Below are 72089 nucleotides of genomic sequence, written 5' to 3' on the forward strand. Positions count from 1 at the left end.
AGATCTCAAAGAAGTGAAAACTTCTTTGATTTCTAAAATATTCTTTTATTTGAAGAGCACGCTCATGCAAGAGGTATTTAGTTATATTCTTCTATCTTCTTCTTTTTCTTTCCAACAATTAGTATGTTGTGGTTGTTTGTTGCATGAATGCGGTTAATATGTTTGATTTTTATTGTGCCTTGTTCTTAATACATGATTGCCATGCTTAGATTTTGTTGAAATTATCATTGACATGTTCTTTAGTTGATTGTTTGTTTTAATTTTTTTCTTTGATTTCAAAATCTGCTAATGATCATCAAAACCACTCTTTTAAAAAACTCAAAACTGATCTATATTTTAATTAAATACATATCTAATTTTTTTTTTCTCCAAACTGATTCATATTTTCATTAAATACAAATCTGTATTTTCATTAAGTACAGATTTGTATATTTTCAGTCATAAAACTAGTCTGTATTTTCATTAAATATAGTTCTGAATTCCTTTATGGTCATAAAAATGATTTGTATTTTCATTAAATACAGATCTGAAAATTTTCTGAAAAAGTTTTCCTTTTAAAAATTGTAGATTTTGAAATTTCAAAGAAGGAATTAAGAGTTAGGTTAAAGTCTTTCTTTTTAATATGTGTTGCATGCATACTAAGTTTGTCTCATTAACGTGAATCCTCTTTTTGAAAGTCTTTTTTTATTTACTTTCAAAAACATATTTGATTTTTACAAATAAAATCTCACTTTTTTAACTTTTCAAAACAAATTTGATTCCTTTTAAAAAAATCTTATCTTTTTTATCCTTACAAAAATAGATCTGATTTTTAAAAATCAAAACTCATTTTTTTAACTCTACCAACAACAGATCTGATTTTTCTTGATAAGATCTTTCTTTCTACCTTTTACAAAAACAAATCTGATTTTTGCAAATCAAGTCTCATTTTTTTTTTTTTCAAAATAGATCTGATTTTTCTTTAAAAAGAGGACATTATTCATATGGCAAATTTATTTAAATTAATTTTGTCAAGTGTTTCTCATGTGTGTTATAACATATCATTCAACATCATACAAAAAGGGCATATAATGGTCATTAGAGTCTAGAAGACTAGACTTTGTCTAGGCGGAATGGGTGCCTAACCCATTCCATAACCTAGCCCTTGAACTTAGGATTTTGGTTAGTAGATTAGTTTTGTCTTTAATTTTGGTAGAATGTAACTAGGACGAAAGCTTTGTATTTTTTGGCATAGATTGTAACTAGGACCAAAGCCTTGTAAGGTTAATCTACACAATTGTACTTTTTCTATTCAATCAATGACATTTGATGTATTTTGAATATGTAATTGTATTTATTTTTTCTTAATGCTTTTTTTTTTTGGTATAAAAAAAAGTGGCGACTTCACACCTGTGTCTAATAATTTAGTAGGTACTATTATTAATGAATTGATGTTATTCATGACCTATGTCTAATTTAAAATTTCTTTATCTTGATGTGTTACCACTGCTAAGCTTTTCAAGATCTAAAGCAAAATCTGGAACAATAGGGGGTCATTCCCTCCTTTAGTCTCATAATTAAATCTAAGTGTTAAACAAAACCTTGGCTAGGTTCGACTCCTCAGGTCACCTGCCTTTGGTAAATTAACTCCTAAAATAATGTGAGGGTTAAGCATAACCACGGTTAGGTTCAACTCCTCGATCACTTGCCTTAGGTAAATTAACTCTTAATTAAATTCAAGAGTTAAATAGAATCTTGGCTAGGTTTGACTCCTCGAGTCACCTGCCTTGGGTAAATTAACTCCTAAAATAGTCTAAGGGTTAAATAGAACCTTGGCTAGGTTTGACTCCTTGAGTCATTTGTCTTGGGTAAATTAACTCCTAAAATAATCAAAGGGTTAAACATAACCTCGGCTAGGTTCGATTGCCTTGGGTAAATTAATGCTCAGTTAATTCTTGATTAAACGAGTAAAACACAACCTCGACAAAGTCCGATCCCTAGGGACACTTACTGTATTCAAAATTAGTTCTTTAAATGTTAAACGAACTTTTGATTTGTCTAAATTCCACGTAAGTTTCTAGAAACTAAAGTGGCTCTTAGACCTTTAAGATACTTGTGGTGTTGAAATTCTAGGCTCTTAATTACCCTACCTAGTGTTCCATCTCTGACAGGACAATGATATCCATCATGCCAGTCTCCCAAAATGATCAAGAAGTCCACATCCAAGCCCTTGTTTGTTTTAGGAAGACAGGAGATCAACCTAACCGTGGAAACCCTAGTCCTAAGGTAAAACCCCATGTCCTTGTTATCCTAACAACTATATACCCAATTGATATCATGATGGGTGATGGGTTAGGACCACACCCATCTTCTTGTTCAGCTAAGCCACGCTACACACTACCCGAAAAAGATTTGGGAAACATTGGGTGGGTAGATCCTAAAGAAGTTAAGGAAGTCCCTTATAACTCCATCCATAAGGATCCTCATCCCTCCTTCTATAAAGGTTGTCATGGGGATAACTACATCCACTGTCTGCCTTTCGGTTTACCAATCCCCTAATTCACAATGTTGTATGGTTACGTTGGCGGGAATATCATACCTAGCATTGAAAGTCTCTCTGTTTTTGGGAGTGTCTACTAAGCTAGCAAATCTACCCATCCTAAAGAACCAAAAAAAAAAAAAAAAAAAAAACTCTACACTAAGCAAAAGCTTGAAACACTTATGAGTGTAGGAAATTGGACTCCTTGAGTAGCCTTTCTAAAGGTAAAGTAAATTTTTCTGAAAGTGGGAAGAATGACCTCCACCTCCCTTTATATAGGGATGAAAAGAGAGCAGTAATTTTCCTGCCCATTTACTCCGAAAAACGTTAACCGTAGGATCTTTGTCTTACCATAGAACGTGGGGGACACGAAGCTATCTGTAGCATTAACTGCAGTGTTAAGGAAACCAAGTATTAGGAGCATGTCTAGGGCAGTTCCTACATGGGAACACACCCAGAGCATGCCAACTCCTCCATCTCCTACCAAAACCCCACTCCCTTGAGCAACAAAAGGAGTGAAGTTTTAAGGGGCTATTGTGGGAGAGGTAAGCCTGAAGAGGGAAGATCGCCCGATGGGCTGAACTTGAAGAGTAGTTGGGCCCAACTGTTCATCACATTAGGCTCAACACAATTAGGAGAGTCTAGTCAGTGAAACCGAGGAAGGCAAACCACTCAAGGAGCCCAAGAAGTAAACACTCCTCAAGAGACCGAAGACAAACCACCAAGGCCATAGAAAGGAAGCCTCTCAATCAAGGGAAGGAGGAGGCTTCTAGATAAAGCATTCATCACCTTCATATTTAATGCACTATACCAACTCAACTTACCACATTAATGGTAGAATGACCCCTGAACAATGCTCCCACAACCTCTAGCCTACTCTAACACCACCAGTAAGGAAGTGATGAGACAAGTATCTAAGGAGGAATTAACTGTGTGCATGATTATCGCAGTGTGATTGTCTTCAATCCATGTTAGCTAGTGACATTCGTTTCCCAGTCTATGCGACATGCATCAACGTGTTTAATGCTTTGGTGAGCTCCAGTTTGCCTTAGTATGAATATATTGACACATGTTGTATACACAAGCATGAAACCTTGCTAGTGCGCTATAGCACACCAAACATAAAACTCAGCCAAATTTTCACCTTGAAAATGGGGCATCTTTTTGCCATATTCTCATAGCGAAAGCTTGGTAAGAATAGTGTTTTGTGTGCTGAGACATCTGTCCCAAAATGCTGTTGAATTCCGTCCATGAAAATAAGGCGAAATGCTCTCTTTGCAGTACTATCTCTTTTCTCACTTTATTATTTTTATTCCCTTGTCTCTCACTGATCACATGCTCTCTTCTCCTTCACTTTATTATTTATATTATTTTAATGGGTGAATTTAAAATATTTTTTTTTTTGATATTGAATGCATTGTAAAGTAAAGTAGTATAATAGATAAAAGACATTTCTTAAATGCTAAAAGCTAAATGTTTTAACACCATTGCTGTTAATGCAAGAAAAATCTTTGCATTTTTTAATTATGTATACGTGGACAGGAAGTTTCCACATTTTGATAGATATACATGAGACATCATAAATATATTTCACCAATTACCATGTATTTGAAAGGGAAAAATCTCTCATATGTCAGGCACATGAGATATCATGAGGCCTACCTGCCTTTGAGAGGCAGGTCTCATGCTTATGAGATAACAGCTCATTCAAAAGAATTTTGACTCATGTATCCTTTATATAAGGTTTATTTATACAAATCCCAGCAAAGCCATGATGTCATCCTTGGCTATATATAAAGAATCTAAGAAATTTATTATATACAGCCAATGGGAAGAAGTGGGTGCTTATACAAAAAAAAAAGGGAAGAAGTGGGTGAGCATTCTACACGTCTCTGATATTTTCACTCTCCAGTGTGTCCAATGAAGAAAGCAGAGCTAGTTTTCGTTCCTGCACCGGGTATGGGTCACCTCGTTTCAATACTGGAGATTGCAAAGCTTCTCGTTTCTCGAGATGACAGGCTCTGTATCACAGTCCTCATCATGAGGCTTTCAATAGATTCCAAGCTGGCCGCCTACATCAAATCTCTCAATGATTCCTCGTATACTGAATGTGTACAGTTTATTGATCTCCCTCAAACTTCTTTCAAACAAGAAACCAAACCCATGGTTTTCGTTTCTTCATTCATTGAAAGTCAGAAACCCCATGTTAAAGAAGCTGTTACTAAGATCAAACAGACAAGGTCAGGTTCTAACTCTCCTCGACTTGCCGGATTTGTGGTCGACATGATCTGTTCATCTATGGTAGATGTGGCTAATGACTTTGGGGTACCTACTTATTTGTTTTGCCCATCGAGTGCAAGCTTTCTCAGACTCATGCTTCATCTCCAAACCCTTCGTGATGAGCAAAAGCAGGATATAACTGAGTTCAAAGACTCAGATGCTGAGTTGGTCTTGTCAAGTTTTGTGAACCCAATCCCAGCTAGGGTTTTGCCTGGTGTGGTGCTCGACAGAGAAGGGGGCACTCTGGTCCTTGATTATGCTAGAAGGTGGAGAGAAACTAAAGGTATCATTGTGAACACGTTTTTGGAACTCGAATCCTATGCAATTCACTCATTTTCTGATGCTACAAATACTCCACCTGTTTACCCTGTGGGACCCATCTTGAACTTGAAGGGTGAAGATAGTCATGTGGGGTCGGGTGATCAAAGGTCTGATATCATGAAATGGCTTGATGATCAGCCTCAATCATCTGTGGTGTTCTTGTGCTTCGGGAGTAGGGGAGGTTTTGGTGACAATCAAGTGAAGGAGATTGCAAAAGCATTAGAACGAGGTGGGTTTCCATTTTTGTGGTCCTTACGCCGACCCCCTCCAAAGGGAGGGGGCTTTGCATTTCCCACTGAGCATGAGAATTTGGAGGAAGCCTTGCCAGAAGGATTTTTGGATCGGACGGCTAGGATTGGAAAGATCATTGGATGGGCTCCACAAGTGGCAATCTTATCACATCCTGCAATTGGAGGCTTTGTATCGCATTGCGGGTGGAATTCAATATTGGAAAGCCTTTGGTTTGGTGTGCCAATTGCTACATGGCCACTCTATGCTGAACAACAGTTTAATGCCTTTGAGATGGTCAAGGAGATGGAATTAGCTGCGGAGATCGTGTTGGATTATCTAACAGAATATACTGATAACCAAATTATTGTGACTTCTGAGGAGATTGAAAGAGGAATAAAGCAACTAATGGAGAATGATAGCAAGATTAGAAAAAATGTGAAGGAGATGACTGAAAAAGGTAGGAAGGCCTTGATGGATGGTGGATCTTCCCACTTTTCATTGGGTCGAATAATTGATGATGTTATTACAGATAGTATGCCATGAACTTATTGTGTTTTTTTATTTTACTTTCAAAGCATCAATTGTGCTTTATGTTTCTAAATCATTTCTGTTTTGTTTTTTTTTTTTTTTTTAGGTTGAGCCCTTATCTTATATCTTAATATTAATTTATAGGCCTAAATGGCCCAATACCATGTTTTTTTGAAATTTTTAGCAACAGAGCACTGTTTCGGAAATAATTTGGGATCTACCACTTTTTGTGGTACTCGAGCTTGGTGAGCTCGAGTACCACATTTTTCCATTCCACCGTCGCCCCATATTCAAGGAGCCCTATAGTGGTGTTTTTAAGCCCTATAGTGACGTTTTAAAGCCCTATAGCAGCGTTTTCCTGCAAATTTTTTTAAAAGTGTGATTGGCCCATATTCTGGGTGCCCTATAGTGGCGTTTTTAAGCCCTGTAGTGACGTTTTAAAGCCCTATAGCGGCGTTTTCCTGTAAAATTTTTTTATAAGGGTAATCGCTCTGTTCTGGGATCCCTATAGTGGCGTTTTTAAGCCCTATAGTGACGTTTTCGGGCCCTATAGCGGCGTTTTCCTGCAAAATTTTTTTATAAGTCCCCATACCAGGTTCAAGGGGTCCTATAATGGCATTTTTAAGCCCTATAGTGACGTTTTCGGGCAACTGTTTTTTTTTTTTTTTTTTTTTTTTTGAGAAGATGTTGACCAATGAAAAGATGGTACTCGAGCTCACCAAGCTCGAGTACCACAAAAAGTGGTAGATCCCAAATTATTTCCGAAACAGTCTTCTGTTGCTAAAAATTTCAAAAAAACATGGTATTGGGCCATTTTGGCCTTAATCTATGAAAGTTCAAAAACGTGTACAAAAACACTTTTGAACGTTTAGACCCCCAAATTCCAACTTAACCAATACAAGCAATATGTCAAACAACTAGTGTGCGGAAACTTAACACATGCTATAATATGAAATTGGATAAAAACTATCTAAGCCATAACAAAATAAAATCCACAGCAGATAATATAAAGGCAAAGATAGAGAGGAAGGAAGATGCAAACACAAAAACAACACGCGATGTGTTATCGAAGAGGAAACCGAAGACCTCGGCGAAAAACCTCTCCGCCGCCCTCCAAGCGGTAATCAATCCACTAGAAAATACAGTTGGGATACAAGGACAACAATAGACCCTCCAAGCCTAATCTACCCAGTGCACCTAAGCCCTCCAAGCTTCTTGCTCCAACGAGGTTGGGCCGAACCTTTTTCTTTTCTAACTTCTCGGATTCCGCTACTAGACCATAGCATCAACCAATGAAGATTGGTTCCTTCCTAACTGCTTCCCAGAAATCCAAACGACTGTCTCACAGTGATGATGATGGTGAGAACCAGGTTTGGTATAATGTCTCTCAAGGATTTGATAATGGAGAGGAAGAGAGTTGAGGAATTTGAAGAGACTCTAAGGTAGAGATTGTGGGTGAAACAATCTGGTTTTTCTTTAGGGTTTCTCTGTCAAAATTCTCTCAGGAAGCTCTCTTTCAATCGTGGGTTAAAGGGGTATTTATACTGGAGTGGGAGAGGAATGTGAAACGTCAGGTTTTACAAAACAGGGGTGGCTCGTGGCTTGACCTCGCGGCTTGACCAAGTCGCGAGATCCAGTCGCGAGTTAACCGTATGGCCAGTTGTCCTGTTTTGTCCTGTAGTGCTCCAGCTAGCATGACTGTTCATCTTCCAGCATGATTGGCACGTGTGCAGCTTCTGGCGGCTTGCAGCCGCGAGTCCCAGCCGCGAGTCTCTGTTTTCTTGCACACTCTTGAGCAAACTTCTCTCTATCTCACTCACTACCCTTACAACAAACCCACCTAAATACAGGGTTACTAAATGCTGAATTACAAGCAAATTTGGCACGGAATAAAGGCAATAAGATGGTTGAATAAATTCAACCTTACAATCTATATATAAAAAGTGAGAGTTTGAACGGTTTTGTGTTGCATTTGGATGGCGGTTTTGTGGAGTCTTTTAGTTTTATTGCTCGGTTAACTTAATACCATTGAAAAAGTGTGTGGTGCAAGAAACGATCCCGGAAGAGTTAAACGACAAACAACATGATTGCAAAGAAACTGGCTGCGGGATATGTGCAGATTTACATTGTTAATCCTTAAAAAGTTATATATGGGGGGGGGGGTGTTATTTGGTCTTTTAACTATTTTATTTTTATTTTTATTTTTTATCTTGATATACTTTATCCTCCTTGTGTTTTCTTCTAACAAAGGAGTGGTGCTCTATTTAGAATTTTGAGGTTCGCAACCTTAGCTCTAACACAGTCTTGATAATTTTTTACGATGACATTGCATCATGAAAATCCTCACACAAGGATCCTGGTCTTTTGATAAGTATTTGATTGGTTTGTTTAAACCAAAGGACAATGAATTCATTAATATTGCTGATAGGCCAAAAACGAATTGACCTCTTGTGATAAATTAATCAATTAATTTAGCCAAGTGAATTAATTAAGTTAATTAACATGCAAACACGTGGTAGCACAAACAAATCACCAAATAACTTAATATGCAGCGGAAAATAAATAACACGGTGATTTGTTTACGAATGGGGAAAACCTAACGGCAAAAACCCCACCGGGTAATTTTCAGGTCACCACTCCTGAAATTCCACTATTATCACAACAAGCAGTTACAAGTAAAGGAATTTCAGTACATTATACCAACCCACAGTTGAACCCTTATCCCAATATCCAATTGGACTTGTTCTGTAGTGACAATTTCTCTTTTCAATGCACGGCTCCCAAGTTCGTGACTAACCAATTGTGCGGATCCCAATACGCGACTTCAATCACCAACTAGAGAAGGTTGTTGGTTGCAAAATTCTTTAGTTCATCCACACGATAAAGATCAAGAAAATGCTTGGTCACAAAACCCTACGGTGCACAAACACAGCAACTTCTTTAGAAGAGATGAATAAGGGCGAAACTTTGTCTTCGGTCACTATTTGCTTGAACAAACTATTCTCAAAACTTGTGCAACTTGTGAACACTTCAACGGCCTTTAAAGTAATCCTTTTATATGTGTAGGATTAGAAGAAAAGAAGACCCAAACACATAAAATCGGATTAGAGTCAAAACAGAATTAGAATTCTGTTTTTCATAAAGCTCGACAGATAGCTGTCTGTCAAGGTGCTGTTGAGCAACTGTTGAGCTTTAATGAACAAAACTTCTTCAACTTGAATCTTGGACAGACTTGCATGTTTTCAACACTTGATCTTGAAACATAGTTTCTTGAAATTTTAAACACATCCTAGATCTATCCAAATACAAGTAAAATGTGTTTTGTCAAAGGATAAGCCAATTACATAAAATAGTGACATATGTTCCTAACAAGTGAATCATATATGTCCTAACAATCTCCCCCTTTGGCAATCCGTGACAAAACCACAACAAACAAATGAACATATGATAAAAGCCATAAATCACTTAACTCATATTCACTTGTTGAATACAATAAAATTTATTCTAACATAAACTCTTGAAAATTTTTGCAAGAAGTGAGTTTATGGCAAGTAGACTTTGACAACCTGTATTTCTGAGACTCTTTAAACAAAACTCATCAAGGTGTCTTTGTGTGAAACAGAAATAATAGATTGCATACAAGTAATAAGAAGCATGTGTACAAAGAGAGAAAAGAAACAACACATGTAAGGGTAGGTGAAAAAAACATACATCACATATATAAAGAAGATAAGTACAATGTATGTCAAAAATGGTCACAAGACCCATGTACAAGAACAAATGTATCTAAAATAGAGAAAATAAAAAGATACATGTAATCCCACTACATCTCTTAGATATCAACACTCCCCCTAACAAAAATGTCCTATACTAACTCTCCCCCTAAGAATGACTACTCTCATATATCCAAAACTACTCCCCCTTTCTGTCACAAGTGACAAAGGGTAAGAGTGTCAAGTAGACATCTCATCGGTAAGCTAGCATCTCCATCATCATCATCTGAAGCATCATCATCATCATCACCATCCTCATCATCATCATCCTCAGACTCAGACGCCACTGGAGGAGGTGGTGGAGGAGAAACCTTAGGAGCAAAACCACCCATGGTCGCCTGTAGTTGTGCAATACGACCAACACGAACCTTCACCTGATAGAACTCCGTAGAGAGAGTATCAAGGCAAGCATCCATGCACTGCAACTACGCCATGATGTCTCTTAAAGTCACATCGCCCGAAGAAGAGGAGGGAGCAAATATGGATGGAGTAGAACGAGACGGAGTAGAACGGGAGGGAGGAGCTATGAAATCCAATTGTCGAGACCTAAACTGCGCCTCACTATGTTTAACGGTAGCATAGTTTGTGGCACACATGATAGGAAAATGTTCGGAAGAGAGAAAAGGAACAGAAAAATGGCATAGAATTCTCGTGATAGTGGAAGGGAAAATGAGCTTATCACGAGTAACCGTATCCCTATGCACATCTAAGATAGATAGAATAAAGTGTAAAGGAAAATCTATAGTGAGGTGCTCTAACAAAGAAAGCAAAAATCGAGCACGAAGCTCTGTGATAGAGTTATAGTGAGAGAGTGGGTGCAAAACAAAAGTCATCACCATGTTCATGAATCTAGGACCTTTAGCAAAAGGCCGACATGGTGTAAACTGACGATCACCCCAATCTGTTTGACGCTCGCAGAAAGCAGAAATCATCTTGTCTTTGGACACAGTCCTCAGACGCTCACAATCGGGGTAGTCAGGATGCTCTACCCTCGAAACATAAAGCACATCCGCAACAAGCTGTAGTGTGACTACAATGCACATACCTTGAACGTGAGTAGAAAAAAGAGGTACTGAAAAATTGAAACCATGCATGTTGGAGTAAAACTCCTGAATCAGCAAGGTAGGGCAAGTGACCGGGACGTCACACAGCGACTCCCATCCCCGACTGTGAATAATAATGGGAAGATCAGTGTTGGCGAAGTCCGCCAAAATGACTCGGCGTTCCGAATGAACACCTCATCGAGAAAAGTTCTCCGAGAAGTCCTTTTGGGTATCCTCATCATGGAACTGAATGTGAGGAGTAGGATCAGAAGAAGACGATGCCCTAGAACGCAAAGGGTTCTAAGATAGAGCTGACTTACGCTTAGGTGCCATGGACATGACTAACGTAAACAAGAGAGAGAGGGGGAAGAAAGAAACAATCAGAAAAGATCCAAATAGTTCAAATATAGCAAGTATATTGAAAAGAAAGTACGTATGCATGGGGAATGCATGAACATGTGATATGCAAAAGAAATTGTATCATGGTCTTAGCCCAATCCAATCCTACCAGCACACAATCAATTTGCACACATCTAAATGCATGATAATACTATTATTATGCTAATGTGATGCAATGCATGAGATTTGAAACTCATTTAAGTAAAAACCCATCCCAAAATTTCAACAATAACTCATCAATTTTGAAAAACCCCACATTTTTCATAAACCCCAAAACCTAGGTTTCAAAACATGAATGCATGTAAATGAAAGAGATTAGAAGCCGACCAAGTAAAGGAAAACTTGAAAAAGCTTGAAAAATCACTTGGGAAGAGGTTTGGAGTGAGAGAGAAGGTGTTTAGGAGAGGAACAGGTGCGGATAGATCGAGAGAGATCGAAGAAAATGAGAACCGGATCGCGACAACCCAATATATAGCGCTTCAGTAATTCTCGATAGATAGAGGCGTCGAGAGGTGTCAAGCCATCTGTTGAGGTAGGTGTTGAGAAAAACAACGTCGACAGATACAGCTGTCGAAAAGGTGTCAAGAAACAAAGCAAAGACACAAGAAGAGAAGCTCAATCGATCCACCAACTGTCAAGAATCTGTCAAGATTGCGATAAGAAAAGACCTTAAGAGCTTGACAGAAAGTTAGGTGACGAGGAGATATCGAAGAGGTGTCGAGATTGCTAAAAAAGCGTTTTTCAAGAAGAGAAAAACACAGATATGAATGCAATCAAGCATGCAACTCAACCAAAGATCCAAGCAACATTTTAAGCTCTCAAAATCATCTTTCAACAAAAGTTTTAATCACACTAATCCCAAAAACACATACACACACTAAACATGTTTAACCAATTTTATATTTCAAAAACAAGACAGTTTAGTAAGCATACATTAACACATGTAAAACTTTGTGATGACTAAATCACATTGTACATGCACATGTATCAAGAGTAGCAAAGAATATTGTGTGTTGTGTGTGAAAAATATCGCAAGATTGCACAAGTGTATACATGTTATGACGATTTGAGATATGAGAAAATCACTTTAACTCACACACAATCATAACTGCTTGATGGAGACTATCACCTTCGAGGTACATCCTATAACTCCCACATCTCCTAAAATATATGCTTGCAACCATATTTAAAGCATTTTGATCCTTTTGCTTTTCATTATCTTTGCATATTTTATTTAAGCAAATCATGCATGGGCATATAAGAGAGAGAAAAGAAATACCCAATGATGGTAAGCATTTGACATTCTAATTTTGCTATGCCGAAGCACACAAATGTCATTGACACTGCTCTTTTGCTATGCCGAAGCATACAGGTGTCCTATTATGATTGGCGGGCAACAGTGGTGAGATGGTTATTTATACCTTTCTTTTAGGATTTTCTAGTCCTTCTTGTCAAAAAGAGTGATACGAGTGTTAAGTACAAGAGATCACTTAATCTTACTCATCACAAATAAGAGCCACAAAGAACACTTACTTAGTTGTGCATAGAGATGCTCATCTGAGCTACAAGAGATACAAAGTTTAGAAAATTTTGTTTCAATGGTCATCCAAGGTACACAAGTACCGATATACAAAAAACACACACTGTTTTTGTATTTTTCTGATTTTTCAATTTCTTTTTTTATATGAAAAACAAAACAAAGAAAAACTGAAAAATAACCAAACAAAAACATGTTAAACAAAGCAAAGCATAAAAACTAGACTGACTCGAAACTTGAAAGCAAAACACACAAGTATTGCACACACAAAAACAAGTCACTTGGATCCCTTTTCCTTCCACCCCCTAAAAGAACCTTTCCTTTGATTAAACCCTTGAACCGGCGGTAAGGGGGAAGAATTAAAACCGTTCAATTTCGAAAGGAACATGAGGGCTTTGAGAAGATCTCCAAGGGGAGCAAGAGAGGATTGAAGCTGATTCTGGCTACCAAATGCTATCATGCCGTTGCTCTGTTGAGTGGCAAGCTACTTATAGCAATTTGGTCGAGTATGACCGGCAACTCCACAATGATGATAGAGATGCTGCTTCTTTTGTTTAGGCTATTGAGAGTTAGCCTTCTTAGCCTTCGGATTCTTAGCTTCCTTCTTATCTTGCTTAGGGGGTGCTCTTAAGATAGATTTACCTTTGTCTAAGTTCTCACTAGCTAAATCAGTTTTAATATTATTATTCTCAATTTCAACATTATTGCTAGGAGGAACAAAAACAGTAGTACTAGTAGAAGCAGTATTAGAGGAAGAAAAACCATACCCTAAACCTATTCGATCATAAGCAGATTTCTGAAGAATGAGCATCTCATTAAGCTTTGCACTTAAAGTCCTCTCCAATTAAGCTCTGACATGAAACAGCTCTGCTTCAAGCTTCTTGGTCTTCTCAACCAAGAAATTGTTCTCGTACCTCAGTGCTCCAATAGTCTGATTAGCCTCATCAAATTTTATGGACAGCTCTTCACAATCAAGTTCCACATCATTGAGTTTCTTAGGGGTTAGCCTATACAGTTTCTCATGCTTTTTAGAAAGCTTGTACAGTTTCTCAAAGGCTGTATAGATGTCATCTTGATCATCCATCTTCTCAAACTTGTATTCCACCAATTCCTCTTCTTCAACCACATCTTCAACAATCCCATCAGTAGGATTAATAGTGGCAGTGAAGGCATTCAAGATTCTGTTGTCCTCATTATTTGAATCATCCTCAGGCTCGGTTTCGCTCAAGGTAGCAGCAAGTGCCTTGCTTTTCCCAATGCTCTTGAGATATGTAGGATACTCTTGTTTCATGTGACCGAAGTCTTGACACCCAAAGCACTTAGGTCTTGTAGGAACAGTGTACTGACCACCATCCCTTGCACCCTTCTTCCCTTTGTCTTGGATCTTGAACTGAGAAGAAATAGATTGCCTATGGTCCTTGTTGAAGCCCTTTCCATTTGCATTCTTCATAAATTTGTTGAACTGCCTGGTGATTTAGGACTTCATTTTAGAATCTTCATCATCTGAAGACTCATCTGTCTCATTGCTCTTCGCCTTGAGTGCCATGCTCTTGCCTTTACTCGTCTTGCCAATCCTTGATAACCCTAGCTTGTAGGTCTACAGATTACCAACAAACTCTGTCAAAAGAATCTTGTCAATATCCTTTGATTTCTCAATTACGGTGATCTTGGCATGGAATCTCTTGGGTAAAGATCTAAGCACTTTTCTCACAATCTTAGGTTCAGGAATGGTTTCCCCAAGATTGAACGCAGAGTTTACTATGTCCTTGAGCTTAGCATAGAACTCATCAAATGACTTATCCTCCTCTATCTTAATCTCTTCAAAGCTTGTAGTGAGCCTCCGTAGTTTTGAATCTTTGACAGCCTTGGTTCCCTCATAGGTTGTCTGGAGAATGGTCCAAGCCTCCTTGGTAGTTTCAGTTGAGGATATCTATTTAAACTCCTCATTGGTGACCACACTGAATAAGGCATTCAACGCTCTGTTGTTGAAGTTTATGGCCTTGATCTTGGCATCATCCCAGTCGGCCGGCGCTTCCTTCAGCTTGGTCCAGCCTATCTTAACAACTTGCCACACTTTCTCATCTAAAGATTGCAAGAAAGCTCTCATGCGTACTTTCTAGTATGCATAGTTAATGCCATCAAATAAAGGAGGTATGATTAAAGACTGTCCTCTATCCATGACAAATAGGGGTCAATAGATCAACACAACAAATATTAAAACCTAATCAAAGTGTGCCTGCTCTGATACCACTTAATAAGCCAAAAACAAATTGACCATTTGTGATAAATTAACCAATTAATTTAGCCAAGTGAATTAATTAAGTTAATTAACATGCAAACACGTGGTAGCACAAACAAATCACCAAATAACTAAATATGCAGCGGAAAATAAATAACACGGTGATTTGTTTACGAACAGAGAAAACCTAATGGCAAAATCCCCACAGGGTGATTTTCAGGTCGCCACTCTCGAAATTCCACTATTATCACAACAAGCGGTTACAAGTGAAGGAATCCTAGTACCTTATACCAGCCTATAGTTGAACCCTTACCCCAATACCCAATTGGACTTGTTCTGTAGTGACAATTTCCCTTTTCGATGCACGGCTTCCAAGTCATGACTAACCAATTGTGCGGATCCTAGTACGCGACTTCAATCACCAACTAGAGGAGGTTGTTGGCTGCAAAGTTCTTCAGTTCATCCACACGATGAAGATCAACAAGATGATTGGTCACAAAACCCTACGGTGCACAAACACAACAACTTCTTCAGAAGAGATGAACAAGGGTGAAACTTTGTCTCCGGTCATAATTTGCTTGAACAAACTATTCTCAAAGCTTGTGCAACTTGTGAACTTGTGAACACTTTGACGGCCCTTAAAATAATCCTTTTATATGTCTAGGGTTAGAAAAAAAGAAGGCCCAAACACATAAAATCGGACTAGAGTCAAAACAAAACTAGAATTCTGTTTTTCATAAAGCTCGACAAATAGCTGTCTGTCGAGGTGCTGTCGAGAAGCTGTCGAGCTTTAATGAACAATACTTCTTCAGCTTGAATCTTGGACATACTTGCACGTTTTTAACGCTTGATCTTGAAACATAGTTTCTTGAAGTATTAAACACATTCTAGATCTACCCAAATACAAGTAAAGTGTGTTTTGTCAAAGGATAAGCCAATTACATAAAATAGTGACATATGTTCCTAACAAGTGAATCACATATGTCATAACAAATGCAATGTTTCATTAGACATCCTTTTGGATATAAATCCATAGTCTCTCTCTTCGATGTTTGACCAAGAACAATGTCGAGATTATAGGAAAAATATTGAGCATGGTGGAGCAAGTTGATGAGTCTCCGAATGGTGAATGTCGTGGTCTGATTTAACATTGACATCAACCAATCTTTCTACTGAGGTAGGTTCGTAAACTTGGGCAAATCCAAGTCACTATGGATATCTTATTAGTATGAATGCATGCCAATTTTTTGTTATTGGTGCGGCTTATTAAACCACGATGACAAGGATTGCAAACTCTGGATCGATAAAGGTGGCGCATTATCAAAGGATGAGCAACAATACAGAGCTTGGCTGCGGACCGCCATGGGAAACCTCTGACAACCCTAGGATTGGAAAGATCATTGGATGGGCTCCACAAGTGGCAATCTTATCACATCCTGCAATTGGAGGCTTTGTATTGCATTGCGAGTGGAATTCAATATTGGAAAGCCTTTGGTTTGGTGTGCCAATTGCTACATGGCCACTCTATGCGGAACAACAGTTTAATGCCTTTGAGATGGTCAAGGAGATGGAATTAGCTGCGGAGATCATGTTGGATTATCGAACAGAATATACTAATAGCCAAATTATTTTGACTTCTGAGGAGATTGAAAGAGGAATAAAGCAACTAATGGAGAATGACAGCAAGATTAGGAAAAATGTGAAAGAGATGACTAAAAAAGGTAGGAAGGCCTTGATGGATGGTGGATCTTCCCACTTTTCATTGGGTCGAATACGGGATCTTCCCACTTTTCATAGATGATGTTATTACAGATAGTATGCCATGAACTTATTGTGTTTTTTTATTTTACTTTCAAAGCATTAATTGTGCTTTATGTTTCTAAATCATTTCTGTTTTTTTTTTTTTTATTAGGCTGACCCTTATCTTATATCTTAATCTTAATCTTAATCTACATATAAAAAGTGAAAGTTTGAACGGTTTTGTATTGCATTTGGATGGCGGTTTTGTGGAGTCTTTTAGTTTTGTTGCTTGGTTAACTTAATACCATTGAAAAAGTGTGTGGTGCAAGAAACGATCCTGAAAGAGTTAAATGACAAACAACATGATTGTAAAGAAACTGGCTACGGGATATGAGCAGATTTACATTGTTACCCTTAAAAAGTTATATATGGACTAAATAGTGTGTTTTTGGGTGGGGGGTGGGGGGGTGTGATTTGGTCTTTTAACTTCTTATTTTATTTTATTTTTATGTTGATTTACTTTATCCTCCTCGTGTTTTCTTCTAAGAAAGGAGTGGTGCTCTGTTTATAATTTTGAGGTTCGCAACCTTATCTCTAACACAGTCTTGATAATTTTCGACAAGGATCCTAGTGTTTTGATAAGTATTTGATCGGTTTGTTCAAACCAAAGGACAATGAATTCGCTAATAATGCAATATTTCTTTAGACATCAACCAACCTCTCTATCGGGGTAGGTTCGTAAACTAGGGCGAATCCAAGCCACTAAGGATATCTTATTAGTATGAATGCATGCCAATTTTTTTGTTACTGGTGCCTTATTAAACCACGATGAGAAGGATTGCAAACTTTGGATCGATAATGGTGGCACACTATCAAAGGATGAGCAACAGTACAAAGCCTGGTTGAGGACTGCCATGGGAAAACTTTGACAACCCTAGGTAGTGCATTCTTTTACTATCCCTCCCTTAACCCTCCCCACACCACCAGATCGACACCTGCACCTCCGCCAAGACCAACTCCCTCACCGGCCAACTCTACCAACCAAATAGAAAAGTCAACCTCAACCCTCGAAATGAAAACAACCTTGACTTCAGTTATCACCTCACACTCTACTCCTACCCTGTCCTTTTCCATATCCATGTCATTGAAATTGACCAAGACTTAAACCACTTTCCAAATACATCCCCATCACCCATAAGTACACAAAACCTTCATCCTATACTACAAAACCTTTGATAGTTCCTCCATCCCATGTCCACTAAAGTCAACCAACTTAGAAAAAGAAGATCTTGCATTATTGGTCATAGAACTCATTACCATCTCTCTCCTCACCAAAGCCAATCATTTCAGGTGCATAGATTCTCATCAAACATTCCATAGACATCACCTCAGAAAAACCCTTAGGCCCAAACCCAAAGCTACATACATGGAAAAGGCTTGAATTGACCTAATATGCAATGAACACTAGTGAAGCTAGTGACAAATCCACAGGCATTAAAAAAAAAAAAAAAAAAAAAAAAAAAAAAAAAAAAAAACTTGACTACTATTATAGAAGACAAAGCTAGTCTCGATAAAAGTTATGACTGGATGCAGACATGAAGGTTTTAAGCAAACTTATGGTAGAAAACTTAGGATCGGTGGTAGTTGCTTTGCAATGCCACTGGTCACAATAAGTATCCTAATCTGGAATTGTTAGGGACTTGGGAAACCTTACATAGTTAACGCTCTCAATAGAGCATGGAATAAAAAAGCTCCTATCTATGTCTCTTTAATGGAGACAAAGCTCACTATCGAGCAATTGAATAATTGAAAGCAGCATTGGACCTATAACCAAGGTACATGTCATAATTTTTTTGCATCAGTTTATTGATGCCCATGTGGTTTGTGCTAATACAAGTCAAAAATGGTGACTCACCAGGTACTACAGACAACTTGACGCTAGCAGATGGGAGGAAACATGGACCTTGCTCGAATCCCTCGTTTGGACAAACACTCTCCTATGGCTTTGTATTGGAGACAACAATGAGATCATTAGCCAACATGAGAAAGCTAGAGGGAGCTTAAGACCAGCTTGACAAATGGCTAATCAATGACTAATCAATCAAAGGGCAGGTAGCTAGATATAGAGTTCTCACCATTTTTAATGGCTAATCAATCAATATTTTCATGGAAATGCCAGTAATTTTAACTCCTATTAGCTAAGTTCAGATCATAATAATGGACATAACTCAAAACCTATATTTTTCTAACAATTATGCTTTTACATAAAAATTCATAACAGTAGCATATCCACTTCATTCTTAAATATTTTGTTCGTGGTATAAATAAAAGCATCAATATGCTAAAAAAATCGTATATATAAGATTCAAAATTCACGAACATATATTTTTACTTAAACCATGATTATATGCAATATCTCTAATTAAAAGGTTTTAATGCATAATAATTTTTTTAAACAAACCTTATGCTTATCAAACACCCATATCACATATCCCTTATCCCTTATCTAAAAGCAAAAGATGTGAGATATTTGAATAAGAGGAGCTCAAGTATCCACATCCTCGTCACATAAATAAATGACCAAAACTTATTACTGACAATTCTTCCTAAATATATAAACTTACACATGAAAGACAACCTAACTCTCAAATATAAGAAAATCTTAATTCCCATCTCAAAGAGGTTCCCCATAGTAATATACATACATACATACACACATATATATATATATATACACATATATACAAATCACATAATCAAGAGAATCCATTATTCATATCAAACAATACTATATCAAAAGACAAGTCCCAAAGGTGAGTCCCCTTCTTTGACACACTTAGAGCATCTCCAATAGATGCAATAACTCTATTTTTTGGAGATAAATTGCTACTGTTCACGCTCCAACCGGTTTGCTATACACAAAACTTTTCTAATATATATATATATATATATATATATTTTTTTTTTTTAAGTTGCTACAGTGCTTCTCTTAATTTAGAGAACACTGTAGCAACTTTATTCCCTTATTTTATCTATAAAAATTGAACAGTGGTATTTTTTTACTATTCTTTCTCTCTCATCCAAACGTTTTTCCTTCTTCTCTATTGTGCTCTTGGTTTCTCTTCAAAAAGCTCTCTCTCTTCAAAAACTCCTCTCTCACAAAATCAACCCTCATCGCTGCTCTCTCTCACAAAAGAACTCACACCGTGTCTTTCAATCAAAGTTCACTTAACCACTTGTGACGAAGAATGGAGTTCTGAAAACATTGGCTTAACCTTGAATATCGATACCCAAAATTTTGATTTAATAGGGCTTTTGTCATGTTTGAATTTATTAGTTTATCGTACAAGTTGATGATTTGGTGGTTTTGAATGATTTTCTATTGTTCACCACTATCTGGGTTTCGGTTTTGGGTTTTTGGTTCTTTTCTCTTTGTCTATCTTTCACTCTGTTCTTGATCTTTTCTCTATTTTTTCTATTAAATTAATCTTATTAGAGTCAATAAACTAATCCGATTCCCTTCTACACACCCAAACCAAGAAAAACCAAAAAACCCAAACAAACAAAACAACAAACAAGAAAATAGAATCGTTTTCCTCATTTGACTCCCACCAACCCAAATTTCATGCTTTTATACATTGCTTTCCTTTGCCTCTTCAATAATCAAGTCAGTAATTCAATGCCCAATTTTTTATTTTTAGAAAATAATTCATCTTTAACTATTATTTTTTATTGTTTATCAGTAATATTTATGTCTCTCTTTTTTTTTCTTTTTCTTTTTTTTTTTTTCTTTTTTTGGTGTGGAAATATTGAGAATCTGAATTCAGGGTTTTTTTGTAGCTAAAATTGTGATGGGTTTCAAGCTCTAATAAAAAAATTTTGATCCAGTGATTTTTTTTTTTTTTTTTTTGAGTTGGGGTCAACCCTACTAATTGTGGTTGTGTTCTCTGCTGCGTTGACTTTAAAGAATTCTTGGTAATGGCAATGATGTTTGATCCCTGAATTCATATTGGGTTTTGCATGTTTGTCATTTTTGCTTGGTGGGTTTTTAATATCTCTGTGGTTGGAATGGTTTTTGGAAAACGTTTTATGGGAATTCTTGTTTTTGTTCTTTTTAAAGAGCATTGTCATAATTTCCATATGACTTTGTGAGTTTTTGTTTCTGAATATGATTTTCATTGATAATGCGTGAATATGTGTGTTTCTGTAGCTAAAAATTAAAAAAATTTATTGATAAATGTATGAGTTCCTATTGCATTGAATTACTTGGGCCATGAATTAAAAAGTAGTGAAAATCTTAGAGTTCTTGTTGCAATTGACTTATGTAGCTGTGTGTGTGTGTAAATAATTCTATGAATGAAAATGTAAGTGACTAATCTAAGAGTTCATGTTGCATTGAGTTGTGTAGTTATAGAATATGGAAATTTCTGTTGTTTGGTTCCATGAGATTTTGTGAAAATTGTTTTTGAATGTACAATCTTAATTATGAGATCTCTTGTGCTGTTAATTTTTTGGGTTGAGAATGAAAAATTTATGGACAAATTTGAAGTTGAGTTTTGGCGATCATTGTAGTTTTGTTCCTTATGGTTTCTGTGTAATTGAGATAAATTATTGTTAATTGCTTGAAACTGTGATAGAACTGGGAGTTTGATGCCAATAAACTATGAGCTGAATGAAAGGGATTCCTTACACATTATATAATTATTGTTTCTGTGTAACTAAATGTAAATTATTGTTTTTGTTTTTGTTACTAGGAATGGATTCGAGTATTCCAAGAGACACATCTTTCACTAATCTTTTAGAAGATAGTTATGATGAATATATATCAGGATCTTCACATATAAGTGGTGAAGATAGTGTTCCACAAGCTCGAGCATTTAGCCAAACGTCTCCACCCCAAGTTGAATCCACAGCTAAAAAATTACGTGGCAACAACTTCTCTATAGAAGAAGACGTACTTCTTGTGTCCGCATTTCTCAATGTCAACCAAGATGTAGTGCAAAGCACTAACCAAAAACGCACAACATATTGGTCAAGAATTTGGGAGTATTACCACCAATGGAAGACCTTCACTTTCTGAGCATACGGTGAGTTCTCTAACGAACCGATGGTCAACGATTCAACTTTGCACCAATAAGTTTTATGGGTGTTTGTTACAAATTGAATCAAAGAATGAAAGTGGTAAGACTAATGAAGACAAGGTACATTTTATAAAGAAATTTGTGTTAATTTACTAATTTCTTCCAACTATTTCAAGATAGTAACTATAAACTATTTGTTAATTTTTCAGCTTAAAGCACCAAAAGAGCTCTATCAAGTATTGCAGCATACCAAATTTCAATATGAACATTGTTAGAATTTATTAAAGTACTCACCAAAATGGTTGGCTATTGGTAACAATCAACAACCAAAAAAAAAGAGGGAGATTCAAAGAATAAAAGTGGTAAGACTAATGAAGACAAGGTACATTTTATAAAGAAATTTGTGTTAATTTGCTAATTTGTTCCAACTATTTCAAGATAGTAACTATAAACTTTTTGTTAATTTTTCAGCTTAATGCAGCAAAAGAGCTCTATCAAGTATTGTAGCATACCAAATTTCAATATGAACATTGCTAGAATTTATTAAAGTACTCACCAAAATGGTTGGCTATTGGTAACAATCAACAACCAAAAAAAAGTGGGAGATCTAAGGCATCTTCACCTTCTAATTTAGAGTCAATAAGTTTAGAGGATGATGATATTCCACAGGTTCCAATTGTAAACTTGGAGAGACCACTAGGGGTGAAGGCTGAAAAAAAAAGATTGAAGAAACAAAAGTCCAAAGAAGGCATGACTTCACATATAGAAGACATATTGAATGTCATGATGGAAGAAAGAAGAAAAATAAGTGAGATGAAAATGGCTTGTATTGAGAAAGGACGTCTTGTAGACTAGGAGCATGAGATGGCACAAATTCAACTTAAGAATAAAAAACTTGAAATAGCAAGAATGAAGCAGGACAATGAAATGGAGAAATTGAGAATGGAAAAGCTGAAGGAAGAAAAAGAGCTTATGATGATGGATGTAAGTATGTTGTCTTCAGTGCAGCAAGAATATATTCGTCAATGCCAAATGGAAATCCTTAAAAAACGAAGGTCTTGTTCTTAGACTATTATCATCATCAATGCTCTTATTTTGTATACGATTAAAAGAGCTCTTTAAACTTGTTTTGTATATTGGGTCACTCATTTTTGTTTTGCTGCAATATGATCCTATTGCACTTTTCATTTTGTTTTGCTACAATGTGATCCTATTGCACTATATATATATATATATATATATATATATATATATGTCCAAGGTGATGGTAATCTCTACAGCACATGAAGTTGCGTAATTTCATTTTGTTTTGTAGCACATGAAGCTACGAAATTTGCTTTAAACTCTATTTTTGCCTTCTATTTTTCTGATGGTAATCTCCCCCCCCCCCCCCTCCTTGCTTGAGGCAGTTTGTAAGGGAGATTCCTCTGCTTCTAGTCCTTCTTAGTTTTTTTAAAGAAATTGCGGTTTATCAAAAAAAAAAAGGGGTGGTGTTCAATCTTATTGTATTTAAGCTTTGATTGTATCAAAGCTTTTGTTCTTTTGTTCAAATTTTATGCTTCCCATATATAGGGCTCTCATTTAGATTGTGTGTGTGTGTGTGTGTGCGCGCGTGCTACCCATATACAGTGTCTCTCATTTAGATTGTGTGTGTGTGTGTGTGTGCGCGTGCTACCCATATACAGTGTCTCTCATTCAGATTATGTGTGTGTGTGTGTGTGCTGCCCATATAGAAGGACTTTCATTCAGATTGTGTGTGTATAGTTTTGAAAATATTATTGTTGGGAGATTTAAAAATATAGCTGTTGGGAATGAATAGAGAAAGAATTAAAAAAATATTAAAAAAAGAATAAAGAAAGGTTAAAGAAATAATGAAGAAATAATATTTAAATGAGATAGAGAATGGGATAGAGAATCTGTTGGAAAGTGGATTTGAAAAAGTGGATAGCTAAAAGGTAAAAGTCACTGTTCATTCTCCAAACAGTACAAAAATTTGGAGAATTTGTTGGAGATGGTCTTAGCTAAGTCCTTAATTAATAACAATTCCCCTTGCAAATTTGCACTTAATTAAATCATTATTTCGCTAAAGCAGTAAAATCCATAGACTACGTTTTGAATTTATGAAGCTTCTACCTTACCAAGGAACAAAATTCTATAGCAACATGTTGTTCAGGTTATATTTTTAAGCCAACAAGAAAACTTAATCAACTAATAAATAAATTTCATAATAAAACAACACCATTACATAATAAACTCAAATATAGAACAACCTTTACAGTCCCTAAGCAGTTATTACAACTCAGTTTTCCAGGTCATTTAATATTTTCAATCTTTTCAAATTGCTAACATAATACTACAATTTCTAGCTTCTATAATCAGAGTAGAGAATATAGAAGGGAAACATAAAGCAAGCAATTACACCATTAAAATTACCCATAACAAAGAAATAATTTTATTTACTTATCCAAAAACTTTGAAACTAAAACTTTAGTATTAAGTGTCTGATTTTTTTCTTTAGGGAGAGATATCTATATATTCGGTAAAATAGAGAGAAGATTGTTGGTGAGAGAGAGAAGTATGGCTGGTGCAAGAACTAAGAAAGAGAACAAAGAAACAAACAAAAAGGAAAACAGTGCAGCATAGATAAGAGAGAAGGTTGGGGCATGTGTCTCATTATAAGGAGAAGGGTTGATGACTCACCCTAACCTCTATAATCTTTTTCCTACAACAACAAAAGAGCCTATATCTTCTATAACATCAAAATCATACGCACTTAAAATAATTAAAATAATGATAAGTATGTAAATCCATAACAATTAATCATGCAAATTGGTTGGGATACTACAATATGCATATCGTATCATAAAATTGTACGTGTCGTATGATATATAAAGATATAACTTAAGATGAGTTTTTTTTTTTTTTTTTTGGGGGGGAGGGTTAAATTTTGTACTATTATTTGAATCTAAAAATTTGTTATAACAATTGGACTACGCACTTACATTGTACTTTTATATTTACAAATTTATTTTCTATACTATGAATCACGTATTAACTGAAAATATAATTATTTTTTATTTTTGTCATTATTGTTATAAATTTAAGAAACTAGAATGCCAAGAAGAAATATATATTTTTTTAAAATTATTAAAATAGAAGAAAAAGAAGAGATAGTTAATGTTGATGATAAAGAAGAAAATTTCAATGAAGAAATAAGTTTACAAAATGATAAACATGATGATAACATTGACTTTGATAGAGTTAATTAGGAAAGATGATGAATATAATAAAAATGAATTATTATTTTGGGTCATTTGTAATGTGTTATAACTTTTGAGTTTAATCAATTTGAATGTGTATATTATAAACATATGCTAGCTTGATTTATTTAGTTAGCTTGTTAAATATGATTATGTAAATGATGAATAAATTAATCATTAGTTAAATATATTCAAAATTTATAATGAATATACTCTTTATATATATATATATATATATATAATTTTTTATATATTTTATTAAGTGTTTATGTATCTTATGATACCCAACATGATATAATACATGATGTAAAAATAAATAAATTCACAATATGATTTACGTTTTAATAACTGTAATTTCATAACCAATTTGTAGGTGCCTCCTTTCAAAACACCCTTGAGTCCCAACTCCAACCTTCACCATCTCTAATTGGAAATTTGTATTGCCACCATCACAGCAATACATTATACATCCAGCCACATATGGGAAGAGGCATATCACCCAATGTGAATATAGCGAGATGAATGGTTAGATTCTCCTTTGTAGTGGGTAAAGAAAAAGAATCAAGAAAATTTTAAGGTGAAGATTCAATTGTCGATATTGTTCCCCCTAATCTAAAGTCTTACGTGGAATCATTACTAAATTAATTATAATAAAACCTTATAAATAACTTTATTATAAAAAAAATGGAGATTACATTGAATGTCAAAAGATAACTCATCCACATTCTCCTCTAGGTAGGAGTTTTCTCTCTCGTTTCCCAATGAGTTCACTCTCTCCCTTGGTGCATACCTGGGGGTTTGCTTTTATTTTTTCTTTGGTTACTGAGGGCGATGGCTGAGGAAGTGATTCAAGGGCTCAAGAACATGAAACTAACAACTGAAGAAGAAGAAATTATAGAAGTACCAGATGAAGGAAGGAAGGAGGAGATTGAAAGTTGTTCGCAAAGTTTAATTGGGAAGTTCCTTACGTGCAAATCCTATAATAAGAGGGCGGCTCACACTACACTGAAGAAGGCATGGGGATTACAAGATGAAGTTCAAATCGTGGAGGTTGGGTCCAATTTATTTCAGTTTAAATTCTCCATTGAGTTTGACATGGAAAGGGTTTTTAAAGGAGGCCCTTGGACGTTTGATAATCAAGCTCTTATGCTACGGCGATGGCAGAGGGGTATGACAGCTACAAATGTGAAGTTTGAGACAATATCCTTATGGGTTCAAATTTGGGGCGCTCCTTTCGACATGGTCTCTCCGAAAGTGGCGGTAGAAGTAGGGAGGAGGCTGGGGGTGGTTAAGGAAGTTGAAACAAGGCAGAAATAGGAAATCCAGAATCGGTTTATGAGGGTTAAGGTTGCTATCCCAATATCAAAACCGATTCGTAGAGGAAGGTTTATTGCAGGGTCAGAGGGTGAGCGCACGTGGGTCACATACAAGTATGAACGCCTCCTGATATTCTGCCATTTTTGTGGCCTCCTTGGTCATGATGTTCGCCATTGTGCAGGGTATTTCGCGGCGTCGAAGAAAGGAGAAGAGGTGCTTTGTCAGTATGGTGATTGGTTAAAATCAATGGGAACTCGATCCTGGTCACCACTAAGGCGTGGAAAATCCCACACAACAACCGGCGAGGTTGGGGTGATGGAGAAACAAGGTGAACATGGCAAACAGCGAACGGCGACGGCGGATGTAGGCGCAATGGCAAACCCTCCTACACAGGAAACAAGCATTAATGACAAAGGCGAAAAGTTAGCAACGGCTCTGGATATTCAGGAAGTTAATGCAGAAGATAACAGGGTGGACGTGGAGGTTACGGAATGTGAGGCCACTGATTGCGAAGTCATTGATTCAGGGATATCTAGTTTTAATGCAGTAGAAGATGTCCTACCCATTGATGCCATGCACGTGACAACTAATCTACAGGTTGGGCCTAATAAAAAAAAGCCCAAATGGACTAGATTTCAGCGCATGGAAAGTGAGCCTGTGGGGGAGAAGCAGGACACGGACAAGCCCGTGTTAGGGAAAAGAAGCCATTTTCTGAGCTTGGAGGAAGACAGTAACGTTGGCGCAGCAGCAGGGAAAAATAAAAGAGGGAAGAAACAAGATGGGTCACCAGACAATGCAGCGGCGGGGGTGTTGGAACACCCTTGCCGGGCATAATGAAGCTATTAAGCTGGAACTGCCAAGGGCTTGGGAACCCTTGGACAGTTCGAAGCCTTCAGAAACTGCTGAAGGATCAAGGTCCCATGGTTTGTTTTTTGATGGAAACTCGCTTGGACAAGAAAGGATTCGATAAACACTGCAAGGATTTACCACTCCAAAATAAGTTTATAGTTAAGAAGCCGAATGGAGGGGGCGTGATGGCTTTGTTGTGGAAGAGGGAAGTAGTAGTGGACATTATAAACTATACAAAGAATCATATACTAGCAAAGGTGATAGAGGAAGATGGTTTTGCATGGTTTTTGACGAGGTTTTATGGTTGGCCAGAGTCAAGTTAGAAGGTGAAATCATGAGCGCTGCTATCTCATTTGGCAACGTTTATAGATGGACCATGGTTGTGTATAGGCGATTTCAACACCATATTGCATTCCGATGAAAAGCTTAGTAGCCGGCCTCCACCTTATAACCAGATGGATGACTTTAAGGAGGTGCTTGAAAGATGTTCTTTAGCAGACTTGGGTTTTTTGGGATATCCATTCACATGGAATAACAAGAGACCGGGCCTTGCAAACACCAGGCAGCGGCAGGATCGCGCCGTTGCAATGGAGGATTGGAAGGAAAAGTTTCCAGAGTGCACAGTAACACACCTTCATTCTCATGCATCAGACTACTTACCAATTGTTTTACAGACTAAGTCCACTAGACATCGCAATATGAGGAGCATAAGGAGCTTTCGGTTTGAGGAGTCTTGATTAATTTGGGAGGACTGTGAAGCGGTGGTCCAAGATGCATGGAATAAAAGGGATGGAATAAGGTCAGGTTTGTCAAGAATAAAGGAGAGAATTATGGACTGTGGGTTGGAGTTGTAGGCATGGGGGTCCTCTAAAACTTATCCTGATACTGCTAGAATAAAGGTATTGCAGAGAAGGATTGAAACGCTAGGCACAGGGGTGTGTACAGAAGAAAATAAGGTTGAATTTCTGGAAGTCAGTAAAGAGCTGGATGATCTATTACGTAAGCAAGAGATATTTTGGGCATAACATTCAAGGGTCTCTTAACTATAACATGGTGATAAAAACACCAAATTTTTCCACCCAAAAGCCTCATAAAGACAATGAAGAAATTTTATTAAAGGGATAAGGAACAGTGATAATATTTGGGTAGAAGAGGTGGAAGAGGTGGCGGATGTGGCCCTTAACTATTTTGAAAATATGTTGCAAGTGATAGTGATCAGGTGGAGGAATGTCTAGAGGCAGTACAACACAGGGTGGAACCTACTATGCGGGAAATTTTATCCAGTGATTTCAGTGCGGAGGAAATCAAGACAGCGGTGTTCCAAATGGGACCAACAAAGGCGCCTGGACCTGATGGTATGAATGCTCTTTTTTACCAAATATTTTGGCATATTGTTGGTGATGATGTGATATCTGCAGTGCTAGATTTTTTGAATAATGGATATATGGAGCCTGATATTAATTTTACACACATTGTGCTTATTCCTAAAATAAAATCACCAGAAAAAATATCTGACTATAGACCCATTAATTTTACACACATTGTGGCCCTCCCAAAGTGCATTTGTACCTGGGCGGCTTATCACTGATAACGTCCTGGTGGCCTATGAATCCCTTCATACCATGCACTGTCGCAAAAATGGTAAAACAGGTTCTCTGGCCTTGAAGCTGGATATTAGCAAAACCTATGACAGAGTGGAGTGGTCTTTCCTAAAGGGTATTATGGAAAAAATAGGATTCCCAAAGAGGTGGATCGAAAGGGTAATGAGCTGCATCACTACTTCCACATTCTATGTCCGTATTAATGGAAAATCATATGGTTGTATTAAGCCATCAAGAGGGCTTCGGCAAGGAGATCCGTTTTCCCCTTACCTCTTCTTGTTATGTGCTGAAGGTTTTTCTTCCCTTTTGGCAAAGGCAGAGGCTGAGGCTAGGGTGCATGGGGTGGCCGTGTGCAAGAGGGCACCTAGCATTTCTCATCTTCTGTTTGCAGATGACTCTTTACTTTTTTGCCGGGCCACACAAGATGAGGTGCAAGAAGTTGTGGACATTTTGCAGCTCTATGCTAAAGCTTCGGGTCAACTTATAAACCTTGGAAAATCTTCTATATTTTTTAGTAGTAATGTTGATGGTGTGCGAAGAGATTGGATAAAGGATAAGCTAAAAGTTAAGGAAGTGGACAGGTTTGAGTCATATTTGGGCCTACCTACACTGATAGGAAGCTCAAAATATCAAACTTTTGTTTTCCTTAAAGATAGGGTCTGGAAAAAGTTACGAGGATGGAAAAGCAACATGCTATCCAAAGCCGGAAAGGAGGTGCTAATAAAAGCAGTCGCACAATCCATCCCAACCTATACAATGGGTGTGTTTCAATTACCAGTGAAGATTTGCAATGAACTAAACTCTATGTGTGCAAGATTTTGGTGGGGTCAAACGGATAGTGAAAGGAAGATCCATTGGAAGAGTTGGGATTTTCTTACTCAACCAAAGAGAGAAGGTGGTATGGGATTTAGGGATATCCAAAGTTTCAACTTGGCAATGCTAGCCAAGCAAGGATGGAGGCTACTACAAGAAAGGGATTCATTGCTTTATAGATGTTTCAAAGCAAAATATTTCCCAAGGTGCAATTTCTTGGAGGCGAATGACAAACCAAACAGTTCCTATGTGTGGAAGAGCTTGATGGTAGCCTAATTAATTTTGCGAAAGGGATGTTGCTGGAGGGTGAGGAATGGGACTGAAATCAGGGTCATGAAAGACAAATGGATCCCTAACTACACAACAAATAGGGTGCTTCACCCACCGAAGGAAGAAGAGTGGGAATGGAGGGTGTGTGAGCTGATAGATTGGCCGACAAAAACATGGGATTGTCAACTGATAGACAGCAGATTTCATAGAGAGGATGCAGAGGCCATAAAGCAAATTTTGTTGAGCGGTCGCAATACTCCTGACACAATTTTCTAGTTGTACACAGGGAAGGGAGAATATATAGTCAAGTCAGGGTATCATGTGGCTAGGAATCTTAAACAAGAGGAAGATATGAGGGGGGCGAGCTCTCAGACAGGGGTGCATTCTATGGTATGGACCAAAATATGGCATTCACACATCCCAAATAAGATTAAGGTATTTGGGTGGCGTGCGTGTCATGAAATCCTGCCTACTCGAGAGAATTTGGTTCGACAACAAGTTCTAGATGATGATACTTGCGAGTTATGCATGAGAACAAAAGAAACAGAAATTCATGCACTTTGGGAATGTAGTGTAGCTAGTGGGGTTTGGGCGGAGAGTACACGAAGGGTGCAGAAAAGTATGGGTGGACAATCTGATGTTTTGCAGCTTACTATGGAGTTATTGCATAAGCTAACGCAAGAGGAGTTTGAATTATTTCTTGTCCAAGCTTGGTTGATTTGGAACCAAAGGAACTCTGTTACATATGGAGGAAGTATACAGGATCCGACTCGGCTGGTGCGAAGAGCAGTGGAACTGTTAGATGAATTTAAGGCTGCACATCAACTTTTAGCAGTCCAGATGATAACAAGAAGAAATGCAACCTGGACAAAACCACCGGAGAATTGGTACAAACTTAACTTCAATGCGGTGACCTTCAAGGACATTAACGCATCAGGTGTGGGAGCGGTAATACCGAATGCGAGGGGGGAAGTAATGGCGGCCTTGGCTACGAAAGGTCCACCGGTGCATGACAGTGAGGAGGTTGAGGTGTTAGCATGCCGGAAATCGCTTGAGTTCGCAGTGGACGCCGGTTTCGCGGAGTAGGTGCTGGAAGGAGACAACGTAACAGTGATGAGGAATTTAGAAGCTTCAAGGGATACTCTGTCTCGCCTGGGTCATTTATATGGAGATGTCCAATGCCTCATGTCGGGGCTAGATGTTGTATTGGTCACTTGTGTAAGTAGAATAGCAAACTCAGTTGCTCACTCCTTGGCTAAATTTGCTAGAGGAATTGAGGATGAATGTATTTGGTTGGAGGAATCCCCCCCACCAGCGTTGGATGCTCTGTATTTTGATTCCTTATAATGAAATTTCACTGGCTTTGCTTTCAAAAAAAAAAAAACTCAAATTACAAGGAAAATAAAAAAGAAAAAACATGTCTCTCAGTTGCTAAGAGAGTACGTCATTCCTACTTCACTTAGGCTGTAGAAGTTTCATCCCTTTCCTAAGAAGAGTTTTGTTTAGTGTTCTCTAGGAGGATCACGTATTCTCCTGGAGCTAGCGGTTGTTTTGTTTTTTGTGGGGTCTTTGGGAAATAGTCTTAATTCTCTCCTTAGGATCAGTAAGTACTTCCATTGACTGATAATGGACGAATAGACAATGAATTGGTGCAACCTATCGCTATCTGAGAAAGAACAGATGGGATTCATCTTACCGAAAGATCATAGAAAAGGTGAGTTTGTTATTGTGGCAAAATTTTTAACCTCTCATTTTCTACAAATGGAGGCAGTTGCACGGACTTTTAAACAATTGTGGTGGAGGGGGAACGGATTTAGGGTCTTTAACCAAGGTAACAACATCGTCCTATTTGTCTTTGACAACTTAATGGAGGTGGACAAGATTCTCAAGAGCCAACCGTGGAGTTTTGATAAGCACTTGATCCTCATGCAACATTATTCCAATGATGTTCCGGTCATAGAGCTGGTTTTCGAAAAGGTCCCTTTTTGGGTGCAAGTTCATGACCTTCCCAATAGTTTCATGACAAGGAAAGTGGTCGAGAGTTTATGTGAGGTAGTAGGGGAAGTCCAGAAAACAGATGGAGTAGTGGATGAGGACGGCGGTTGTTTCTTACATGTCAAGGTGGTGGTTGATACTACACTCCCTTTATGTCGTGGAAGGGGTAACCACTTTACCTAATGGAAGCAAAAGTTAGGTCAAGTTCAAGTATGAACGACTTCCGAGCATCTACTATTGGTGTGGTCATTTGGATCACAACAACAAGGACTACAAGCTTTGGATTCAGAGTAATGGCACGCTTACTTCTGAGCAGCAACAATTTGGTCCAAATCTTAGAGTGCCTCCTTATCGTTCTATAGGGAGAGATGTTATTTATGTACCAGGCTATTACGAGGAAAGGAAACGTAGTATGCAGGCTGAAAAACGAGCTGAGATGGCAACTCAAGCAAAGATCAGAATGGACTTAACCATCGTGCAACCTGGGATGCCATGTTCCAATATGGAAGTGGAAGGGCTAAGGCAGGGTGAGTCCAATGGCACAGATGAAGGGGTGAGTGCACATGAGTAACCATTCAATGCATACATTACAAACGTTACTCATGGTGATGATATTGATAGCCTGTCCAATCCGCAAGTTTTGAAACACAATAATGACACGACATCATTGTCACCGCTGGAGGGTGTTGATTCCAAATTAATGGAGTCAAATTTGGAAAGCATGAAATACTGCATTAAAGAGCCCGATGTGGCAAGGTCTGGTAGTGATAAGGGGAGTTTGGAGGAATTTAATGTGGAGTCAAATGCTGGGGATCTTGGAAGTAATGATTCATTCGTTAAGCCAGCCCCCATTTAATGCAAAGCAATTTCAAATGAAAAAACCCCACAAGCGCCAACTCAAGTCACGGAATCACAAAAGCCTAGGGTTTTAATCCAATCATCACAACCAACGGCTGAGATTGTAGAGCAGCCAACTAATGTCAGAACTTGGAAATGTATCCTACGCCAACCTAGCCCTAAAGAAGCAAGGGTCCAATTTGAGCTAGAGAGGAAAAGGAAACAAAGTACCATTAATGTGATCTCTTCAGAATTTTTACACAAATGCATACATGTCTCTCAACAAGTTCAATACTCAAACAAACTAGTGGTGGAGGCTATTGAGCAGCCCCACCAAGAGCCATGAGTTTCTTAGTGTGGAATTGTCACAGGCTTGGGAACCTGGTGATAGAGAAGGAGCTTTGGGATTTAATCCGAGCAAGGCTAAAAACAATAAAACACAAGTTGAATTTCGATCATTGTTCCTAGAATTCACAGAGGGAGAGGACTGGTTCTTTTTTGGAAGGAGTTAATGGGTTTGAGAATGGAGACATCTTCAAAAAGTCACATTAATTGTATCATTGGAGGAGGCAGTGAAGGAGCATGGAGGTTTACTGGCTTCTATGGTGAGCCAACCACGCATAAACGACATGAATCATGGTCTCTACTCCGCCAATTAAACAATCAATTTGATCTTCCTTGGTTATGTGCAGGTGACTTTAACGAAATAGTGAGGGGGTCCGAGAAAAAAGGTGGGTCAAGTAGAAGTCATGCCCAGATGCAATTGTTTAGGGATGCCATTGACGAATGTGGCTCTCTTGATATGGGGTAAAAGGGAAATCCTTTTATGTGGAAGAAATTCTATCAAAGTGGGCAAACCAATTGGGAGAGGTTGGACAGGAGTTTAGCAAACAATGAGTGGCTTGTGCAGTTTGAAGGATCCTCGGTGCATCACTTGACATGTAGCACTTTGAACCCTCTCCCATTCTAATCCTACCTGAAATTTTGGATCCAGCAAACCTAGAGAAGCCCTTCTACTTTGAAGAAATGTGGGTGGGCAATAAGGGTTGTACAAACACTATTAAGGCTGAATAGGGTAAATGGGGTTTTGCTCAAGATGGTTCAGGTATTGTGTCAAAGATTGAACATTGTGGGAAGGCTTTGAAGCAATGTAGCAGTCGACATTTTGGGTGCATTAGAAAGGAATTGAAACTATAGCAGAAGCTCTTAGCTAAGGCAGAACCGAATGCACTCACTTCAGGGATTAATTTTCAGGTAAGGCAACTCAAATGTGAAGTCAATGATCTACTTGACAAGGAAACAAGAATGTGGTTTCAAAGATCCCAGGCATTATGGGCAATTCATGGGGATAAAAACTTGAAATATTTCCATAGTCACAATGGTTTCGAAAAAATAAGATTGAAGGCATAAGGGATGAGGTGGGTCAGTGGAGATCGGATCCAAAAATTGTAGCTTCTGTGATGTTGGAGTTTTACAAGAACCTATTCTCATCTTCTAATTCTGTTCAACCCGACTTGGCTTTGGATTCAATTCAAACCACAGTGACCGAAGACATGAATAGGCAATTGTTGGCAGAATTTTTAGAAGGTGAAGTTATGTTGGCGCTCAATCAGATGGTTCCACTAAAGGCACCTGGACCAGATGGCATGCCACCCCTCTTTTTTCAACACTATTAGGACTTGGTGGGTAAGGAAATCACTACTTCTGTCCTATCTTTTTTAAATTCAACTTCTCTATCCGTGCATCTAAACCATACATTCATCACCTTGATTCCAAAGGTTAAAAATCCCGAACTTGTATCTGAATTTCGTCCCATAAGTTTATGTAATGTATAGTATAAAATCTTCTCAAAGGTCCTTGCAAACAGGTTGAAAAAGATCCTCCCTCAAATCATCACCGAGCACCAAAGTGCTTTTACAAAAGATAGGCTCATTTCAGGCAATATTCTTTTGGTATTCGAGTCTCTTCTTTGTTTGAAAAATCACAAATTTGCCAAGGAGGGGTATATGACACTTAAGTTAGATATGAGCAAAGCCTATAACCATGTGGAGTGGCCCTTTTTAGAGTGTAATGAGAAAAATGGGGTTTAATGAAAGATGGATCACACTTATGATGCTTTTTGTGTCAACGGTTTTTTATTCTATACTCATCAATGGTGCGCCAAATGGGTTCATTAGACCAACAAGGGGGATAAGGCAAGGAGACCCCCTATCACCATTCCCATTCCTTTTATGCACCGAAGGGCTTCATGGGCTAATCACCCAATCGGCCTTGAGAGGAGATATCCATGGCTTCTCACTTAGCAAAAGAAGTCCTTCACTAACCCACGTTTTTTTTGCAGATGATAGCTTATTGTTTTCCAGGTCTAAAGTGGAAGAATGCCAAAATATTTTGGAGATCCTTCATATTTATGAGAGGAGCTCAGGTCAACAAATCAACAAGGCCAAAACACCCATCTTCCTTAGCAAGTCTACTAGTGAAGAAGAAAAATTGTTGATCAAAGACACCTTGGGAGTGGTGGAGATCCAAAACTATGAGGTATATTTGGGATTGCCCTCTCTTGTGGGGAAAAATAAGAAGCAAGCTTCAATTATATCAAGGAGCAGGTTTGGAGGAAGCTTCAAGGGTGGGAAGAAAAATTGCTATCTCAAGCGGGTAGAGAAGTGCTCATCAAAGCGGTGGTCTAAGCTATACCTACCTATACAATGAATTGCTTCAAACTCCCCATTGGTTTGTGCAATGAGATCGAAGGTCTAATCCACAAATTTTGGTGGGGACAACGAGGAGATCGTAGGAAATTCACTAGGTTAGATGGGAGGAATTATGTAAACCAAAGAATGAAGGAGGTATGGATTTCAAAAACTTGGCTTTATTCGATGATGCTCTATTAGCAAAGGAAGCATGGAGATTATTCCAAAACAAAACCTCACTTTTCCACAGGGTGTTCAAGTCCAAATTTTTCCCTCATTGTTCTTTCATGGAGGCAGCAGACTCACCAACAGCTTCTTATGGATGGCGAAGCATTTTAAAAGGAGGGAAGTGCTTAAGGAGGGCATGAGATGGAGGGTGGGGGATGGAACTTCAATCTAGAATTGGATAGACCCCTGTCTGCCCTCAGAGTTTTTGCCTTTTGCCTCCTCACCTGTGGCACAAGTTTTTGAGGAAGCCAAGGTAGTGTCCCTCATTGACCCAGACACCAAAGAGTGGCACTCGGCCACTATACAATCCATTTTTTCTCCCCGAGATGCTGAGCTGATTCAGTCCATTCCTTCGAGCTCTATTCCTATGGCAAAAAAGCTAGTGTGGCCTTACTCTTCAACAGGTGTTTACACAGCCAAGTCAGGATATCAGTTCCTATGTAAATCGCAAAATTTTGAGGACAATGATTATCACCCCATTGAGACAAATTTATGGAAGAAGGTTTGGGGTTTACAAGTACAGCCAAAAGTTAGAAATTTATTTTGGCGAGCCATCAAAGATTCAATCCATTCAAAAGTTAACCTCAAGCGGCGTATGATTATTCCTGAGGATTTGTGCGATCACTACAAAAGCTCACTTGAAGACAAGTTGCATGCACTCTAGGCTTGTCCACTTCTCGAACCAGTGTGGACCAACGATCCGTGTTGGAATTTTACAGTATCCCAACCATTCACGACCTTCAGGGACCTAGTTGAGCATTCAATAGAAGCAGGGGTGGATTTGAATTACTTTGCCAACGTAGTCTGGATGATCTGGCATCGTAGGAATGCTCTTTAGACTAAAGACAAACCATTTCCAATTTTGCGGGTTCTTCAAAATGCATGGTCTGCATAAGCCTCTTATGCACGATCAATTCCTCTAAAACCTCCAGACCAAGGCAATCTTGTTCCTTAACACACGGGGTGGACTCCTCTGAACAATAACATGTTCAAGGTAAACTTCGACGGGGCTATATTTAGAGAGGAGCAGAAGGCAGGTGTTGGAGTAATTATAAGGGATGAGCAAGGTAGGGTTGTAGCATTCATGGTAGATAATTTTTCACTGCCCTTTTCTGTTGATGCAGTGGAAGCTTTTGCAATCAAGGAAGCACTTAAGTTCGCTCAAGAGCTTGGTCTATCAACCATTGTTCTCGAAGGTGACTCAAAGCACACTATTGATTCTCTGATGTGCGAGGACGTATCCTTAGTAGACATAGGGCATCTCATAGAAGAGGCAAAGATGTATGGATGCTAGTTCGATGTAATAGAGTATAGGCATGTTAAGAAGGAAGGAAATAAGGCAGCCCACAACATTGCTAGACATGCAAGACATGTTAGCAAGTTTTCGGTGTGGATGGAGGATGTTCCCCACATCTCTTTTCTGTAATTCAAACTGATTCAGCTTTCATCAATTAAAATTACAGTGTTCTTTCTCAAAAAAAATAAAAATAAAATAAATAAATACAAGGAAAATTAAAACATATTTTTATCTTCTTGTTTTTATTATTTTATGCAATGCAACACTGAGAACACATGCTGGAACTTTTATTATGAATGATGCACAACACGTTTCTGAAGACTAGATTATTACTGTTAACAGTTGGAGAGGACAGAGCTTAAAGGCTGTAATTTGTAAACTTGGCTTCGGGGCTACTGTTTTTGAAATCTGGAATTCAGGAATGCTGTGTTGCTTCAAGGTTTTCCTAGTTTTGAATAGTGTTGTTACTTCCATTAAGAAGGTGAAAATGAGAACTGAGTGTAAATGGTCATTCCCTTGCATTGAAAGGGTCATGCAATTCCCTTGCAAAGAAATTTATTTGTTAATAGGGACTATCTATAGACTTTCTTAGGTCTTGTAGGTCCTCTATTTAGCCTAATGAGCAAGTGTTTTGTTTTGTGTTTGCTATCATATCTGCTTGTTGTATTATGGGGTTTGAATCTTATGCGATTCTGTCTATTTCTAATGCTAAAAATACTCCTCCAGTGTACCCAGTGGGACCTATCTTAAACTTGAAGAGCGACGATAGTCATGTGGGGTCCAATGGATCAGACGATCAAAGAATTGATGATATCATGAAGTGGCTTGATAATCAACCTCCATTATCTGTGGTGTTCTTGTGTTTTTGGATGACAATCAAGTGAGGGAGATCGCACAAGCTCTTGATTGAGGTGGGTTTCGATTTTTATGGTCCCTGCGCCGACCCCCTCTAAAAGGTAAGATTGCACTTCCCACTAATTATGAGAATTTGGAGGAAGTCTTGCCAGAAGGATTTTTGGATCGGAAGGCTGGGATTGGAAAGGTCATTGGTTGGGCAGCACAAGTGGCAATCTTATCACATGCTGCAATTGGAGGGTTTGTGTCTCATTGTGGGTGGAATTCTATATTGGAGAGCCTCTAGTTTGGTGTGCCAATTGCTGCTTGGCCACTTTACGCTGAACAACAGTTGAATGCCTTCGAGATGGTGAAGGAGTTGAATTTAGCTATGGAGATCATATTGGATTCTAGGAGAGATTTTATGATTGATAATCAAATAAATGTGGCCTCAAAGGATGTTGAGAATGGAATAAGGCAACTAATGGAGAGTGACAACTTGATTAGGAAAAGGGTGAAGGAGATGACTGAAAGAAGTAGGATGGCCTTGATGGATGGTGGGTCTTCTCACTTTTCATTGGGACAATTAATTGATGATGTTATAGATAATATGCCATGAGCTAATTGTACTTTAAGGTGTGTGTGTTTTCTTAAGGCTTTTTTTTTTTTTTTTTTTTTTTTTAATTTATTTATTATTATTTTTTTTAGTTTTTAAATCATTTCATTTCATTTATTTTTGGGCAAATTAAACTTTTCATCTTAAATTATCACTTCGATTTCGATTACACTTAACCCTTGAACATCGAGATGCAAGTTTGAACCTTCGAAATTGTAATTATGTTTTAGTGTTCCCCTATTATTTGTTTTGGTGTTAAGTTTGACAAAACTCAGCATTGAAGTGTCAATTTATCCATTTCTACAAAACAAACTTAATATTAATGAGTAAATTGGTCTTTTAATACTAAATTATATTAGAATTAATAGAAAAATAGATAGTAGGAGGTTAAGTGTAATGTATAAATTATAATTGGAATTGGAGTAGGGGGTTATTGTGTGCGGTTCAGTAGTTCAGGGAGTAAAGTGTAATTCAGGTAATGGTTTAGGGTAGACGAGTGTAATTGCCCTTCTCTATTTATTTTTATTTTTTTTCCTTTTAGTCTTAGCCTGATCTATCCTTATCAAAGGAGTCTGTAATAATTTCATTATCTCTTTCTTAAATAAATTTTGGAGCCAAAAAAAGATATTTCTAAATCATAAAATATTTTTTTGTATTTTTATTTTGTTATGTGGGCTTCCTACATATTTCTATAAAGAATTAGATTACTAATATATATACCAATACACGTACATCATCGATGCAAATGTATGAGTTTATTAAAAACAATATGGGTTAATTTCAGTTTACCCACTTGTTAGGTCCATTTTAATAGGCACATGTGGTTTGGAAGTAATCACTTTACTCGTATGAGGTAGTCTTTTGTAAGCCCTCTATGTAACCCACATCTCCCCTCTTCGTTGGAAAAACACTTTTAAAACATAAACATAAAATAAAATGGATCAAAAGGCACTCATGAGAAACTTTGCCTCGTATTCAATTTGACCCCCACACATAGTTCAATGACAAGAAAAGGAGAGAAAGTAAAGAGAAAAAGAAACAAACAACTTCCTTCTTTGAACACCAAAAACACGAAAACACCAAAAACAAAACAAACCCAGAGAAAGATCTCCGATTTCTATTTCTGTGCATAGCTTTTTCACATTTTCATTTCGAGATCTCGATCCATTGTTCCACAACAATACACTTTCTTTTTTGGAAGAACTAAAAAAACACATTCCATTTTGTTTTTTATTATTATTATTATTATTATTATTTTGGTTATGAATACCAAATCTATTTCCATTTTTGTTCAGTGTTCATTAAATAAGTTCCACATTGCAACAATTTGTTTTGTCAAATCACTATTTTTAACTTATTATTTTACTAGTCGCTAACCCGTGCGATGCACGGGATAGTTTTGAAAAAACATATATATTTACTTTGCTTAGAGAAATAATCACTTGAAACAAATAAGAATTCACCTCTACTTACTATGTCTCAAAACATAAAGTATAATTTTATTTGAAATGTAATCAAACATTAAAGGAAACTAAACAATTGTATATCAATTATTGCAAATTATCTAGATGAACAAAAAATATATAATAAATGAATGCTTCGGCAAATATTTCATTTAATATTTTTTGTTTATTCATCTTTTGACTTATTTAAAAAATATATTCCTTATACTTTGTAATCTAGAATAGTAGATGACACTCATATTCTACATGAGCACAATATAAAGGAAGAAACTCATAACAAACTTTAGGGATAATAATTTAATGATTTAACTATTTTTAGAGATAATTTTATAACTAAATCCATACAAATAAGTTATAAACATTCCCTCTCTCAAAAACTTTAAAAACTACTATTCAAGCATAAGTAAATAAAGATACAACTACCAAAATAGCTTTCACATAAATATTTTGAAATTCCCAAGGTATTTATACTCAAAGGCAAAACAAATCTCTAGTGTACAACTCCTAATCTCCACTTGAAAATATTATCTGCAAAATAAGAGAATTCATACCTAAAAAATAATTCATTTAGAAGGAAATAAAAAGAATCAATATAAATTTTCTATTGTTAATGGAGGCTTGCCATTAGTATGCACTTCCCTCCCTTTACCACTCATTTGAAACAATGAGAAGTATACTTTACATAAATCCATGAACTACTTACACTCAGGAGATAAAGCAATTATGAAAGATACCATTTATTTCAACCAAAAAGAAAAAAGAAAAAAAGAATAATCATAATGAATCAAAAAGCAAGCAATATGGATGGCTTAGGGATGATGATCCAATATGTTTTGAAAATATTGAGCATCAATGCAAGAACCTATTTGTGACTTTCATTAAACATTACATTTATCATGAACTCTATCCAACACATGCTAGAAACTTTTAATTCAAAAACTTTTCACAACTAAAGAAAATCAAATATGACTACAAACGATGTGAAAAAAAAATTTAAAACTTTATTAGCAAAATATATTAAAAAACAAACATAGACCAAATACAATAGAAACTGATAAGGAACTTCATTAGCACAACTTTCCAATCAATGAAAGGCTTTATTTGATTGGTCTAGGTGTTGGGGCTTCTCGGATTGTTCTACTATCTTGGAGTTTATTTCTTCTCATAGTATTGCATTTTAAGTTTTTCCTTGTTGTTTGATACTGATTGTTTGCTTGTTGCATTTCTTTGTGTTCATCATCATGAACACCTTGTATTTGCTTACTTTAGTTTATAGTTTCTTTAATAATACTCTAATTACCTATCAAAAAAAGAAATGCATATCATTAGTTAATATAAAGACATAATACATAAGCTAAGACATTAAAAAATCTTATCAGATTAATATGAAATTGAAGTATTCTAAATGTAATATACAATGTTTGAGAAAAATGATTTGGCAATTTTTCTATTATTTGAATCTTAAAATTTTCTCCTATCTTAAAGCCAAAAAATAGTTCCAATTATAGATAACAAACTGAAAAATGTATACAAAAACTCCCCACCAAGCTAGGAGAGAAAGAGGTCCCTAGGAACACAAACAATGTTGAAATTTAGGGGCTAAAATAACAAATAAAAATATTTGGGACGAAAATAGCATTTTTTTTTTTTTTAGTAAAAGATAGAAAATTTTATAGATAACAAACTGAAAAATGTATACAAAAACTCCCCACAAAGCTAGGAGAGAAAGAGGTCCCTAGGAACACAAAGCCTATGCAAAAGGAAAAACAGACATAAACAAAAGGAGAGCCCCATGAAACATTCCGGTTTTCTATTGGGCCAACATGAGCCATTGGGGCTCCTCCAGAAAGCCAATTGCACCCTCAACTATTCTTTTCGGCTGGAACTAAACTCTCTCAAAATAATACTTGTTACGGTTTCTTTTTGCTCAAATTATCTCTAGTAGGTAGGATATTGGAGCGAGCTCTCCAAACAAAGTTACACACTTTAATTTGGTGGCACATTAAGGGCCCATAGTTTCCTCCATAGTAACAAATCTCCTCTAGCAGAAGAATGTTACTCGTTCCTTGGCTGCCACAAGCGAAGTGCAACCTGGTATGCAGATTTTATGGAGAAACTTTGTGACCGATTCTCCTTCCATACCCACTGATCCTGAGAGTAGGTATTGTTCAAAGGAATGGCAAGTATCAACACATAGGTCCTATGAGTAAACAGTGAAAAAAAATTTCCATGATCCCACTATTTAGTCGACTCATCAATAAGCTCATTTAACTGCATAGAAGGAATCTGTTCCCCAATCAAATCAAGCCCTACCATCCCTCACTCTCCACTTTGACCCAGCCCGAATAATCTCTCTTGTTGCCAGTAAGTTGCGCCACACGAATGAGGGATACGATATCACATTAAGGAATCATGGATGAAAAGAAAAGATACCAAGTGTTAGATTAATTTGAAGATAACTATTATAAAAATGAAAAATAGAAACAAAAAACAAAAGAGTCAGCAGTGAAGTTGGATAGAGAAAATTAAACATCTTAGACTTCTAAAGTGATCAAGCAGAGGAGGCATCCGGCCAATTCATATTCATTTGTAGGCCCAAAATGTCCTAAATATAAATGAAGCAAGGTGAAGGTGACTATTGCTACCATTTTGAAATAAAAAAGGTAATAATTTCAGTTGTTCAAGTCTTTGCAAATAGTTAAAAGTTATTGTTCTTGAGAGAGGCCCATAGATCATATTAGTTTTATGCTGATTTTAAAAGGGGAAGATGAAAGAAAAAAAAAATCAGAAAAATTCAAAGAAAAGACAAAAGAAAAGAACCAATTTATCTTAATTAGATACAGATCCAACCACAATTCTTCCAACATACAGTCTAAATGCATAAGTATAGAGAATAAGGACATTTTGGAAGTAGTTTAACATAGAAACAACTTTGAAATACAAAATAATTTCAACTTAAAAGACATAATGCTATGATGTTAACTGTTTCATTTGGTCATAACTGGCTGGGTTAAAAGCATTTACTGTAGCATTTTGTGCTACATTAGGGCCAAAGGCTAGTCCAATAATTTTCTTAACAAATTTGTAAAGGACATAATAGCTTACACTCATGATTCTTGTATTTGAATTCAGTCAGCTGTTCAACTCAAAGTTTTGTTGATTTGGGTAAAAGTGACTTAGAGTAATTAATAATATGTACAATTCCCCTACTACATAGCTAATTTGTCTTTAGTTGTGCATGCTTAAATATCTAAAGCATTTAAAGAATGTAGATGTTAGTAGTATTGAACTCTTAACTTCCAAGGATTTGTTCACAAATGATGGAAATATTATACCTGAGCACTTATTATCTCTAACTAATGAATAAATCATTATGTAGTAAACAAAGAAGACACCAGATTACCAATCAAAGTGAGTATTGGCTTTGCAATGCCCCATCTTCCCTTTGCCCTGCTCTTCCTCATTTATTGGCCAATAGTCTCTTCTTTTTTTTCTTCTTTTTTATATCAATTAACACATGTCAGAACCAAAAAAAAAAAAAAAAAAAAAAACAACAACAAAAAACAAAAAACAAAAAACAAAAACAAAAAAACAAAAAAAAAAAATAAAAAACAACAACAACAACAACAAAATTGAACTTTATGTGATATCCCAGAACATTAATAATGAAACTAAAACAAATCCAAATATTTTATTAATAGTGAAACTAAAACAAACCCAAATATTTAATTAGACTGTAAAAAGGGGGAAACTTAATACAGATCAAACCAAAAAAAAAAATCCATCTTTGTTTCTCATAAAAGACCTTAAAACACAACAAATTTTTCCAACATACTCAGAATATGTCTTTACCTGCACATCACAGGGTCCAATTGTATCCTTATGGCCTGTAGAATCTTAATGAGTAATGCCTCCCTAAAATCCAAAAAACCCAATTTTAATTTCTTTACAATTAAACCTGATAATAATCAAGCAATTGAATAGCTTTGTGACAAACTGTCCCTGTAACATGTACGTGACAGTCAAAAAACTTTCAAAATAGAAATAAAATCGCCACAAAATGCAAAATAGCAGAAGCCCCAACAAACCGAAAGATTATATTACCCATTAAACTTGTTTATTGTTTCATAATGTACAAAACTAACTTATGTTTACAATGCCCATATAATAAATTATAGAAAGGGAAAACCAATGTAAGATAAATACAACAAAAAATGCCATACATCAAACCAAAACAAACCCAGAATCAAAACCAAATTAAAGAATCCTAGGAAAATAAATATCCAATAAAAATTGCATTAAAAAAAAAATTCAATACCAGAATTTTTATGATTCTTCTTTGGCATAACTCTGACTACAAAGGGAGAAGAAGACGTAGACACTCTGTAAAAAACAAAAAATCAGTTAAGAGGAAAGAGAGAGAGGAAAAGAAGCACACCACAAAGCAACAATCGAGTTTTTTGATGGACGGCTCAGTCAGCTGGGTCGAACTAATGGACGGGCTAGGAGGCAATCGTGGAGGCCACTTTCGTCTTCAACGGTAGTGATGTCAACAACCCCGGTTTAGATTAAGCCCGATTCTTTATTGTTGTTAGATTTAGAGAAAGGTGAGAGATAAAGACCGATGGTGGTTCTGGGTTGTGGAGAGAAAATTGATGGTGAAGATGGGCAAAGAATCGGGTTTAGAATTAGAGAAAGGCGAAAGATAAAGACTGATGGTGGTTCTGGCTTGTGGAGAGAAAATTGATAGTGAAGATAGGCAAAGAATCGGGTTTGAGAGAGGAGAAATTTTTTTTGTATTAGGGTTTTATGTATTATCGGGTTTTAGTGAAAAAAAAAAATCAAAATTTTTTTTGTATTAGGGTTTTATGTATTATCGGGTTTTAGTGAAAAAAAAAATCAGATTTTTGTTTTATAAATAATGCTGACATGGAAAATTGGGGTGCCAGCAAAGGCTTCGGTTTTATATATATATAGATTATTATTATTTTAGGAGTTATGTGAGTTTTCTATTTCTATATTTAGCTCTAGATATAGTATTATTCACCGTTGATCCTTTTTTTCTTCTTCTTTCGTTTCATTTTTAATTTGATATAGTTCTCTAATATTTTGTGTATTTGTGGAAGGGTAGGATGCTATGTGTTTGCTTCTTCTTTTTTTTAATTGGTAAAAATTTATGCGGGTATGTATCAAATGGCTTTCAATTCGTTTTGGTTATTTTTCGGATGATGGATCTTGGAGTTCATAATGGTGAGAAAAAGTTTTTCTTAAGAGGCTATTTGATCCGTTTTCTTTTATGTTTTAAGTCTTAAAAGTACTTTTCTAAAAGAGAGGGGGAAGGTGAGTTACGAAGGGTTAACAGAGGTTACCTTATGTGAGTAAAGTGACAACTTTCAAACTACGGGTAGATAATATTAAAATTGGTCTAACATGTGGCTAAATAGTAATTAATCCAAACTATATCTAATTTAAAGAAAGTGTTTTGATAATATCATTGAGAAAAAATTAATATCAGTTTTATAGTAAACTAGTCGCTAACCCGTTCGATGCACGGGCTAGCTAAATAAAAAGATAATTAAGAAACCATATGAGAAAAAAAAAAAAAAAGACCAATAAGGGACTAATTTGTTCATCAAGTAATCAACCTAAGTGGCATCATAGCTCATGTACAAAACTATTAATCTATTGTCAAAGGGTCAAATGACAATGTGGAAAACATTTCATAAATAACTTACTGATAACAGGTATAGAAAAGGGACTTTTGTAAATCATCAATGGAATTGGAGTCAACATCTCATTGCAAATGGAGTATAGCTCTATATTAAAACTAAAAGTAAAGTTTCAATCATTCTCTTTCTATAAAACATTATTGAAACTATATGTGGTTTACCTCAGTTTCAAATAGAAATTACTTGAAGAAACAACTATTTTGAATCATTATCTGAAAAAGGAGTGATATAAAAAACTAAAATAAGATGAAATTCTTCAAACATATTATAGCATCAATGTCCAAGTTGAGCTTTATGTATAGCAACCAATTAGTCACTCCAATTGAAAGCACAATGTTTGAAAGAATTTGCCAAGTATCATACTCACTTACAATTTTCATCCACCTCCCTAAATCACTAAACTATACATCTAACTACCTTAACTTCAATATTGAATACTAAGACAGAGCCAAAATGTCTCATAAGAAAATGCATACAATAAAGAGCCTTGAAGCCAATAATGGAAACCTGATAGAGCCAAGTCTTTTAGCAGCTCATAGCCCAATCCATTAGCCCTTACTTCTAACACTTTCGCATATTTTGCAAGATCCTCACTCAAGTCTCAACTACCACCAATTAAAACAAAAACCTTAAAAGTTTTAACATATTTGAATAAGGATTAAACCCAAGAAGATTGAAGCTGAAAATTGATAACAAAGAGTAGTACCATGTGGGGGTACCTTGTTCACCGATTAAGTCCATGAAATACAAGAAAAAGAACCGCACCCATAAAAGTTGAACGAAAAGTAAAGACCCAAATATTATAAATTGAAGAAAATAAAACTTACTTTAAGAACGTGAGTGAATTTGAAGGAAATTTTAAAAGCAACATTGCCTTCACATAACCAAGTATATACTTTGAAGAGCATCCCAAAAAATAAAAACCTATACCTAAAAGGCCAGAGACAACCTTCACGGCCTTCTACTTTGATCTATCATCACGTAATCTTAAAATTTACACAGTCTATTTAAGACTTAAAGATTCCATTTGTGGCACTATGAGATGATAGCCTACCTTAATAAATAAAAATAGAACCGGTAAAGCAAATAATACCTTCATAGATTTCATCCCATCCAGTGTAGTAATGATGTCCATTTTTCTTTTCAAATCCAAGGTTTTTGTTCTCTAAAGATTTCATTGCATCTTCCATCTCTCCAACTTCTCTTTTATGGTTATTGTCTCTGCTGCCTAATGAATTAAAAGAATATAATCAAAATATTTAGTCAAAAACCATGTTATATGTACAAAAGATTGCAAGAATTTTATTTGTATTTATTTTATTTTACCTCATCATCTTCACACAAGTTCAAAATTTCTAGTAGCACCAGACTCAATAATATAGTTGAAATTTTATGGGTTAGTCTTGATGGTAAGCTCAGCAAAGCATTTGTACACTTGCAGTAGAATCAGAACCTTCGAATACCTAAATAATTGTCACCAATAACATCTACTTATGGGAAGCATCATGTGTGCTTGACCCCTCAAGCCTCTGGGTTGGACAGGTGAGTAGTATTTGCTTAGCACCTTCCTCCATCCCATCCTTCAACTATTAAAACCAAGAAAATTTTCAAAATCCAACACCTAATTGTAATGTGTAAGACAAAAATAAACACAAAATCATAAGAAACAATTTGTCAGCAATCTCCATCATTTAATCAAACAAAACACACCCACTCAGCTTATTTTTACCAGTCAGCATTTGATACCAAATACCCCTTTTTTTTCACAAAGAAAAGAGTTCAATAGTTATACACATTGTGATTTCTTAGAATGCACCAACAATTATGAACAATGGCATGATAACAAAGTCAATGTTTGGTACATGTTTAGTCATATAATATACAAATGAATAAAAGAATTGAAAGTCAAAGATTTCAAGTTTTGCATATCTACTTTTAGATTCATTGTGACTGTTTTGGTTCTCATTAACTATTTTTGCATTCAGATAAAAAAATAATAATAATAACGGAAGAGAGAACAAACAATCTGTGCAAGAGTATAAAACTAAAAGAGAAGAAAAATAATCTGTCCAATACAAAAACAATCTCATATACCTAATATTCGACTCCATGCTTCATCCGGTTGTGTCGGATTAACAATTAATACAGTAATCTCTTCATCAATATTAGAGGGGACTAGTTTGACAGTAGTGAAGGGTCTCCCATAGATCTCTCTCCAACTCTCTCTGCACAACACATATTCATTACCCCAAAAAAAAAAAAAAAAAAAAAATTGAAATTAAATCGCTGAAAACTATAACAGAACAAAAGGGCCTAAAACAAAATTGGAATAGAAAATTAATAATTACGTTGAAATTGTAATTCCAAAAACATACTTTCAAGAAGCTAAATTGCATAAACACACAACCAACATAATATATGTTCAAATGAAAATCCCAAACTAAAATAAAGCACAATCTTCTAGTCATTTGATTTAGATTTTGAAAGCAAGTATTCCATTGCAATGATCATTATAACTTATTCAACAGATTTTAACACCTTTAAATTTAAAGCAACAAAATTAAACAGCAATTAATTTGCATTTGTCAAATGACTACACTACAACATTCAAGCTTCAACAACAGATTTTAACAGTGATCAAGTAAACCATTAAATAAAAAATAAATAAATAAAAAAACTAAAACACATAGGTCTGCCAGCATACCCTAACCCAAATTCCTCTGCCAATACCAATACCAAAAAACCCTTTCAATTATTTCTCCGCCTTTTCTGCTTCTTGGTGTTGTAGATGTCTTCTATCATGCTCTGCTTTTTCTCATCATTCAACCTTAATTAAAACCAACAACCCAAATAGTATTAATAATTGATAAAAGTTTTTAAATAATAATAACTTCCATAGTTCCTGTAATCTAGATTCAGTGTGTGAATACTCAACAAAGCAACCATAATATACATAACCATAGAAAAGAAAACTCAGTTCTCACACAACACAACAACAATAGCCAATAATAATAACAACAACAAAAATTTCAATAATACAAAGCCTAGAGTAGCCAATACTATTTCTAAATTTAAGCGTGATTGGAATACAAAACATGATGGGGCTACGAAAACAACTAGTATTCAAGTGGGTTGTGCCTAGAAACATAAATTTAAAAAAAAATATATATATATACCAAAAAATTTGCCTCCACTGATTTGGTTGGAGGGGCGGTGATGATCTTTAGAGAAAATTGCAAATGGGTGTGTTCAAAGTTGAGGCTTTGGTTGATTTTGGAACTTGATAAACGGAGAGGCTGAGAAAAGGAGGGTGTGGGATTTGAAAATTCAAAGCAACGCAAAGCAAGATTAATAACAAAATCAAAAACCAAACCTAACATACCATATTGTCTCCCCAGCGACCAGATGATTCGCAGCGTTCATCTAGAATCAGACCCCACCAGATCTCGAATTTCTGTAAGTTATAGGAAAGAAGTTCAGTAGTGACTTTAACTTTGGGCAATCGCAGATCTTTAGAATCGTTTTTTGCTTTTGGGTTGTGGGTTTGATATGGTTTGATTATGGTGGTTTGTGTGTTGCGGTTGTTGTGGGTAGTGGAGGTGCTGCTGCCTACTGAGTTGTGGTGGTTACGGGTGAAATGGGAAGGGAGAAGGAGAACGAGAGAAATAGGGTCTGAGGAAGGAGATCTCGTTGGTTTGTGGGTATGGTGGGTTTTGACTAAGGAAGGAGAAGGCAGAGATTGGGTTTTGTGTTTATCGGGTTTTAAAAGTTTTATGTTGCGTGAAAAGTTTTTTTTTTTTTTTGACTTTATGTTTATTTTAAAAAATATTATGCTGACGTGGAAAATTGTGGGAGCTTCAAAAGCTTCGGTTATATATATATATATATATATATATAGATAATGTATAAGATAAAATTTTTATCCAAACTAAAAATAAATTTATTTATTATTAACATAATTTAAAATAAATAGCATACTTTTAAATTCCTTGAAATTTTTGGTTGTTATAATTAGAGTAGTGTTGAGGACTAAAATGTGACAAAGAAGCCCATTCCATGAAAAGTAAGGAAAGACCATGGGCCTTAACAAAAGAAGACCCTACTTGTGAAGTTAAGAAGGACCATGAAGGCCCAAAGGCCCAAAAAGAAGGAAAAATAAATAAAATATAAGAGGACCCAGACTTAGGCCAAGAAGTAGGTCCTCCATCTTCCAAGAAGTAGATCCTTTGAGAGAAAGGCTAAAAATCCTGATAAGGACGAAGACAGCCTAGAAGATCCACTTCTTTATTGTTTTGGTTATGATCTAACACTTGTGTAGAGTCAATCTCTTGGGTGGGGATAATATTTTACTGTGGGTGAATAATGTTAACTATAAACCAGTGCAAGTAATGTGAGCATGTGCTTGTTGTATACCAAGTGTTTGATAAATTGCCTGTATGAGTTATGAGCTTTGGTTTCTTGATTTTTGGTTGTGGAGATTTTTTATATGAGATTATGGGCTTCATCCTTGTTTTTAATATGCTTTGACACGTGGTTTCAATGTGAATAAATTCTCTAAGCATTTGGGCTAGTATTAAAGATATAGAAATTTCCTTTTGGATTTTAAAGCTGATAGGGACAGATTTGAGTCAGCCACAACACGTGATTTTTAATAATCTATAGAAAAATTATTTTGAGCTGAAATTTTAATGGTATATACTGCACATGTAAGAGCTTATCCCTATTTAATTTCAAGTTAATCGGACAAAGTTTAATGGACCAAACAATTTTTACAAAATGGCTGACCTGTTGTATAGTGAATCTGAAAGTATAACAACTATATTGGGATTTTGTGGAATTTACTTGAAATCTTTGTCGAGTGGGTTGGCTTGTAAATTCCTGCGTTTTCTTTGACTTGTGTTTTACTTAGTTAATTTTTAATAATGGTTTGGTTTAATCACTTGGTACCCAAAAGGAAACTCATGAGATATGCTACCTCTATTTTGAAGTGACGTGTTCTATGTTATCTAATAAATGCACATTGTTTGCAGTAGTGTATTAAAATGCTTTGGTTGTGTTATGATCCTTTAGGCCCTTGATTTGATTTTAGGGGACCATCTTCGATCTATGGAGACAAGTTTGATGGTACTTTGTGATAGGCCTTGTTATTGATAGGCTTCATCATTGTGTTTCTAGGTTTCAAGATTCTTGGTGATGAACCTAGTGATGGTTGAGGAAAAATTGGTTGGCCTTCCGAGGTAAGTGGCTTCTTAATGGGATTTTTAAAAAGGAATCATTATTGCACTAAAGTATTTTATGGTTAAACCCATTTTGGAACATTATTCATGGTTTTCCTAAAACGTACTATGTGTACTTGTCTAGTGCTATCTTTAACTTAACACATGATTTTGCCTACATGAAGGTCAATACATGATCTATTAATATGAATGTAGGGAAAAGAAGCAATAGGAAGGAGGGGAATTTATGATTTTTGAAGTGTTGTGCTCTGTTTGGTTGCTCCAGATTTCTTTGTTTATAAAAGTGCTTGTTTGTATTTAGGTTCAAAAAATGTATGGAAATAAGCAATATGGATTTTATGGTTTGGGATGTTAAGTCATATCAGGATATAGTTTAGAATGCACATTGGAAATGTCCCCATCCAAATTTTTTGCTATTGTTTTTTTTGTGAATTTATTTATTTATTTATAGTCACTTTGGATTTCTTTGGTAGAGGTGTGTACTAGCTTGAGCATAGTAGGCAATTTCTTATTAAATTCTTGTAAATTTCTATATTTTATTGTTGATAATTGGTTTTGTGGTGGGTTGTTATATGTTGGAGCAAGTGGGGGACTTGCATGGTGTTATAAGTTGGTTTAAATTCATATTGGGAGTATTTCTAATTTTTTGGAATGGTGGAAGGATATTGTTGAGTTATATATGATGAATATTAATTTAAATATTATTTTGTTGAGAATTGGTATTGTGGTGGGTTGTTGTGTTGGAGCAAGCGAGTGGCTTGCATGGTGATATAAGGTGGTTCAATATCATTTTGAGAGTGTTTCTTATTCTTTAGAATTGTGGATGAATATTGTTGAGTTACTTTTGTATGATTATATTATTGTTTTTTTCAATACTTGTAAACATTTTATATTGTGATGTTGATTATTAGTATTGAGTAGCAAGGGTTACGATGACACTCTTACCTATGAGGGCAGTTCATCCTCAAGCTAAAAAACTTATTGGTTAGTATTTTAGCTTAGCAATCGAGCAGCATTACATGGTGTGACTACTTTTAATGCATTATTGGAAACTAATTGTATTACATTACACTTGAAAATGTATATTTGCTCTCTACAACTTATATTCTAGGAGTTGTGATTTTAATTCATTGGTGTGACTAGTCTTAATGCATTGTTTGAAATGTTTCTTATAACATAGTTAATGTTTTTACTTTACGATTTTAATGTAGTATTGTTTTTATATTTGTGAAGATTTCTTATCGGTGGCTTTTAAGGCATTTTCTTTTGGAACTATTTGAAGGCATTTGAGGACATCTTCTTTTGGCCATAATTATATTATGCTAAAGTTTTTGTATTGTTATAAAACATCTTGTGTTGTTGTATGTGTTGCAAACAATTTGTATGGATGGATTAAACCTAATACTTGTTTTATTTTTAGTTTTGGAATGTATGAAATTCTTGTTTTATTTTTACTTTTGGAATGTATGAATCGTTTTCTTATAAATGTGTTGTTGAAATATATTTGTTATTTAAATGTGAGGTTTTAATAATGTAATGACAGGTTACAGGTTAATATCAAAGCCATGATAAAAATAAAAACAGAAAATAAGTTTTAGCGATGAATTTTCCCGTCACCAAATATTGCAACAAAAAATTGTTTGTGACAAAATATTTCGTCACTAAATGTAGCAAAATTTTGTAAGAAATAGTTTTAGTGACGAAAATTTTCGTCGCTATATGTGCTTGGATTTTCTTAAAAATAGTTTTAATGATGAACTTTTTCGTCACTATATATACCCGAAAATAGTTTTAGTGACGAAATTGTTCGTCACTAAATATGATTTAATAAACTAAAGTGTTTTTGGCGATGAAATATTTTTGTCGCTAAATAGTGTTTTTAGTGAGGAAAACATTTAGCGGCGAAAGGTTTTGTTGGCTAAAAGTTTTTTTATTTTTTTAAACTAATTGAATTTTTAGTGACAAAATTTTTCGTTGCCGGGACTTTTAGCGACGGGGTTTTAGCGACGAATTGAGTTTCATTGCTAATTAGTAGATTTCGTCCCTAAAGGTCCTTAGCAACAAAAAACTGGACTTTTAGTGATGAATATTTTCTTCACTGAAAATACATTTTATTGTAGTGAGATCCTGAGAAGGATATGGGCAACCAAAAAGATAGTCTGGGAATAAGTCACTCACGTGTATCCTTGAAAGAAGGAAAAGAAGGAAAGATTAGTTAGATGTTCTATCAAAATCAAGAGGTAGAGAGAAGTGAAAGGGATAAGTGGTGTCCTCGGGTTCAAAACCTGACGAAGGAACCGAGGGACCTTGGTCAAGGTAAAGGACATGTAGGAAAGGGGAGGACGGTCAGAAGCTTTCCAAGCTCACCCATTGCAAGGAGGAATCTATGCCATCTCTGGAAAAATCCAAACTAAGAAAAGTTAACATCAAGGCCCCAGGACCTTTATGTGTCCTTTTAAAGCCTTGTGAAGATGACCTTGGCTAACACATGGGAAAGCCAAGGTATATGTTCAGATTCCTAGTAAAAGTCATTAAATATCTAGCAAACCAGGTATCATCTTTGTAACCCATGGTCCAAGCCCATGGGATCTCGAATTGGTAGTAAAGGAGAAGTGATTTATTCGGTAAGGGAGTGATTTCTGGTAAAAGGAGGAACCTAATGTTTTCCCTTGGTTAATGTATTTACTTGGAATGCATGAACCATTGGCTTACTCAGTTCCTTCATATGCATGACATCTCCCCACAATTTTTTTTCAACTGTCATTTTCGATCAAAGTTGTCACCCATTACATTGAATGTCCCACCTACTCCTTTGACTTTGCAAAAAGGCATCTTCCATTTGTAGCTAAAGCCAAATACTCTTTTTGAGTTATAATTGTCAAACTAAGCTAAACCTCTACTTAATGAACTCTTTCAAATTCTTGTCAGAGGACATGGTTTTACCCAACAAACTAAGGACGTCCTCGCTTAGGGGAACCAAACCATGTCCACTATAGAAGGAACACCAAAGCATAACAAAAGGGGGGGGGGGGGGGAAGGGGGAGTACCAGGGGTTCAGAGGGAAGTTCTGAGAATTCTAAGGGTTCAGTAGGGGAGAGATGAGTAAAAAGGAACAAAACAAGAGAGCCAAAGAGGAGGACTTCATCCCATATCCTTAAGATCCTTCAAAATATCACTTAGCCTCCAAAGAAACATACAAAAACATGTACACATCAAATTTCACTCTCTCCCATAAAATCCTCCTCACTTGACTGCCTTGGAAGGAAATGTCTGATAGGGACATATTTATGTAATTGGCTAATCCTTTGACAAAACGCACTTTACAAGTAATTGGATAGATCTAGGATATGTTAGTACTTTAAGAAACAAGTGTTCAAGTTAAGTATTGAAGCCATATAAGTCTGACCAAGAAACAAGTGAAGGAAATGTTGTTCATTAAAGCTCGACAGCAATCTCGACAGAAAGAATTCTATCCAGATTTAATGTTGAAACTCAACAAAAGCTCAACATAAGTTGTATCTATCGAGAATTATGAAATCAGGTTTTTCAGATCTGATTACATGCATATCCTTGAGTATTTGTGTAGGGTTTATTTTCTCACAACCCTAGACATATATAAGGATTATTTTAAGAGCCGTCACGAGCGATGCAAGGTGTTGCAAAAAAATAATCCATGCATATTGTAACTAGAGACAAAATTTGCTCTAATTCATCATATTCTCTCTAGAAGTTACTGCATTTTTATGCTAAAGGTTTTGTGACCAAAGAGCTTCTTGATCTTCAATGTTGGATGAACTAAAGAACTTTACAGCCAACATCTTCCTCAACTTGGTGTGTTAGTCACGTACTGGGATCTGTGCATCATTGGTTAGTCACGTACTAGGATTCGTGCATTGAACGGAGAGATTGCCCTACAATACAAGTCCAATTGGGTATCAGGGTAAGGGTTCAACTATAGGTTGGTATTAGGTACTTGGATTCCTTTTACTTGTAACCACTTATTTTGATAGTAGTGGATTATCGAGAGTGGTGACCTTAAATTCATCCGGTGGGGTTTTGCCTCGGTGGTTTTCCCCATTCGTAAACAAATCATCTGTGTTAAATTTATTTTTCATTGCATTTAACTTACTTGGTGATTTTTTTGTGCTGCCATGCCATTACATGTTAAATTGAATTAATTAATTAATTAATTTGCCAAAGGGGTCAATACATTTTTGACCTATCAAGTGGTATCAAAGCGGGCACATTCTGATTAGGTTTTATCTTTTCTGTGTGATCCATTGACCCCTGTTTGTCATGGATAGAGGATAGTCTCTTATTATACCTCCTTTATTTGATGCACTAACTATGCATACTAGAAAGTACGTGTGAGAGCTTTCTTATAATCTTTAGATGAGAAGGTATAGCAAGCTATGGAGATTGGATGGACTAAGCTAAAGGAAGTGCCGGCTAATTAAGATGATGCAAAGATCAAAGCGGAAAATTTCAACAGCAGAGCATTGAACGCCATTTTCAATGCGGTCATGAATGAGGAATTGAAGAAATATCCTTAACTGAAACAGCAAAGGAAGCATGTATTATCCTCCAGACAACCTATGAAGGGACTAAGGTTGTCAAGGATTCTAAGCTCCAAAGGCTTACTACAAGCTTTGATGAGATTAAGATGGAGGAGGATAAGTCATTTGATGAGTTTTTTGCCAAACTCAAGGACATAGTTAACTTAGACTTTAATCTTGGGGAAACTATTCCTGAACCCAAGGTTGTAAGAAAGGTACTAAGGTTTCTACCTAAGAGATTTCATGTTAAGATCATTGCCATTGAAGAATCAAAGGATATTGACTCTATTCCTTTGATTGAGCGGATTGGCAACTTGCAAACTTATGAATTGGGTTTGACTAGAATTGGAAAAGGAAGCAAAAGTAAGAGCATGGCACTGAAGGCCAAAAGTAATGAGACTGATGAGTCTTCAAATGATGAAGATTCCAAGATGAAGTCCTACATCACTAGGCAGTTAAAGAAGTTCATAAAGAATGCCAATGCAAAAGGATTTGATAAGGACCGTAAGCAATTCAGTTCGTCTCAATTCAAAAGCCAAGATAGAGAAAAGAAAGATGCTAAGGATGGCAATCAGTACACTATTCCTTCCTGACCAAAGTGCTTCGGATGTCAAGGTTTTGGACAAATGAAATAAGAATGTCCAACATATCTCAAGTCAATTGGGAAAAGTAAGACTCTTGCTGCTACCTTGAGTGATACCGAGCCTGAGATTGAGCCAGATAACAATGATGAAAAGGATATTTTGAATGCTTTCATTGCTATAGTTGATCCTACTGAAGGGGTTACAGAAATAGTAGATGTTGAAGAGGACTTAGTGGAATCTAAGTTTGAGAAAATGGATTATCAAGATGACATTTGTACAGCCTATGGAGAGGACTTCCAGTGCAAAACTCGATGAGATGCTAAGCTTTCAAAAAGTTGCTTCTGAGAAAACTGATTTAGGGTATGATTTCTCTTCTCCTAATATTGCCTCATCTAGTACAACTGTGTTTGTCTCACTTGTTGATAATGTTAATTCTAAGAATGATGAAGCTAAAACTAAAATAGCTAGTGAGAACTTAGATAAAGGCAAATCTATTTTAAGAGTACCCCCTAAGGTTGAAAAGAAAGAGACTAGAAACCCTAGGAATAAGAAGGACAAAAACAAAAAGTCTCAATAAAAGAAGCTACATTTCTGTCATCACTGTGGAGCTTCAGGGCATACTCATCCAAATTGCTACAAGTGGTTAGACACTCAACAAACCAATAGTATGCTCTCATCTGGAAACCAAAATCAGTTTGCATCCTCTTTTGCTCCTCTTGGAGATCGTCTCAATGCCCTCATGTTCCTTTCAAACTTGAATGGTTTCAATTCTTTCCCCTCTCCTTAGGATCAAAGGTTCGCATAAAGGAAAGGTTCTTCCAAGGTGTGGAAGGAAAAAGGCTCAAAGTGATTTAGTCACTTTTTCTTTCTCTCCCCTTACGGTTATGCATTACTTGTTTGTTTTGCTTTCTTGTTTTGAGTCAATCTAGTCTTATGCTTTGTGTGTTTCTTTATATTTTTGTTTGGTTTCTTTTTAGTTTTTGTTTATTTTGCTTTTCATAAAAATAAAAAAATGAAAAATCAGAAAAATACAAAAACAATGTGTGTTTGTGTATATTAGTACTTGTGTACTTTAGATGGCCATTGAAACAAAGTTTTCTAAACTTTGTATCTCATGTAACTTAGATGAGCATCTCGATGCAAGGTGTTGCAAAAAAATAATCCATGCATATTGTGATTGGAGACAGAATTTGCTCTAGTTCATCATATTCTCTCTAAAAGCTATTGTGTTTTTATGCCAAGGGTTTTGTGAACAAGGAGCTTCCTGATCTTCATTGTTAGATGAACTGAAGAACTTTGCAGCCAAATCTTCCTCAAGTTGGTGTGTTAGTCACGTACTAGGATCCGTGCATCATTGGTTAGTCACGTACTGGAATTCGTGCATTAAACGGAGAGATTGGTGCTACAATACAAGTCCAATTGGGTATTGGGGTAAGGATTTAACTATAGGTTGGTATTAGGTACTGAGATTCCTTTTACTTGTAACTGTAAATTTTGATAATAGTGGATTCTTGGGAGTGGGTAACCTTAAATTCACCCAATGGGGTTTTGCCCCGGTGGTTTTCCCCATTCGTAAACAAATTACCTGTGTCTAATTTATTTTTCGCTTCATTTAACTTTGTTGGTGATTTGTTTGTGCTACCATGACATTGCATGTTAAATTGACTTGATTAATTAACTTGGATAATTAATTAATTAATTTGCCAAAGGGGTCAATACCTTTTTGGCCTATCAATGTCCAAGCAAAGCTACGTGGACTTGAGTTCCAAATCTCACAAGTCTTGTGCAAAAGCACTAAGTCTGTGAGAATTGGGGCCAAGGACATCGTGGTTGACTCATTTATATGAAGTTCATTTACATATATGTATATGCTTTAGAATGTATATCCTAACCTGAGGAACTAACAATTATTTGAGGATATTTGTATTATATAGTTGTTCTTATGCAGGACCTACAAAGGTAAAGGGAAAGGACAAAAATCCATTACATAGTAAGCTTGGAGAAAGGTCATGTGGCCCAGGGAACTAGCATTTCGGGTTCCCAGATTAAAGGCCCCATGGTTCTAGGAACCATGAACCCACGTCTTGGGAATCACTGGTAGGGGAACCACTTCAACATCTTTTTCCCAAGGAATCATCATGGAGGGACGGAGTGGAGGAACTCTTTTAAATGTTCACACAATAAAATATAAGCCTTAAATATTCTATTTTAATCTCCTTCTCATTGTAAACATTATGAATAATTCGTTTACTCATTTCATAGTCATTTTACAACATTAAAATACTTACAATGATATTTTATTGCTTAGGAGAAAATCACATTTTTTTCCTTGTGGAGTTCTATGTGACTTGTGCACAAACTGGTTCATATAAAGACCCCAATACGCTGCGGAGAACCAGATCCAGTTCACCCAACCTCTACTCCTGCCCCTTCTTAGTGACCTAAGGCCCCACATCAGCATTGGGGCTGAGAGTTGTCTAAAAAAAGGACCCACAAGTAGTATTCCTGAAAAAATGTTAGGGTTAATTTCGTTTTGTTACTTAGAAAATTGATTATGCCAATTCAAATCCTACTTTTTTTTGCACATTTTATTGTGACCCTCACCATCATCTAACTCATGGAAATGCTAACGTGTCCAATGAATTGCCTATTTGCCACTCAATTATAAATTTATAATACAAAACTATTTAACTTGCATAAAATGTACAACTCAACGGTTTAGGTGACACAATAGAATGGTTTCCATTTGACCGTAAAATAATGGTCCTTTTGGCGTAAACAATTTATGAATTCATTTTCAGTCCCAGAATTTTTACACTCGAGCTTCACACCCACCACTTTGAGCATAGAGAATAGAGAGCCGAGCGGAACCCTACCAGCCTTGCGCCTACCATTGAACCGCCCACCCCCACCTACCACAGGACCCAATTGACCACTTTGAACCACCCAGCCACCTTGAAACCCGATTTCTCCAAACCCACTTCCATTCATTGCCATAAGGCATAAGCTACTAGAAAACCCAATCTCTCCAAACCCAACTCTGTGCTCATGATGGTGTCATGGTATCGGTGGTGGATATTAGCTTTGTCTGCGTCGCTCCTCCATTGTCACTATCACTGCTCCACTCCCAGAACCCAGCTGCAAGTTCTGTTTTGAATAAGTTTATGGAAATTTCTGTTGGATCATGTGTTTTTATGGAAAATTCCGTACGAATGTATACTTGTGCACAATTTCTGTTGGATCATGTGTTTTTATGGAAATTTCTATTGGATCATGAGGTTTTATGTTTCCTTTGTTTAGGTTTCTACATTTATTATTTTTTTAGTTTCTAATTAAAAAAGAAAATGATTAATTACTAAAATAACTAATCGTTAATCCGTGCGATACACGTGATAGTTAAACAAAATTTATACACATTCACCTTTATTAGTACAATCATTTGAAACAATTCTAACTAATACCCAAATGTAAGAGACACATTGACTTATTATTTAAAGTAGCATTCTGAAAAATTTACACATATTGTGCAACTGAGCCTTAATATATAAATAAAGACCATGACTTGAGAAGGACGCATTAAACTTCAAATTAGAGTAGTAACGTTTCTTTCTCAATCTTTGCTCAGTTGTAATAATATTATTGTAAGGTTGAATTTATTCAACCATCTAATTGGCTTTATTCCGTACCAAATTTGCTTGTAATTCAGCATTTAGTAACCCTGTATTTAGGTGGGTTTGTTGTAAGGGTAGTGAGTGAGATATAGTGAAGATTGCTCAAGAGTGTGCAAGAAAACAGAGACTCGCGGCTGGGACTTGCGGGTGACTCGCGGCTGCAAGCCGCCAGAAGCAGCACACGTGCCAAGCATGCTGGAAGATGAACAGTCATGCTAGCTGGAGCATTACAGGACAAAACAGGACAACTGGCCATACGGTGAACTCGCGACTGGATCTCGCGACTTAGTCAAGCCGCGAGCCACCCCTGTTTTGTAAAACCTGACGTTTCACATTCCTCTCCCACTCCAGTATAAATACCCCTTTTACCCATGATTGAAAGAGAGCTTCCAGAGAGAATTTTGAGAGAGAAACCCTAAAGAAAAACCAGATTGTTTCACCCACAATCTCTACCTTAGAGTCTCTTCAAATTCCTTAACTCTCTTCCTCTCTATTGTCAAATCCTTGAGAGGCATTATACCAAACCTGGTTCTCACCATCATCATCACTGTGAGTCAGTTGTTTGGATTTCTGGGAAGCAGTTAGAAAGGAACTAATCTTCATTGGTTGATGTTACGGTCTAGTAGCGGAATCCGAAAAGCTAGAAAAGAAAAAGGTTCGGCGCAACCTCGTTGGAGCAAGAAGCTTGGAGGGCTTAGGTGCACTGGGTAGATTAGGCTTGGAGGGTTTATTGTTGTCCTTGTATCCCAACTGTATTTTCTAGTGGATTGCTTACCGCTTGGAGAGCGGCGGAGAGGTTTTTCGCCGAGGACTTCGGTTTCCTCTTCGATAACACATCGCGTGTTGTCTTTGTGTTTGCATCTTCCTTCCTCTCTATCTTTGCCTTTTTATTATCTGCTGTGGTTTTATTTTGTTATGGCTTAGATAGTTTTTAACCAATTTCATATTATAGCATATGTTAAGTTTCCGCACACTAGTTGTTTGACATATTGCTTGAATTGGTTAAGTTGTTGTTTGGGGGTCTAAATGTTCAAAGGTGTTTTGTACACGTTTTTGAACTTTCAATTATAGAGGAAATTCAAAACATGGAAAGAAAATAAAAATTACAACAATTAATTCTATTATCTTTCATGTTATACTTTGTAATTCTATGGAATTAAGTCAACTCAATTTAAGTAGTTGTAATAAAATTGGCTTCTACTATTCTCTATTCTATAGAGATATGAACATATTGGATTTCTCAAACCCGGTATTGCAATAAAATGATTTATTATTGAAAATAAGAAACAATTAAGCTCATCCCTTAAAGATTTACCTCTTGTACTTGGTAATTTCCATTCAAACTTTAAAATAGATTATTTGCTTTACCTAGATGTTTTCCTTGTGGTGAGGACAAATAAAATGAGACAGGTGTTGCATGACCTTCAAAGCAAAAAAGCTTTCTTCTAGTCAAAAACAAAACTCGTCAAGAGGAGTAAGAGAGAAAGAAATTACTCAATGAAAAACCATGGTGAATAGAGAAAAGATTTTTGAACTTCCAAAGATACACACAAATTTTAGCCATAGGTGCAAAATGCTAAGTTAAGAAATATAAATATTGATCTACAGGTGCAATTTTTAAATAGAAAATAGCAATTTCATGAACAAAAACCCTAGCAACCAAATAGAAAAACTATAACCTTGATTTGATTTCTCATTTATCAATGATGGTGACTGGAGAATAAGTTGATTTAGTCCATAAGAGTGGCCCTAAGTAATTGCCGATGGCAAGTGCCAAAGATAGTAAGTAAATCAAATCAAATAAGGAGAGAGTATAAATTATTTCAGGAAATCAAAGATCTCTTTACATCCCATAAAATTTAAAATAAAGAAGAAAATCTCTCTATAGCTTAAGAAACACAATATAATAAAATTAAAGAAAAAATTTTCAGAGGACAAAATATTATAGATAATTTAAAAAAATTTTGGTTTAATTCCTGAACACCGCAACTCCATAAAATTTATACTAATAATAATATTTTATGATTGCACAGGTTGTTTTTGGTTTGAATGAAATTGATTTCTGGAAAAGATTTTCTGCATTTACAGGCATTTGGGGCAACTAAAAACGTTGGTTAATCAAAAAAAATTTTCAGCTTAACCATAAAATAAGAGCACTTATGGGGGAAATTGTTTTACGCATTCATTTTTCATAAACCATTTTCTACCTGACCCAAAACTCACAAACCAAACTTCCATCCCCATCTCCAACTATCTACCACGCAACCATGACCCCCATTGTCTATCTCCTGTGGCCAACCACCAGTCCCTAATCATGTTTTTTTTAATCTAAAATTTTACTTTATATATATATATATATATATATATTATATGTGATTGAGAGATGAGAAAGTGTGGGAAAATAATAAATAAATAAATAATGTTATCAATAGCATTTTCAAGAATGAAACAAACACTTGAAAATATATTTTTAGAAACGCAATCAAATAGTTAAAAAAATTTTCTTTTTTGAAAAATATTTGAACTTGAAATTATTTTAGGGTTGGAAAATATTTTCTTTTCAACCAAGTACAATTGAAATAAAAAATTTTGAACACACTAAGCCAAATGGTTTTGCAATTTCATTAAAGCATTAGTATTGGTGGTGCTAAAAATCTAAATTGTTATTTTTAGCACTGCAAACTACAAAATTGGGGTTGCATTGGTAAAGCAAAAGCAATAATTTTTTGCTGGTGAGCTATAGTGCATAGCAATCTTTGCTTGAGCACTATAGTTCAAATGTAAAAATAAAAAAATAATAAAAAATTTTTATTGTGTTCACACTGTATGTTAGATTATTTATTGTGTTCACATTGTGGATATATTATTTTATTATAGATGATATATTATTTTATTGTATTGTTTATATTATTTTATTGTGTTGAAAGCTAAAATAAAATTACTGAAGTTAGGTGTTTTGTAAAGTGGGGTGGTAAAATAAATAAATTAGCTTTTTGTGGTGCCAAATTGCTAAATTTTTCGCACCACCAATGCTGGTGCTCTAAGAAATTCTATTGAAAATGTGGGACCAAACAAAGCCTTTGTAAAAGCAAATAGAGCCATTGCAGGAAAGTCATTGAAGATACATGGAGACAAAATACAACCGGTTCAACAGCAAAAATATTGACAACAAAACTCAAGAGAGTTCAAAGGGCTTGTTATGAATGGAACAAGAAACCTCCACCAAAGACTATCAAAACTAGAGAGTCAACTTTCAAATATGCAAAGCCAACACTACACCCCAAAATCAGCTAAGCAAGAAAAATTAAAACAATAGGAGCTCAAACTTCTTTTAGACATGGAAGAGACCTTCTAGGCCCAAAAAGCAAGAAAAGATTGGACTCTAAAAGGAGACAGAAACACAAGATTTTTTCATACTCTAGTCAAGCAAAGGAGAATAAATAATCACATTACCAGAATAAAGCAAGACACAGGACAATGGCTAGAGGAAGAAGAAAACATCGACAACACATTAAGGAACAATTTGAGAACCTCTATCAAACACCAGAAAAGATAAGCAAAGAAGATATAGGAAAGACTTTGGATCTAGGTTGCACGGACACGCCATTTTTGGCGTCGTGTCTGTGTCCAACAAGTGTTGGACACCGGAACGGGGACGACGCGCCAGTTTCCAGTGTCCGGCGGTGTCCCTTTTTTTTTGACAGGTGGACTTACCATTACCGTTGATCTGTGGCAACCCTAAAACCATAAAACATTTTTAGAGTTTGAAAATTGAAAGTTCAAACCACAAAACTCAAGTTCTTCTCTGTTACTGAAACCCACTTCGCTGCCGCTGCTGTCTGTTCCTCGTCGGAGTTAGATCGGGCTGGTCGGCCTAAAAGTTGGAACTGAAACCCACCCTCAAAACTCAAGTTCTTCTCTGTCGCTGAAACCCACCCTCCCTCTATCGCTGCCGCTGCCGTCTATCCCTCGTCGAAGTTAGATCGTGCCGATTGGCGAGCTCTGACGTCAACGGCGTTCCATCCGTCCCTTCCGATCTCCATCTCTCTCGGCGCGGACAACAGGTCTGATTCTCTTCTCTGTTCTCTCTCTGTTTTTTTTTCTTTCTTTCTTTCTTTCGGATGTTAATTTTGGTGTGGGTGGGTGTAATGTTAACTATTAAGCACTTATATATAACGCGTTTTGTTTGATTTTTTTTTTTAACTGTTGATGTGGTCTCACTGGCCTGTGGGTGCGCTGTGCCCTCTGTCTTATTTTTATTTTTATTTTTTTTATATTAGTTATAACTTATAATTTATAAATTTGTTTTTGTGTCCTGCTATAGTTTTATTTATTTATTGAAGTTAAATATTATAGGTGAGAAATCATCTGTTGAGAATGCTGCTCCTCTATGGAAATATGTTACTAGGTTAGAAAAAGCAAGTGTTGGTGGTGGGAATGTTTATTTTAAATGTAACTATTGTGAAAAAGTTTTCAAGGGGTCTTATTCAAGGGGGAAGGTACACTTGTTAAAATTGCCTAAGTTTGGAATACAAGCATGTGCCAAGGTTGGAGATGAGTATCAGAATGAAATGCAGAAATTAGAAGATGCGTTTGAGGAATCTTCGCGTAGATTGAAGAAGCCTAAGTTAGTGTCTTTACCAACTGATTCTCCTACTAGTCCTAATTTGGATAGTAGGGAGAGTAGTACAGCTACAAGTCATCCATTTTTCCCAAAAAAAAAAAAAAGGGGTTGGGATTGGGAATTCTCCTTTGGAGAGGGCTTTTAACAATCAATGTCGAGAGCAATTAGATTCTCTTATTGCTAGGAAATTTTATTCTGCTGGTTTACCCTTTCACTTTGCTAAGAATCCGTATTGGATTGAGATGATCAAGTTTGCAGCTAATAATAATTTAGCGGGCTATATTCCTCCGGGTTACAATAAATTAAGAATAACTTTGTTGCAAAAAGAGAAGGCACATATTGAGAAGTTGTTGAGGGCAATTAAAGACACTTGGAAAGAAAAGGATTTAAGCATTGTAAGTGATGGGTGGACAGATGTACAAAAAAGGCCACTTATCAATTTTATGGCTACATCACAGAAAGGGCCAATTTTTATCAAATCCATTGATGGTACCAAAGAGTACAAAGACAAGCACTTCATTGCTGACTTGTTTTTAAAGGTTGTTGGTGAGGTTGGGCCTCAACATGTTGTCCAAATTATTACTGATAATGCGTCTGTTATGAAGGCTACAGGATCTATTATTGAAGCTGGATATCCTCATATATTTTGGTCACCTTGTGTTGTGCATACTCTTAATTTGGCTTTGAAGAATATATGTGCACCTAAGTACTCTTTGCAAAATGAGGATGCATATAATGAATGTAACTGGATTACACAAGTTTCAGATGAGGCAACTTTCATTCGTATTTTCATCACAAATCATTCTATGAGATTAGCCATTTTTAATTCATATTCCCCTTTGAAGTTACTTGCTGTTGCTGAAACACGATTTTCTTCTATAATTATCATGCTTAAAAGATTGTTTCAAGTAAAACAAAATCTTCGAAATATAGTCGTTAGTGAGGAATGGATGTCATATAGAGAAGATGATGTAGGAAAAGCTCAAACTGTGAGGGATTATGTTTTGAATGATTTGTGGTGGGACAAGGTTGCATACATTCTGAGATTCACAGAACCTATTTATGAGATGCTTCGAGTGGCTGACACGGATGCACCTATTCTCCATAAGGTGTATGAAATGTGGGATTCCATGATAGAAAATGTGAAGAAAGAAATATACCAGCATGAAGGCAAGGAAGACTATGAGGAGTCTCCATTCTATGATGTGGTACACAATATACTCATTGAACGGTGGACTAAAAATTGCACACCACTTCATTGCCTAGCCCACTCCTTGATCCAATACCATATAATATGCTCATGATTATGTTGAAAAAAAAATTCCTCATAATCGCCCGGGCTATGAGCCATAAAATAAATGGTGTGTTCTAAATAATCTTCCCCAGACACTCATGTCAATTCATTTACACTTGACTGCTTTCCTAAACATGCTCCGCGAGACCGTATATATCATGGCCCTGAGATGACATGCTAAAGTAGCGACATCAAACATTCACTTCATGACATAGTTCTAGGTTGAAAAAGGGCATAGAATGGACCATATAATGCTTGACTAGGGCTCACATAGTGACGGAGTAGGGATCTATCCAATCACTCCCTTAATTGGTCGGCTATAGCACATACAGTATAATTTGTATGCTACGATGGAGCTCCCACTCAACTGGGCTTGTCACACTCAAACACCGTACAAATCTTAGTCCAATTGCCACAAAAGCAACCAACCTAAATTTCTTAGCACAGTTACACATCAAGTTCCTGTCCAAGATCTCACATTTGGCTTTATTCAGGCTTCATGAAGTTGTGGATACACTTCAAGTGCGACTCCCATAAGTCTCAACTTAGCCTAGCTAAGGCAACATTCATTATATTATCTTGCACGCCTCTCTAAGCGTCAAGATGATCACTTACTTGATTTATAGAAAAAACAAAGTGATCACTATGTCTCATCCTGCTCGATACTCAAGCGCTAAGGTGATTGTCTATGTGAGTAGACCAATCTAAGCCTGGTGACATATTCTCAAATAATGTGTGCTCAGTATGTAATATCAATTATATCACAAGATGAATCAAAATGAATAACATCATTATTGCATAAAGTATGAATAAACATAAATGTCCATAAGGTATCCAAAAAATATATCAAATCCTACAAAGTCTCAAACTCCTAACAAGAGTCTGAAAGGCATCTCTAGTAATGGCTTTAGTAAGTGGATCAGCCATCATCCTGCTAGTGGAGATATGTTAGAGGATCACCTCTCCTTGTGTAATAGCAAGACAAATGTAGTTATAACAAGTCTATATGTGTTTGCTTTTGCTATGATATTTAGGATTTTTAGCAAGAGACAAGGCTGCCATATTATCACAATACATCTTTACAGCTTCATCTGCAAGAGATGTCACCCTTAGGCTTTGGAAAAATCTCTTTAACCAAATAGCTTCTTGTGCTGCTGCTGAACAAGCAACATACTCAGACTCCATTGTGGACAAAGCAATGCAAGATTGTTTCTTACTACACCAAGAGATAGCTGCACCATTAAGTAGAAATGCATAACCTGTAGTGGACTTGCGCTCATCTCTATCACTGGCCCAGTCAGCATCAGAATAACCTTTCAATCTCAAATCTTCACCCTGATAGCAAAGAATGAGATCCGATGTCCCACGAAGGTATCGAAAAATCCTCTTAACTACTTACCAATGAACAAGTCCCGGATTACTTTGATAACAACTAACCATACCAACTGCAAAACAGATGTCTGGTCGAGTACACAACATAGTATACATCAGACTTCCAACTGCACTTGCATAGAGAACTCCTGCCATTTCTCTCTTTTCCTTTTCTGATTTAGGGCAATCTTCAAGGCTTAATGTATGTCCCTTCTCAATTGGAGTGTCTATGGGTTTGGAATTATGCATACGGAATCGCTCTAAGATCATCTTTATGTAAGCTTCTTGAGACAAACCAAGAAGCTTCTTTAAGCGATCCCTGAAGATCTTAACTCCAAGCACATAATTAGCCTCTCCCATGTCCTTCATTTCAAAAATAGAGGACAACCACCTTTTGGTGGTGACAATCATCTCCATATCATTTCTAGCCAACAAAATGTCGTCCACATACAAAGATAGGATAAGTAAACTCTTTCTTGATTGTTTGACATACACACAATGGTTTTCTTCCATCATTTCGAAACCAATCGAAATAATAGCCTTATGAAATTTGAAATACCATTGTTTAGACGCTTGCTTTAGACCATAAATGGAACGCTTAAGGCGGCACACTTTGCACCCTTGTTCCTTGACCTCAAAGCCAATAGGTTGATCCATATAGATCTCCTCGTCTAGTTCTCTATTGAGAAATGTAGTCTTTACATCCATTTGGAAGAGTTCCAAATCCAAATGTGCAACAATAGCTAGAATAAGGCGAATAGAGACAAATCTCACCACTAGGGAGAAAGTCTCATCATAATCTATCCCTTTTTTTTAGGTATAGCCTTTCGCCACGAGATGAGCCTTATATTTGTCAATTGATCCATCTGTCTTGTGCTTTATTTTTAAAACCCACTTGTTTCCAATGGTCTTGCACCCAGCTGGAAGGTCAACCAACTCCCAAACTTGATTCTTTGCCATAGAATCCATCTCATCCCTCATAGCAATTATCCATTCATATGAAGCAGGTGAAGCTAATGCTTCCTCATAGGAAGCAAGCTCATCAAGGTCCAATGAATCACATATAAAAGATTCCCCCTCAATCTCAAAATGATGACGGCGAATAGTTCCACGTTCACTTCTACGTACCTTGGATCCTTGTGTGTCACTATCTAGTGGTTTGCTCCCATTAGGAGCAAAATCACTCCCACTATCTTTGGCGATTTTAGGATGAAGTTGTGATTCTCCACCCTCGCCCAAAGATGTTATAACACCTTCAAGCTCTTGCAGCTCATAAAGCTGAAGATCTTGTTTTGCTTCACTGATGCTTGGAAAATCATCTTCAATGAAGTTGACATCACGAGACTCTATCTCTGTCATTCCACCATCATAATGTTCACCATACATTACATACCCCTTTGAGCTTTCTGAATATCTTATAAAGATTTTCTTACTTGCTCTAGGGTCCAATTTCCCATACTTATGGGAAGTTCTGTGAACAAAACCTGCACAACCCCAAGGCTGCAAGTTCTCCAAATTGGGTTTTGCACCAGTCCATAACTCATATGGTGTTGTGGGAATTGACTTAGAAGGCACACGGTTAAGGATGTAGGCAGCAGTTAACAACGCATCCCCCCAAAACGAAATTGGTAAGTTAGCTTGCGCCATCATCGATCTAACCATCTCTAATAGAGTACGATTCCTTCTCTCTGCAACACCATTTTGTTGTGGAGTACCAGGAATCGTCAATTGCCTGCATATCCCTTTTTCCTCACACAGTTCCTAACTGTTTAGACAAATATTCACGACCCCTATCAGTTTGAAAAACCTTTAGGTTCCTTTCTTTCTGATTCTCAACCTCTACCATAAAGCGCTTAAAGCAATCTAATGCTTCAAAGCGATGGGAGATTAGATAGACATAACTGAAACATGAATAGTCATCTATAAATGTGAGAAAATAAGAGGCGCCATGGCGTGCCTTAACATTCATAGGTCCACATATGTCCGAATGAACTAATTCCAAAGGATGAGTTGCACTTGGAGCCTTACCAAAAGGCTTCCTACAGGCCTTTCCAACTAGACAAGGTTCACACATAGGTAGGCTTACATTAGTGATAGACCCCAATAGGCCTTCTCTAGCTAGTCTAGCCAATCTATCTTTTCTTATGTGTCCAAGTCTAGCATGCCACATTACAGAATCAGAAATATCATCACTATGAGCAATAAAAGAAAAAGAGGAATGATCTAAATCCAACATAAAGAAATTATTAGATAAATAACCTTGTCCATACAAGGTTTTATTTAAATAAAAATCCAACTGAGGACGATCAAAACGGAAACTAAATCCAAGTCTAAGCATAGTAAGTATTGAAAATAGATTACATTGGACACCAGGTGCATGAAGCACATCATGAAGAAGTAGCGTACGTCCCAGACACAATTTGAGTTGGTAGATTCCAACTCCTATGACTTCTTCTTGAGCTCTGTTACCTAAAATAACATACGGCGTGCCTGTTGGTATCTTTTTGTAATCCACACACCCAACTCTATCTCTGGCTATATGTTTGGTTGCTCCTGAATCTACAATCCACCCAGGAATAGTATGAGCAACAAAAACATGTGTACAAACATAAGTAATAGCAGAGTTGTTAAGAATGGATACCTTCTTCGACTCAATGCACTCACGAGCGAAGTGACCCTTCTTACCACAATTGTAGCACTTGATCTTTGCCTTGTCCTTCTTAGCACACTTGCCCTTTTGGCGCTTTGCTATCTTGCCCTCTTTAGGCCCAAGGTTACCAGCTCCTTTGGCAATCGTCCCTTGTCCTTTGTGTTTAGGCCTGAATGCCTTCCGCTGCCCAGATTGGGCGACAAGGAGGGTGTTTTGCTGCACCCCCATGCGCTCTGCCTCATGCTCGAGATGACGAGAAATATCAACAAAAGTCTTGATATTCTCACTATGTGTCAAAACAAGCTTCATTTGCCCCCATGTAGGTTCAGGCAGTGAACGTATCACCGCTGTGACCTGTTGTTCATCAGAGAGATTATTGCCAGCAGCCTTTAGGTCACGAATCAATGCAGACATTGTCCTTAGATGTTCAACTATGCTATGCTTTGAATCCATAACATATTGCTCAAACTTCAAAGTAAGTGCTCGTAACCTAGTTGCTAAAGTCCCTCCGAAGGCAATCTTAAGCTGGTTCCACATCTCTTGCGCATTTGGGTAGTTCTCAAACTCCCCAATAAGATAAGATCATTGTGCATGCTACTCAACATAGTGAAGCATGCACAACGATCTTTCTTGACCCAAGACTCATAGGCCTCTAAGTCACGGCGATGTTGGGCAGTATTCCCATTTTCAGGTTGCATCATCACATTAGTTAGGGTTTCAAGGACCTCTTGTTCATTAAGCAGATATTGAATTTTTCTATGCCACATATCATAGTTGGTTCCATCTAGTTTCTCTCCCTCAGTTAGATCAGCAACTACATTCTTAGTGGCCATGTTCACTACATTCATTACACAAGTTGACATCAGCACATACATTTTTAAATTTTATTTCCAAAAAAATCCAACTAGACCATGATATTCCTTTCTACATAGTAAGATCGAAAATTTCGCTAAGCTCATAATCATCTCTCACTATGTAAATTGGAATAACACATCTAATTGATTTTTAAATAAAATTTTGTGAAGAATAAAACATCACACCATCCACATATTAAATCATAAATATAACATGTGTCCTTACATTTTTGTGCACAACACATTGTGCATGGGCTCCACTATAAGCCCTATTGGTAATTTCTTACAACATGCTAAGACAAAATTTGAAATTATAGGTAACCGTGAAACATATCCTCTTACATGGCTTCCAAAATTAAATTACATAGCCTTAAAATTACATTGCCAAAAACAATAGCCCAAATAATTGCCAAAAAAACATTGGCCCAAAAAATTACATATTCAAGTATCCTACTACAAAGATTCTATTTGTAATTAAAAATTTGGGGATGTCACGTTACCAAATAATTTCAAAAATTGTCTTACCCATCCACAATAACAATAAATAAAAATATACATGTTGTATAAATTACCAATATAATCTCTAACTACAAAGATGAGCCAAAGAGACTCATAAACCCTTTGGACACATATTTATCACATAATGCATTCATATAATATCAATTCAATCATATCACAATATGTTAAAAAGACATCATAAATTAATTCAAAAATTAAAAACATGCATAATTATACAGAAAATTAGAAAACTAATTTCACAATTTTCTCATGTTATCACAATTATATTTTAACATCACAGTTAAAAAAAATTGCCACTACAACTACACATATGTCACATTAGAAAAAATGTGCTCTATACAAAATTAAGAATATATATAGTTTTACTATAAATTATAAAAATAAAAAAAAAAAAAAAAAAAACCCACTGTACAAGTTATGATTAACTGTGCAAGTAATATATTAAGTTTTCATATAACTCAATTCCTTTGTAACTATGTTACAAACTCACACAGTATTTGTAAACAATATTACAAGCCCACACAGCCACTTGCATGTGGCTTATCACTTGCACAGTTTCCTTGTTGAAGGAAACAACAACAATATGTGACACACCAATGTGATATGCACATTATCTTTATCAAGGTGTAACTAATACAGTAGCGTGGGGCCCTTATATTTGTGTGTATCTGAAACAAGGATAGTGTTCTAGTGTAACTAACACACTAACATCAACGTGGGGCTCCTCTTTTTTTTTTTTTTTTTTTGGTGAAAGCAACGTGGGGCTCTATACATTACACAATTATTATATTAGATAACCACTCAAACAATTAGTGGTTAGTGGAGCCCGCACGGTACACTATTACAAAACAATTTTCCCTTTATTGTTCATCGTCTTCCACGTTAGACATCAAATTTTCAGATTTTATCAAATACAACCATAATCTTTAAAAGACCATAACTTTCTCATTTAAAGTCTAAATTAAGCATGTAAATTGTCGTTTTAAAGCTTATGGAATGTACTTTCAATCCATTAAAAAATATTTGACATTAAATAAGATTTAATGGGTCAAAATAAGCTTGTAAATTTTGGATTACATGTAAACAATCAAAAAATTACAGCTTTTTATTTCTCTCTCTACATGCCATAACATGCCTTAAAAAAAATTACAAATCTGAAAAATTTAAAAATTACTTAAACTTTTAATTTTAGCATGCTTATAGGATTATATATTTTAGAGATCATGACATCATTCAAGAG

At 36.2% G+C, this 72089-nt stretch overlaps 3 protein-coding genes and 1 pseudogene across 3 annotated transcripts; all 4 read left to right on the forward strand.

The window, feature by feature from the left end:
* The first annotated feature begins 4331 nt into the window (after nucleotides 1-4331).
* Nucleotides 4332-5916, forward strand: LOC126721059 (UDP-glucose flavonoid 3-O-glucosyltransferase 6-like). Its single transcript, XM_050424060.1, has one exon. The coding sequence runs from the start codon at nucleotides 4439-4441 to the stop codon at nucleotides 5891-5893; it is 1455 nt and encodes a 484-aa protein (XP_050280017.1). The 5' UTR covers nucleotides 4332-4438; the 3' UTR covers nucleotides 5894-5916.
* Nucleotides 5917-16011: 10095 nt separating this feature from the next.
* On the forward strand, nucleotides 16012-16705 carry LOC126721061 (anthocyanidin 3-O-glucosyltransferase 6-like). Its single transcript, XM_050424062.1, has one exon. It carries the CDS (start codon nucleotides 16146-16148, stop codon nucleotides 16668-16670), a length of 525 nt encoding a protein of 174 aa, XP_050280019.1. The 5' UTR covers nucleotides 16012-16145; the 3' UTR covers nucleotides 16671-16705.
* Nucleotides 16706-25781: 9076 nt separating this feature from the next.
* Nucleotides 25782-26267, forward strand: LOC126721679 (uncharacterized). Its single transcript, XM_050424734.1, has one exon. It carries the CDS (start codon nucleotides 25782-25784, stop codon nucleotides 26265-26267), a length of 486 nt encoding a protein of 161 aa, XP_050280691.1.
* Nucleotides 26268-30913: 4646 nt separating this feature from the next.
* Nucleotides 30914-38300, forward strand: LOC126721680 (putative UDP-glucose flavonoid 3-O-glucosyltransferase 3; annotated as a pseudogene).
* Nucleotides 38301-72089: the final 33789 nt, after the last annotated feature.

This window comes from Quercus robur, chromosome 4, assembly GCF_932294415.1.
Source record: "Quercus robur chromosome 4, dhQueRobu3.1, whole genome shotgun sequence".
Taxonomy (NCBI): Eukaryota; Viridiplantae; Streptophyta; class Magnoliopsida; order Fagales; family Fagaceae; genus Quercus; species Quercus robur.

Bases quoted from the DNA above. Each gene is read 5' to 3' on its own strand.
- LOC126721061 (XM_050424062.1), top strand. From the start codon at position 16,146: ATGACAAGGATTGCAAACTCTGGATCGATAAAGGTGGCGCATTATCAA.
- LOC126721059 (XM_050424060.1), top strand. From the start codon at position 4,439: ATGAAGAAAGCAGAGCTAGTTTTCGTTCCTGCACCGGGTATGGGTCAC.
- LOC126721679 (XM_050424734.1), top strand. From the start codon at position 25,782: ATGGCTGAGGAAGTGATTCAAGGGCTCAAGAACATGAAACTAACAACT.